Below are 72,089 nucleotides of genomic sequence, written 5' to 3' on the forward strand. Positions count from 1 at the left end.
AGGTATGCTAAGTTCATGAAGGAATTATTCACAAAGAAGGATAGGTTGCTTGATAATGAAATTACTAAAGTTGGCGAGAGTGCGTCGGCTATGCTATTGAAGAAGATGCCTACAATGTGCACGGATCCCGGTGGTTTCACGGTGCCCATTACTATTGGTACGAAAAGGTTTGAACATGCTTTACTTGACTTGGGAGCTTCCATTAGTGTGATGTCGGCCGATATATATGACTCCTTGAATCTTGGACCGTTGAAAGAGACAAGAGTGATTATCCAATTAGCAAACAAGTCTAACATATATGCTAAGGGACTTGTAGAAGACGTGCTAGTGCAAGTAAATGAGTTTATTTTTCCGGTTGATTTCTTTATGGTAGATATGGACAACAATGAGAATCGGTCATCTACTTCTTTAATTCTTGGGAGGCTATTTATGAAGACCGCAAAGACGAAGATTGATGTTGATAAGGGTACACTTACTATGGAATTTGACAAGGAAATAATACACTTCAACATATTTGAAGCCATGCGCTACCCAAGTGATGTGCATTCCGTTTACTCCATTGATGTGATCGGTTCATTAGCACAACAAATGGTGGAATTGAGTCAAGAGGACGAACTTGGTGTGGTATTGCAAAAGATCATTGAATTGGATGTCCACGGCTTGTCTAACTTGGATGTTGAAATCTCCAAGGAATTGGTGGAGATGTGTGGTGCCTTGACGGCATTACAAGAAGCTAAAAAGGGTAATGTTTCATATATTTCTTTACCTGTGAATGATGGAGTACTTGTACAATCTATTGTGAAGGCTCCTAAACTAGAGTTGAGGCCACTTCCGGACCATTTGAAATATGCGTTCTTGGGAGATGGATACGAGCTTCTGGTGATTATTGTAAAGAACCTTACACCGGTACAAGAAGATTGTTTGCTTAGAGTCTTGAAAGAGCACAAAACGGCCATTGGTTGGACAATTGCGGATATCAAAGGCATTAGTCCATCCATGTGCATGCATGATTTTAATGGAAGAGAACGTGAATCCGGTACGTGATGCTCAACGTAGGCTCAATCGTCCCATAATGGAGGTTGTAAAGAAAGAGATACTCAAATTGCTAAGTGTGGGGGTAATCTACCCAATTTCCGATATCAAGTGGGTTAGTCCGGTACAAGTGGTTCTAAAGAAGTCCGGTGTTACGGTTGTTAGAAATCAAGACGATGAACTTGTTCCTACAAGAGTTCAAACTGGTTGGAGAGTGTGCATTGACTATAGAAAGCTTAATTCCGCAACCCGAAAGGATCACTTTCCTTTACCTTTCATTGATCAAATGTTGGAGCGGTTAGCGGGGAATTCTCATTATTGTTTCTTGGACGGATATTCGGGATACAACCAAATTTTTATTGCACCGGAGGATCAAGAGAAGACTACTTTCACTTGTCCGTTTGGAACGTTTGCGTATAGACGGATGCCGTTTGGTCTTTGCAATGTGATGTAGTTTTTTAAGTGGTAAATAAAGTTCTTTCAACTCGGACTTGTTTAGACTCAATTTCAGACTTAATAATAGAAAACAATGAAAATAAAGAAAATATATACACAAGGTTTGTCACAATGTCGAGAGATTACTGAGACTCGGGATTCCACCAAACCTCATACCATGTGGTTCAAAAATGAATTCTTAGACAGTTATAGCTCTTGTTTATTGACTCTAATTCTTTGCCAGGGTAGATTTTAAAAAGATTAACTGTAATTCACTAGCATGATGCATCAGAAGCACTTAGACCAAGCATACATCATCATACGACTTCACAACTAATTAAGAAAAATCATAAAACGATTAAATTAATGCAAAAAGTCATAAAAAGAATTAAATATAATTACCACACGTATGAAATATGGCTTCCTCCGTCATCCCAGTGTTGGGGTTTAGCTCCTCATATTAATCATGATCTCAAAATATGTGTTTGTTGCTCAAAAGATGATTAAAAGAGTGAAAAGTAATAACACAGACTGTTTGCAACAGTGTATTGGTGTTGCAAAACAGCTGTTACAATGGAACTGTTACAGAAAAAATGTTGCTTTGTTGCTGATTTTAAGACCCTAGAATAAGACTGCCCTGAACAGCTTAATGTTCTTCAGCTGTTAAATAGCGACACTTTTCTGCGACTGTTTACCGAGGGTCAATGTTCTTCAGCTGTTATTCTTCTTCAACAGCAGCAGCAGCAGAAACAGAGTTTGGTAAAGCTTTGATTTCTTCTTCTCTAGCTCTACTTAGGTTCCCAAACTCTCGACACCTCTTCTATATGACCCAAGACATCTATTTATATCAAAAATACCGATTAAATCTCTCCCAAATCTTCCAAAATCTCTTTCCTTCTCTTCACGGCCAAGTTGCGACAATTTCTTGTTTTAGGATTTCTACGTATTTCTGAGCTTTCCTTTTTATTCTAAACTCTTCCTTAGATAGATACAAATCTTTGGGAAGGTTTACAGCGTTTTAATCACTCTAAAATTCCCTAAAACATGTCACACACGTGACTTTCCATATTTTCTTGTTGTGAGAAAAATCCGTCGTTTGAGCCCAATCTAATCGATTTAACCACCCATATCAGATTCCTAGACCCATAAGGAGTCTATCCTATGAAAATCATAGGTTTAATCGACCTCAAACTCCTCCAAATCACGATTGCCAAAACTTCTCTTTAACTACACTTTTTTCCCGCCAAAACCTGATTTTTGAATGTTGAAGATGGTTGCCCCTTATCCAGAGTAAGGGTGCGATTAGCAAATGCCTGGAAATGGGATGCCCCTTAGTAATTAGGTTACACCTTATCCAAAGTGAGGGTCTGAATAGCAAATGTCCTCCCACGAACGCAAAAAAACACTTTTCGATCCATTTTCGCCGCAAAATCTTATTTTTCCAAAAACACCTACAAAGACATAAAAAGCCAAAATAAATACAAAATCGAGCACTAACAATATATACAATTGAGATTATATCAGACACAAAAATGTGTCTATCAAACCCCCAAACCTATTATTTGCTAGTCCTCGAGCAAAAATAAAATAGAAATAAAATCCTAACTCACTGTCGCAGGCATCGTCGATTGCATTTAGCGTATGCAATAAGCCTTTAAACCCCTAGGTGTCCCTAGTGGAGGAGTGTTGTCTCCGGAGGGCTTACCAGAGGTATCCCCACAAAACCTTTTTACTCTAGACCCTAGCTATCTACACAGAACCTTGGAAGGCACTAAAGAATCTCCTTGGTTGGCATACTTATTGACTACAGGAGGAAGTACCCTGACGTGAAATTCCAATTGTTGTACACGAGTTTTCACTCAAGCATACTAAAATTCATATGAAGTGACAGAGCTCTACTCAGATAGTCGCACTATGGACATCAATATCCTGAGTCAAAACTAATCACATGGATAGATCAAGAAGATGGATATAGAAAAACATAGATGGTTTTGATGTTTACTAGGTGAACGGTGTTTCTCATATCTGTATGAAGGCCTCCGCCAAAATGAACCTATCCTAATGGACTGAGATACTAGTCTGAATAATATCAACACACTGGCATATACAAGGGAACCAGTGATTGATAATCCTAACTCTAGGTCAACACAACTGGCATATACAAGAGTTCCAGTGGTCGACTTGGCCTGGTCTCTTTTTTTTTTTTGTATCTCAATCACTCTAATTCACCCTAGCATTGGTAACAACTTGAATCGTGAGCCCCACCTAATCACTTAGAGAAACATAGTTTAAAAACAAAACAAAATAAAAACAGAAGTGAAAAGGACTCAACGAGATATGGTGAAACTATCATGTTATTTCTAACACCTGAGCTCTGTGCTTTTATGAATAGACTCTTTAGATGTTGCCATCTAGTCAGATTGGTTCCTCAACTCCTACAACCAAAATGCTTCCATCCACTTAGATTGGTTAGTGTCATCCTTAATAAGCATACATTTCTAGGCTCTGGAGTTTAATTGTGCAACTAAAAAGTTTCTCTTATACCCCCAAACTTAAATCTAACATTGTCCTCAATGTTCTAAAGATCAAATTAAAAGCATGAACAAGGAGAAACTGTTACCATTTGAAGCAAAAGAGATAAGGAAAGATATTACCGTGTTGCATGAGAATGGGTTACCTCCCAAGAAGTGCTAAGTTTAATGTCTTCAGCCAGACTAAGAAAGGATTAGTCACCTTATAAAATCATAAAGTAATAGCCAAAATATTTGTGGGTCATCAAAACCAAATAGAGCTATCACAAGTAAAAGGAATCTGCAACATGCCAAGAAAATGAACAAATAAAGCACACCCTTGTCTAGTTTCCTGTTTAAGACAGCTACATCTAGTTGTGGTTCAGGTTCAGGATCTATAACTGGGTCCAAATAAAATATTTTCATGGGTTGCATTTCCTCATAGGCTAGATCCAAATATTCAGGTTCTAGAGTCTGGAAAAACTAAAATAAAAACTTAGAAGCACATAATAATAACCCGAATAATTGAGGATCCTCTAAGTCAATCAGATTTGACTTACACAGCTAACCACAATGAGAGTGGTGATCTTCCTTAAACAAGTATGTCGACTCTAATCTCCTAAAGTAATTATGTTTAGTCTCAAAACTTAATATTCGACACATTTGAAAATCAAACATTCCCACATTTGGAAGAAAAATATTTGGTGGGAAAACAAAGTCAATCTGGGTATCATAGCCTGGGTAAACCACATCAACCAGAGGATGGGTTTCTAATAACTGAAATTTCTTGTGGACATCACTAGGTTCAGGAAAACGTGTATGAAGATAATCTTGTAATATGGTTGAGGCACATATGTCAAGTCCCAAGTGAGGGATCTCTGTAAGAGCTAAAGGTAAGGCACAAGGAGAATGATAATCACCCTCAAACTTAGAGTTTTGGGTGTCTCTAGATAGACTAGCTACAATTTCCCTAATTTCTAGATCATCAGAACCCTGAAAATGGTCAATTTCTTCGTGTAGATTATACTCAGGTGATGCATCCTCACTCATATTTAAAAGCTGTACGAGTTCATATTCTTCGTCTAAGACTAATGTTTTTAAGTCTTGGGACTCTAAAACAGTATTCTCAGAATAAACTCGTTCCTCCAAACCATTATCGACTTCGTAAACAGGAAATACTACATCGTCTAAAACGGGGGTATTTCTAGTCAAATCCTCGTCCTTTTGAATAGGTGAATAATTATTAAAATTAGTTGGATTTGAACTAGAAATAATATTATTATTAAGCTCAGTTGGAGTAGCAAATTCCTGATCACTATGCCTATTTATTTCAAATTCTTCATCAACACTATCTTCATCATAATCATTATAATAACATGAAAATGGTTGAACCTCATCTAAACAAGTAGTGTAACCAATTTTATCCTCGTCATCCTGTTTATGCAAATAACTATCCTCATTTTCAAGGGTATTATTGGAGACACGATATTAAAAATTAAGATTATTTCGAGCAATTCTTTCGTTCGTCTTAGCTATCAGCTTGAGGGATTCCTCTAAAGAAAGTTTTCTTTCTTCATAAACTAAGTTATTCATCTCAGCTATCCTACGTGTCGACTCTTCTAACTTCCTGAGAGACTCTTCTAAAGGACAAATATAAGAATTTTTCTCATATGACCGGTGCATATGTGGATAGTAATTGGGCTCACCATGGTATGGACCATAATCTTCAAAAGGCTGATGTTCCCAACCACTATTCACACTATGGTCAAAGTAGTAACGTCCATTTTGAAACTCAGTCGGATATTCGTTGTATTGGCTATTGTAATACCAGTTCGACATTCTACTGCAGGGGTGTGAGTTGTCACACAAAATAAAACCCATTGACAGGGGATTCGTGGGTGGATACCTCCCGTACCAGACGGGCGATGAACCGTTGAAGTCGACACAGGCCACTGACTCCAATGTCAGTGTACGAACCTGAGGGGCCGAGACAGTATCGTAACTGTTGTCCTTCCCTGCAAACAGTTTATATTTAATTGTTAACCCTTCCTTAGGGTTTCAAAATAATAATAATGTCCAGCCCAAAAATAAAGTCAAAAATAAAAATGTCGAAAAAAGAAAAGAAAAATTACAAAAATAAAATCCTATTTACAGTTTCTAAAAATAAAAAAAATAACTATATACAAAATCTTCTTCTTCACTCCTTTTAGATTCCTCTTTTCTTTCCTTCCTTGGCGATGCTTTCCTTTTATAGTACTTTTCTTTCCTTGTAGCTTCGCTCCAAATCTGAAAAGAATCGAAAAATACCAAAACGCGTAAAAAAGAACAAAAAAAATAATAAAAATAAAAATAAACCTAAAACAAATCTAAATACAAATCCGCGTCGGCGGCGTCAAAAATTGATGTAGTTTTTTAAGTGGTAAATAAAGTTCGTTCAACTCGGACTTGTGTAAACTTAATTTCAGACTTAATAATAGAAAATAATGAAAATAAAGAAAATATATACACAAGGTTTGTCATAATGTCGAGAGATTACTGAGACTCAGGATTCCACCAAACCTCATACCATGTGGTTCAAAAATCAATTCTTAGACAGTTATAGCTCTTGTTATTGACTCTAACTCTTTGCCAGGGTAGATTTTAAAAAGATTAACTGTAATTCACTAGCATGATGCATCAGAAGCACTTAGACCAAGCATACATCATCATACGACTTCACAACTAATTAAGAAAAATCATAAAACGATTAAATTAATGCAAAAAGTCATCGAAAGAATTAAATATAATTACCACATGTATGAAATATGGCTTCCTCCGTCATCCCAGTGTTGGGGTTTAGATCCTCATATTAATCATGATCTCAAAATATGTGTTTGTTGCTCAAAAGATGATTAAAAGAGTGAAAAGTAATAACACAGACTGTTTGCAACAGTGTATTGGTGTTGCAAAACAGCTATTACAATGGAACTGTTACAGAAAAACTGTTGCTTTGTTGCTGATTTTAAGACCCTAGAATAAGACTTCCCTGAACAACTTAATGTTCTTCGGCTGTTAAACAGCGACACTTTTCTACGACTGTCTACTGAGGGTCAATGTTCTTCAGATGTTCTTCTTCTTCAACAGCAGCAGTAGAAACAGAGTTTGGTAAAGCTCTGATTTCTTCTTCTATGGCTCTACTTAGGTTCCCAAACTCTCGACACCTCTTCTATATGACTCAAGACTTCTATTTATATCAAAAATACTGATTAAATGTCTCCCAAATCTTCCAAAATCTCTTTCCTTCTCTTCACGGCCAAGTTGCGTCAATTTCTTGTTTTAGGATTTCTACGCGTTTTTGAGCTTTCTTTTTATTCTAAACTCTTCCTTAGATAGATACAAATCTTTGGGAAGGTTTACAGCGTTTTAATCACTCTAAAATTCCCTAAAACAGGTCACACACGTGACTTTCCATATTTTCTTGTTGTGAGAAAAATCCGTCGTTTGAGCCCAATCTAATCGATTTAAACACCCATATCAGATTCCTATACCCATAAGGAGTCTATCCTATGAAAATCAGAGGTTTAATCGACCTCAAACTCCTCCAAATCACGATAGCCAAAACTGCTCTTTATCTACACTTTTTTTCCCGCCAAAACCCGATTTTTAAATGTTGAAGATGGTTGCCCCTTATCCAGAGTAGGGGTGCGATTAGCAAATGCCTGGAAATGGGATGCCCCTTAGTAATTAGGTTATCCCTTATCCAAAGTGAGGGTCCGAATAGCAAATGTCCTCCCATGAACGCAAAAAACACTTTTCGAGCCAATTTCGCCGCAAAATCTTATTTTCCAAAAACACCTACAAAGACATAAAAAGCCAAAATAAATACAAAATCGAGCACTAACAATATATACAATTGAGATTATATCAGACACAAAAATGTGTCTATGACAATGCAACGGCTACTTTCCAAAGATGCATGGGAAGTATATTCTCGGATTATGTGGCGCACATTATTGAGGTATTTATGGATGATTCTAGTGTTTATGGCAATTCTTTTGATAGTTTTTTAGACAACCTTGAACTAGTTCTTAACCGATGCATAGACACACATCTTGTCCTTAATTGGGAGAAATGTAACTTTATGGTAAACCATGGCATAGTACTTGGTCACATTGTGTCCTCTCGAGGGCTCGAAGTGGACAAGTCAAAGATAGATTTAATAAGAAACTTACAATATCCCACTTCGGTGAGGGAGATCCGTTCATTTCTTGGCCATGCAGGTTTCTATAGGCAATTTATCAAGGATTTCTCCAAAATCTCCATGCCGATGTGCAAGTTACTACAAAAGGAGGTACCTTTTGACTTCAACAAGGAATGAAGGGATGCCTTTGACAAATTGAAGGCAATGTTGACAAGTGCAACGATTATCAAGTCACCGGATTGGAATCTTCCATTTGAATTAATGTGTGATGCTAGTGATTATGCAGTTGGAGCTGTTTTGGGTTAAAGAGTGGACAAGTTGTCCAATGTTATCTATTATGCATCTAGGACCCTTAATGATGCACAAATCAACTATTATACCACGGAGAAGGAGTTATTGGCTATAGTTTTGTCATTGCAAAAATTTCGATCATACTTGGTGGGCACAAAAGTTATTGTGTATTCCGAGCATGCCGCACTTCGACACTTAATAAAGAAGAAAGAAGCTAAGCCAAGACTAATCCAGTGGATCCTATTACTACAAAAGTTCGACATAGAAATTCGAGATAAGAAAGGTGTGGAGAATACCATTTCGGATCATCTTAGTAGACTTGTTATGTCTCAAGAAGAACTTCCATTACAAGACCGCTTTCCGGTCGAACAAATTTTCTCCTAGGAAGAATCAACACCTTGGTACGCAGATATAGGTACCTAGTACAATGTCCAACTTCCAAAAGATGAAATTTAAGAAGGTAGCTAAGCAATATGTGTGGGATGAACCATACTTATGGAAATATGGTGTTGATCAAATAATACGAAGGTGCGTACCTAACTCCGAGTTTCAATCCATTCTTGATGGACACATTTTTGTGTCCAATTTGTCTCGATTCTATATATTGATAGTGCTCATTTTTGTACTTATTATGGTGTTTTATGTGTGTGTAGGTATTTTTGTCCAATAAACATTTTGGGAAAAATCGGCTCGAAAAGTTGTCGAAAAGCGCACCCGGAGGACACTTGCTATTCGGACTCTCACTATGGATAAGGGGTACCCGAATTACTAAGGGGCACCCTCAGGACATCCCAAAGGCACCTGCTATCGGCAACCCTACTCTGGATAGGGGGCACCCTTCTTCTTCACATTTCAAACAGATTTTTTTGGCGGGAAAATGAACCCACACACCTGCATATTAGGGTTCGGAATTCAACAGAGTTTTAGAGAGATTCAAGGTCTGATTTTCGTTGGGCTGGACTTCCTAGAACATTACAGGGTTGTTACGTGTGTTTGGGTCGAATGAATTGGGTTGAATAAGTCGGGAGAAGGAAACATAGGTGTAGGAAGTTCACGGCCTGTAGCGAACTTCTGGATTTGGTTTTGTCTGAGATACAATCGGATTTGGTTGTCGCTATGGAGTCAGTTAAGCCTGTTTCTATAAAACAGGACTGGTAAGTCTGTCAGATTCGATAAAGTCGTGAGATTTCGTCGAGTTCAAGCTAAACAGAGGATAAGGAAGTTTCGGTATTTTCTTCAACTATAATTGGAAGTTACTTGAAGAATTAACAGTATACTGATGGATATGATTGAGGATACCATCATTGAGAGATTCTGGTACGTTGGATTAAACTTGGAAGACGCGTGCATAGAAAGCTAGAGAGAATTATTCTCGAGACTTGTTGTGAAAGAATAATCAAGATAAAGTTGAGTTGTTTAGGGTTTATTTGAGAGTTGTTTCCTATATATAGGTTGGTTGCAAGTCATAGAAGGGTTACGAACAGTTTGGGGTAGTTTAGATAACCACAAAAAGCTCAAAATTGAAATTACAGACATTCAGTTCTGCTGGTGTAGGGGAAGAACACGAAGAACATACTACTCCCAGAGACAGTCGTTTCTTTTACAGCAGTTTTCATATATCCTTTCTGTAACAGTTGTTTGTAACGCTTATACACCGTTGCAAACTGTCTGCTTAACTAGTTTTCTCTTGTTTTTCACCCTTTTGAGCTATGAAAACCTATTTTGACTATGTGAATAATATGAGGAGCTAAAACCCTTAGCCAAGGCGACGGAGGAAGCCATTGTTCCATGAAAAGTGGTATATTTCTATTTTAATTAATTCTTGCAATTTCTTTTATGATTATTTGCATGGAACTAATATTGGAAAATTGATTTCTATTGAATGATTGTGATCCGTTTTGATGGAGCATGATTAGTTTAAGACTTTTGATGTTTCATGCTTGATGTATACAATTGTTACTTCAAAAATCTACTAGAGACAATATATTAGAATCACTTTAAACGCAAATAATTGCATGAATATTGATTAGATTGAATCACTTAATTGGTCAATGGTGGAATCCTGAGTCTCGGTGCTTTTTATAATCTTGATAACAAGTTCATCTTGAGTTTTTATTTTAATTTAAGTATAAAACAAATCTTCACAAGTCTGAGTGAACGACAACCTTTTACCACTATCTACAACAACATAAAAAACCACATCAATTTTTGGCGCCGCCGACGCGGATTTGTATTAGGTTTTAGGTTTTAGGTTTTAGATTTATTTTATTTCTTTTAGAATTTTTGTTCTCTTTTACGCCTTTGGTATTTTTCGATTCTTTTCAGACTGGAGCGAAGCTACAAGGGAAAAAAAAGTACTATAAAAGGAAAGCATCGCCAAAGAAGGAAAGAAGAGAGGAATCCAAAAGGAGTGAAGAAGAAGATTTTGTATATAGTTATTTTGTTTTATTTTTAGAAACTGTAAATAGGGTTTTATTTTTTGTAATTTTTCTTTTTATTTTTGGACACTTTTTGGATTTTATTTTTGGACTGGGACATTATTATTTTAAACCCTACGGAAGGGTTGGTTTAAATAAAAACTGTGTGCAGAGAAGGACGGTGATTACGATATCGCCTCGGCCCCTCGGGTTCGTACATGACATAGGAGTCGTGTCCCGAGTCGACTTCAGCGGTTCTTCGCCCGTCTGGTACGGGAAGTAAGTTTTTCGAAACACCCGCGAATCCCCTGTCAGCGGGTTTACTCTATTCCTTCGTTTGCATATATGCTGAGGACTTGAAAACGGCTGCTTTAATTTCCTAGTAAAGGGAAAGGACTGGCCATAAAAGATAAGGGTTCGGATTTCATCACCGTTCTCTTCTTGCCCGCCTTAGGAAAACGAAACCAAACGCGAACCTAAGCCTAAAATTTTGACTAGAACGAGACCGATAGGGTAACGAGCTTAATAGGAAAGTCCTTCGAAAAATATTGGTTACTCTTTTGAGCATACTTCGAAGTTCATGATGGTTTCTGTGAGTTGAATGTTTGACTGTGCCGCCTTGTAACCGGTGAGGCCTTGGGTATCAAAGCTCCACTGAGCTTCCCTCGCCTCGATTCAACTTACTTTGACTCGGATTGATTCCATAGGGGTTTGCTCATATTTTAACGAGTTCCTTTTCGAAAGAATAGAAGCTGATCTAGAAACAATATAAGTGGAACCATCATGCTTTTTGTTTGCTAGAAATTAGGTTTGATTTGGTTGAGTCAGCCTTGTTTTGTGATTGTATAGAATCCCAAATATCCCGATAGTGCCAGAAATGGCAACTTTAAAAGCTTTGTTGAACCCTACTAGGACTACTCGTCCCTCCTGTATCAGGTTAGCTGAAACTGAAGCAAATTATGAACTTAGGCCTGGGACCCTACAGATGCTCCCAATCTTTTTAGGGAAAGAAAATAAAAACCCATACTTCCATGTTAGGGACTTTGAGGAAATTTGTAGTACCCTAAAATTAGAACCTTGATGATGATGCTTTGAAACTCAGGTTATTCCTTTTCCTTAAAAGATAAAGCCAAGTCGTGGCTGTATAGTTTGGCTTCCGAATCAATCAAAACATATGAACAACTTACATCTGCCTTTTTGAACAAGTTTTTCCCTAGGCACAAAACATCGTCTATTAGGACGCAAATCTGCACATTTTCTCAACAGGAGGGAGAGTCTTTGTATAGGTATTTGGAAAGGTTCAATGACTTATTAGCCCAATGTCCTCATCATGGTTTAGAAAAGGTTAGGCTAGTTCAAATCCTTTATGAGGGTTTAGATTATTCGACAACAACCATGGTTGAGTCTCTATGCACTGGTGGTTTTGAAAACCAAACTGTTGATGCGGCGATGGAATTTTTGAATGAAATCGCCGAAAAGACCCAGCAATGGGAATATAGTAGGGAACCCAAGAAAACAATTCTTCTAGGTAGAGGAAACGTTAATAGGGTAGAAGGAGGCTATGAATCAGATGCCAAAATTGCTGCTATAGCAAAAAGGTTAGAAGCCTTAGAATTGGGTCATACTAGTGGTAGAATAGAGCCTTTTTGGGAAGGCCAGAATAATGAAGAGCAAGCCAATGCTCTCTATAATAACACTAGGTTTGATAACCGTCAGAAGTTTGACCCATATTCAGAAACCTATAGTCCTGGTTGGAGAAACCATCCGAACCTTTCATGGTCTAAGGGCCAGAGTCTAGGTCAGTTTAGTAATTCTAATGCTCCCCTAGATTTTGGTTACACTAAGAATTCATCAGGCCCAGAAAATAAAACGACTAGCTTAGAGGAATCTATTAAGATGTTAGCAAAAACTCAGGATATGTTAGCACAGAGCCAAATTAGTTTTCAGCAGGAAACCAAGCAGAACTTTCAAACTAATGCTCAGAGCCTTGCTAAGCTAGAACTTCAAGTCGGCCAAATAGCTAAGACCTTAAGTGAGAGAGATAACGGAAGGCTCCATAGTCAGACTACACCCAACCCTAGAGGAGTTCATGAAGTAGGTGCAAAACCATTTAATCAAGTGAATTCTGTCACAACCCTTAGGAGTGGTAAAACGGTAGACAATAGGGTAGCCAAGCCTAATAGTGGACATACTGTAGATCCACCTTCTAGTTCCCAAGATGAGCCCCAGAAGGAGCCACTAACTGAAGAAACCGATAAAATTTCTAGTGATGCCAATGTGGTTCCCGACAGGTCTCATTTTGTACCCAAAGCCCCATATCCACAGTTGTTAGCTCCAACAAAGAGAGAGTCGACTTTCAACGAAATACTAGAGATATTTAAGCAGGTAAACATTAACTTCCCTTTATTATAAGCAATTAGGCAAATGCATGCTTATGCCAAGTTCCTTAAGGACCTTTGTACACGAAAGCGTAAGCTTAATGTCCATAAGAAAGCCTTTTTAGCTGGTCAGGTAAGTTCAATCCTTCTGAACCAAACAGCCCCTAAGTATAAAGATCCTGGATGCCCCACCATATCTTGTGTGGTCGGTAATTATTTAGTATATAAGGCAATGCTTGACTTAGGAGCTAGTGTGAACTTACTCCCTTATCATGTATACAACCATCTAGGTCTTGGAAAGTTGAAACCGACTAAAATGACATTGCAATTAGCTGATAGGTCTGTCAAAGTACCTCGTGGTGTCATAGAGGATGTTCTGATTGAGGTTGATAAATTTTTTTGTCCAGTGGATTTCGTTGTTCTAGATACTCAGCCTGTTCAGGATCCTAGTGCTCAAATACCAGTTATTTTAGGTCGCCCATTTTTAGCCACAGCTAACGTTGTCATCAACTGTAGGACCGGACTTATGAACATCTCCTTTGGTAATATGGCCACTGAACTAAATGTCTTTAATGTTAATAGACAACCTTCTGACGATTTATAGGAAGTGAATATAATTAGCACTTTAGTTCAGGATCTAACTCAGGATAATTGGGACACTTTATTTGGTGATTCCTTAGATGAACTTGATGAGGAAATTCTCTTAAGTCAGTTAGGTGACCAAACTTTTGAACTAGAAGAAGCTCTTGAGTATTTTAAAGACTCTGGGGATCCAGAAATTCAAGCAATAGTTAGAGGTTTTTACGAGAATACTGACTACCCTAAGTTTGGGGGTAGTAATGGTCAATTATCCCCATTAGAAGTCCCTAACTTGGGATTCGAGCCTAGTCTACCTGAGGTATTACTTGAGTCACTTCCGACTCTGCAACCGGATCCTCCTGATATTGTCCAGAAGGAAATTCTAAAGACTTGTTGTTCGAATGAGTCAATTTTTCAAGACACTCATATGAAGCCCAAATGGGCACAACAGAAAAACCCAGTTGTCTTGCAGGAAACCTTGGATGAGGATGTGCTATGTCTGTTCATTTTTCTGATTTGGTGCAGTTGTCTGATAATTGTGGCAATTTTATTTGCTTTTGTTGACCCACAGTTGTTTCGACTATTGATATATGATTTGAAAGGTAATTAGCCATTTTGTGGTATTTGACGTCTCGATGAAGACTTTAAATTTAGCACTTTTTGGGAGGTAACCCAATCTCATGCAACATGGTAATATCTTTCCTTATCTCTTTTGCTTCAAATGGTAACAGTTTCTCCTTGTTCATGCTTTTAATTTTATCTTTAGAACATTGAGGACAATGTTAGATTTAAGTTTGGGGGTATGGGAGAAACTTTTTAGTTGCAGTATGAATAAATAAACTCCAGAACCTAGAAATTTATGCCTATTGAGGATTGCACTAACTAATCTAAGTGGATGGAAGCATTTTGATCGTAGAAGTTGAGGAACCAATCTGATTAGATGGAAACATCTAGAAGAGTCTATTCATAAAAGCACAGAGCTCAAGTGTTAGAAATAACATGATAGTTTCACCATATCTCGTTGAGTTCTTTTCACTTCTATTTTTATTTTATTTTGTTTTTAAACCATGTTTCTCTAAGTGATAGGTGGGGCCCACGATTAAAGTTGTTACCAATGCTAGGGTGAATTAGAGTGATTGAGTTACAAAGAAAAAGAAAAAAAAGACCAGACCAATTAGACCAAACTGATCAACAAAAAAAATGAATGAAACGAAAAAGATGGAAAAAAGAAAAAAACTTCAATGAATAAAGTCGACCACTGGTTCCCTTGTATATGCCAGTTGTGTTGAACTAGAATTAGGATTATCGATCATTGGTTCCCTTGTATATGCAGTTGTGTTGATATTAGTCAGACCAGTATCTCAATCCATTAAGATAGGTTCATTTTGGCGGAGGCCTTCAGACAGATATGGGAAACGCCGTTCACTTAGTAAACATCAAAACCATCTATGTTTTTTTATATCCATCTTCTTGATCTATCCATGTCATTAGTTTTGACTCCGGATATTGATGTCCATAGTGCGACTATCTAAGTAGAGCTCTGTCACTTATATATGAATTTTAGTATGCTTGAGTGCAAACTCGTGTACATCAATTGGAATTTCGCATCAGAGTACTTCCTCTTGTAGTCAATAAGTATGCCAACCAAGGAGATTCTTTAGTGCCTTCCAAGGTTCTGGGTAGATAGTTAGGGTTTGGAGTAAATGTTTTGTGGGTATATCTCTGGTAAGCCCTCCCGAGACTATAACTCGGCCACTAGGGCCACCTAGGGGTTTAAAGGCTTATTGCATACGCTAAATGCAATCGACGATGCCTGCGTCAGTGAGTTAGATTTTATTTTTCTATTTTATCTTTGCTCGACGACTAGCAAATAATAAGTTTGGGGGTATTTGATGGACACATTTTTGTGTCCAATTTTTCTCGATTCTATATATTGATAGTGCTCATTTTTGTACTTATTATGGTGTTTTATGTGTGTGTAGGTATTTTTGTCCAATAAACATTTTGGGAAAAATCGGCTCGAAAAATTATCGAAAAGCGCACCCGAATGACACTTGTTATTCGGACTCTCACTATGGATAAGGGGTACCCGAATTACTAAGGGGCACCCTCAGGACATCCCAAAGGCACCTGCTATCGGCACCCCTACTCTGGATAGGGGGCACCCTTCTTCTTCACATTTCAAACAGATTTTTTTGGCGGGAAAATGAACCCACACACCTGCAGATTAGGGTTCGGAATTCAACAGAGTTTTAGAGAGATTCAAGGTCTGATTTTCGTTGGGCTGGACTTCACAGGGTTGTTACGTGTGTTTGGGTCGAATGAATTGGGTTGAATAAGTCGGGAGAAGGAAACATAGGTGTAGGAAGTTCACGGCTTGTAGCGAACTTCTGGATTTGGTTTTGTCTGAGATACAATCGGATTTGGTTGTCGCTTTGGAGTCAGTTAAGCCTGTTTCTATAAAACAGGACTGGTAAGTCTGTCAGATTCGATAAAGTCGTGAGATTTCGTCGAGTTCAAGCTAAACAGAGGATAAGGAAGTTTCGGGATTTTCTTCAACTATAATTGGAAGTTACGTGAAGTATTAACAGTATACTGATGGATATGATTGAGGATACCGTCATTGACAGATTCTGGTACGTTGGATTAAACTTGGAAGACGCGTGCATAGAAAGCTAGAGAGAATTATTCTCGGGACTTGTTGTGAAAGAATAATCAAGATAAACTTGAGTTGTTTAGGGTTTACTTAAGAGTTGTTACCTATATATAGGTTGGTTGCAAGTCATAGAAGGGTTACGAACAGTTTGGGGTAGTTAGATAACCACAGAAATCTCAAAATTGAAATTACAGACATTCAGTTCTGCTGGTGTAGGGGAAGAACACGAAGAACATAATACTCCTAGAGACAGTCGTTTCTTCTACAGCAGTTTTCATATATCGTTTCTGTAACAGCTGTTTGTAACGCTTATACACTGTTGCAAACTGTCTGCTTAACTAGTTTTCTCTTGTTTTTCACCCTTTTGAGCTATGAAAACCTATTTTGAGTATGTGAATAATATGAGGAGCTAAACCCCTTAGCCGAGGCGACGGAGGAATCCATTGTTCCATGAAAAGTGGTATATTTCTATTTTAATTTATTCTTGCAATTTCTTTTATGATTATTTGCATGGAACTAATATTGGAAAATTGATTTTTATTGAATGATTGTGATCCGTTTTGATGGAGCAGGCTTAGTTTAAGACTTTTGATGTTTCATGCTTGATGTATACAATTGTTACTTCAAAAATCTACTAGAGGAAATATATTAGAATCACTTTAAACGCAAAGAATTGCATGAATATTGATTAGATTAAATCACTTAATTGGTCAATGGTGGAATCCTGAGTCTCGGTGCTTTTTATAATCTTGATAACAACTTCATCTTGAGTTTTTATTTTAATTTAAGTCTAAAACAAATCTTCACAAGTCTGAGTGAACGACAACCTTTTGCCACTATCTACAACAACATAAAAAACCACATCAAGTCTCTCCTTTTGTCACACTCTTGCTTGTGGTGGCCACTTTGGTTCTAAACGTACCGCTCTCAAAGTTCTCGAGAGTGGATTTTATTGGCTCACTTTGTTTGAAGATTCATATGTTTTTTGTAAATCGTGTGATAGATGTCAATGAACGGGAAATATAGGTGCTCGAAATCAAATGCCACTCACACCAATTATTGCAGTTGAGATTTTTGATGTGTGGGGAATTGATTTTATGGGCCCTTTTGTCAATTCGAATGGAAATTTTTATATACTTCTTGTCGTAGATTATGTTTCGAAATGGGTGGAAGCTAGAGCCACCAAAACTAATGATTCTCAATTTGTTTGTGATTTTGTAAGAGAATACATATTCACTAGGCATGGTGCACCAAGAGTGGTGATTAGCGATGGAGGCTCACATTTCAAGAAGTCTTTCCATTCTCCCATCAAGAAGTACAACACAATACACAAGATTGATACGCCTTACCATCCACAAACTAGTGGACAAGCGTAAATTTCAAATCGTGAGATCAAGTCCACTCATGAGAAAACGGTGAATAAAACAAGGAAAGATTGGAGATCTAAGCTCAATGATGCAGTTTGGGCGTATAGAACGACGTATAAGATACCTATTGGTATGTCTCCATATCGGTTGGTTTATGGCAAAGCTTGTCATCTTCCGGTTGAACTTGAACATAAGGCTTATTGGGCGATAAAGAAGTGCAACATGGAGTATGATGAAGCGGGGAAGCAAAGGAAGTTACAACTAAATGAGCTTGAGGAGATACGTAATGATGCTTACGAGAGTTCCCGAATATACAAGGAGAATACTAAGCTTTTCCATGAAAAGATGATTTCTCATAAAAACTTCATCGTGGGACAAAAAGTCCTCTTATATCATTCTCGCCTTAAACTATTTACTGGAAAGTTAAGGTCCCATTGGATTGGACCATATGTTGTTACTAATGTTCTTCCTTATGGTGCAGTTGAAATTACTAGTCTTAGAGACAACTCGGTGTCCAAGGTGAACGGCCATAGATTGAAGCCATACTATGAGAACATTGCTTATGTGAATTTGGACGAACTTCCATTTGAAGATGTACTCCTTATGGAGGAGTAATGTGAAGCAAGGGCTAAGTCGGGCCGTCGACTTTAAAACAAGCGCTTCATGGGAGGCAACCCATAGGTTTTGTATTTCTTATCCTTTTGCTTTTTATTTTTGTTTATTTATTTTTCTTGTTCCATATCATGTTAGGATTTCCCACCTTGACTTTACTAGGACGATTCAATTATATTGAGGACAATGCAAGGTTTAAGTGTGGGGGAGTGGTTAAAAAAAAATTGCGTAAAACCTCCAACTTGTAGAGATTTTAGAGTCACTAGCATACTTCTAGGTATGTTTACATGGAGAATTCTGACCGACATAACTGAATTTGGAAGTGTTAGGGAACTATGTTCGGATTTATTGCTTGTTAGAGTGTTAAATAATGGATTTAATCATGCCGGTGATGCAAATTAGGAGCAGGGAGAAATACATTATTAGAGTTGCTGATCAATCATTAGTGGAGACTACCCGTATTTATATCATGTGAGGCACCGACCAAAAATTCTTTGTAGATGACTAAAAAAGCTTTCTTTTGAGTGTGTGTCACCGTACGTTAATTCCGGGTAGAATGGTGAGCTACCCAACCTCCCACCAATAGAAGCACTACTCTTTGATCCCTGAAGTGCTAATTTTGTCAATCATGAGGGTAACGTCTATAGATGAAAGCCTCCTTCTTGTAGTTCGATTTGCAGTTAGCACCATTCTATCTCTCGACGACAGCGGGTCCATAGAAACACCATCATCATCAACAAGGGAGCGACATTAAAATCTACAAGGAAAGTTGAAAATGTTCAAGGTTTACAAGCAACGGAACAAGAAAAGAGAAAATTTCATATCCAAGTAAAGCAACTAGACAATGAGCGGAATTATATATACATGTTGAAGACTTATTTACAAGAGCAAAGAAAAGCAAAAAGGTGAGAATCATTGAAGTTTATGATTTCGAGACGATACAAGTTGTGAAGAATCAAGCGGTAAAGTATTTTTCCCACGGTCACGGTTTGTTTTATTTTCACTTTGTTTTGTATTTTATTTCTCTTATCATCAAAAAAAAAAATGATGACAAGAGAAATTTTTGGTTCTTATTTATTTAATAAGTCGTGGGGAAGGAAAATTTATAAATAAATTTCAAGCGACAAGGATTTAAGGTAAAGAGTTACAAATTTTCAAGGATCTACGAAGTTCGAGTGTTTATCATCAATAGTTGAAGCCGAAGACGAATACCAAGAAGATGATAACGAGGAGCGGAAGACGTTTCTATTGCATGCCGTGAGAGTGTGTTATCATCATTGGCGATCGGATATGAAGGTGAGTAAGTAATCTCATCCTCGATAATAATGGTTGATTTCCTTTCTTAGAGATCGTCAGAAAAATGGTTTTTCAAAATGTTAAAAGATGTGGGTTTTTAAAATATTTCGGAAGTTGTCCTTCCCACCATTCAAGGTGTTGCAGAAATTCTCTCTTCATTCCTACCTGCACACATGTGAGAACCATAAAAGTACGTCTTTTGAGTGCAATTTCATAAAACCCTTTTTGGTGAGGCAGAAGTCGAGGCGAAATGCTTACTGATCGCTCTCAAACACACGTTATCTCATTATGGTGTGGTTATTTCTCACTCGACATTTAAGAATGAGAATATGTTCTTTAGTATTTCTGACTTCTTATTACTAGCATGCAGAAACTCTATGTCCTCATAGCTCTTTGGATACTTGGGACGCTGGAACGCTTTGAAGTTGTAAGTTTTAGTTTAATTTGCTCGAGGACTAGCAAAGTCTAAGTGTGGGGAATTTGATAGGTGTAGAATACACCATATTTACTATCTAGATTTTATGCTTTCTTTGTTATTTTTCTTCTATATTATGTATTTTACGCATGTTTTGAGTTTTGTAGCTACTTTGGAGTCATGCGGAAGAAAAGGAGAAGAAATCACCCAATTTGAGTGAAAAAGGCCAAAATTGTCATTTCATGTGCGAAAACTATCTGGAGCTCAGTCAAGGTTAAGGGGCAACTCTATTTAGGAGGAGTACTAAATACATAACAGCAAAGGTTAAGAGGGTTGCCATATGGGTGACCCTTATCTGAGACTATGGGTTGTCTCACTCCATCCTATTACATATGCCCTAAAATCGAGCGGCTCACTCATTTCTCTCAATCATTAGTCATTACCATCTCCTGAATTAAAAGAAGGAAAGAGCGAACAAAAGAGGTGCAGCCATAGAGAAACAAATATTGAATCCGAGAGGTAGGAAGTGGTTATTCCTGAAATTGAGAAGAATTTGAAGCCGAGAAGAACAATTAGAAACTGAAGCTGATATAAGCAGAGATCGAGATTTAAATGAATTTCAGAATTTCAGAAGCTAGGATTTGAGAAATTGATGTTGCTGTTGATCTCAGAATTGGAAGTGTTGCTATGAATTGAACCTGAGAAGAAGAAGGAATGGAAGCAGATCGAGAGATCGATTAAGGGATCGACTTTATGCAGCTGTTGGTGGTTTCCTCCATGAACGATTGAAGATGATGGTGGTGGTACTAGAAGAAATTGGTTTCTATCTGAATCTGTTTTTGAGATCGATTAAATGGGTTATGAAATTGGATTAGGGTTCTGAATTAATGAAGAATAACAGCTAGTTGTTGCCATGTATTAGAAGGGTTTTTGGTTGAATCTGTGATGGCCAAGACAACAAGAAATTAAAGGGGTTTCTGTGAATTTGTGATATTGTGAAGCAGTTATGAATAAATAAAGAAAAGGGGATCCGGTGCAGAGACGAAGATGAATTGAGGTTAGGGTTTTGGCGATTAAACAAGGAAGATGGGTTCTGGTGGATAATTGTTGTGAACTGAAGAGAGGGTTGTTTGAGTTCAAAGAACAAGGATTGAAACACAGAGGGAAGAATTGAGCTCATTCTTGAGCTGTTATGGCATACAAGGAAAGAGGAGGACATGGTGGATGAGTGCAGGTGAATGATGGTGGTATGAGGATGCTGTTGATGAAGGATGTTACTGCAAATGAAGTTACAATAGATGTATTCTAGGTTCCTTAACAAGAGAAGACCAAAAAAAAAAGACCTGAAACTGGCCTGGAAATACAGCTGAAACAGAGGAAACTTTGTCGGATTTTCTACTCTGACGATTCGACTCGGTGCCGGGGATGACCGTTCCAGACAAGTTCGGTGACCAAACCATCCATGTAACTCAGTAATTCAGCTGACTAAGACCGATTCAGAGCAGCTGATTCAGTAGCTGACTATCCTACCTTGACCCAGATGACTAACGGGTTGACCTTCTTGACCGTTTAGTTTAACAGAACGTCGACGGCAACAGAACTCAGGTGGCCGACGGCGACATTTCAGGCAGAATTCCGGTGATCCCGAGAACTTTTCAGGCGACCTAAAGTATAGAAATTTGTGAAGAATTCTCTAGACTCATGGGTTTGAGGAATTGGACTTGAATTTGGAAAGTGAAGATGGAAGATTTGAGAAGGACAAGGACTTGGAAAGAAGACTTACAAAGGGAAAGGGATTCTATTCCTTAGAGGATTGCTAGGAAATTGAAGCCTATAAATAGAGAAGTTCTCTACACACTTTTTCTACACCTTTTACACACACGACACTTGTGTTTTTGCTTGCTTTTCAAAAATTTTCTTTTAATTATTTGGGTGAACTTAAAAAATTCTCCTTTTAATTATTTGTGTGAATTTCAAAAACATGAGTAGCTAATTTTCTTATTGATTGAGGATGAATTCTTAGTTCTTAACGCATGATATGAGTTTTTGTTTTAAACCTACTTTGACGTTTTTCACATGATTATCGTTTGTTTTTACTAATTGGAATGTTTATACATTCATGGTTGATTGATAGACTGTTTAGGTGGCCAACTAAATTAATTTGTTAATTGATCTAAAGATAGTGAAAGTTAGGGATAAGTAATCGTTTATTGACTCTTTACACAAGTAGCAAACATGAGACCTTGCGGAGGGATTCCGTGGAGCAATTGTGTGTGAAAACAATGTTAGCAAGTAGACCTTGATCTAAGAGTCTAACTACTAATATCAACCTAATAAGTTCATAAATCTTAATACGTTTAACTAAATTACATCTTGAGTGATCTACTACTAGGTGGTTTGGTAAATAAAATCCGGTAGTCGAGAACTTCCGTATCCGGTGATACAAGGGATTTAGGGGTTTAGCACTGATCTAGCTGCTTTACCTACGGTTGGTGATAATTTGTGACTAATAAAAAAGTGGAAAAGAACATAACTTGAATCATTGTTTTCCAACGAAGAAAGATTCCTTGATATAATCTCTCTTATTGATTTCCACTTAAACTTTTAATTTCTTTATTTACTTTCTTTTGTTTTTAAAATCTAAAACCAAACCCTCCTTTTTGTGAAAATTAAACAACTAAGACCTCTTTCTCCTCGCGGGAACGAACTTGACTACACTATATTACTTGTTAATTAGGTGGAAAAATATTAACTAATTTGTTGTGGTTACCACACGCATCACCGCCAGCTTGCATCTTTTCCAGCTCTAAGAGCTTGCGTCCTTCCAGCGCCGGCAGCTTGCATCTTTTCCAGCGCTAACGGCTTGCGTCCTTCCAGCGCCGACAGCTTGCCTCTCTTCCAGCGCTAACAGCTCGCGTCCTTCCAGCGCCGGAAACTTGCATCTTTTCCAGCGCCAGGAGCTTGCACCCATCCAGCGCAACTTCTCTGCCCATAGACGATTGCACCAACAGCTCTGTGTCCCAAGCCAAGCCAACGACGTTGACGACTCACCAAGCTAAGATGGCGCACGCCGAGCCAATGCTAGCGGCTCCACTTCAAAACCAACACCGGCGGATCCATGTCAAGCCAACGCCAACAGCTCGCTTCCTATGCAGCAGCACCATGGGTCATTCCTTAGCCGGCCGAGGCAGCGCCATCCCCCTTTCCATATCCATCCAGAGCACCGTCACGGAACAAGTTGCAGTGCCACCGCTACCGATCAGTAGCCAAAGTTGCAGCGCTAACGCCAAAACTCAATGGACAAACCAAATTTATGCAAAGTCGCGAATGCAAGAATCACAGATTCTTCATGCCTCCTAACAAAGTGATATTAATACGTCACCTGTCAACACCAGCGACGCAGAAAATGCCCCTTTAGGCGTTACACCTCCGATCACCAGAGTCAGAGCCACTTACGCCACCCCCAACATTTTTCAAGTGTGACAGCTCCAACCGTCACCAGAGCCGCTGCTACTCCACCATCAGGACGAGAGATTGGAGGAGCCAGAAGAAGCCGACCTCCTTTTACCGTTGTTGATTTGATGGAAAGATGAAAGGATCTCGTAAGTCTCAGACAGACATGGCTACAACTCAGAAAGAGATACCTATTTTCCTCAAGACACTGACGAAGCGTCCACCACAAGTGTCACGTCAACCCCAGATGGAGATGGCAAGGAATACTGTTAACATCTGGTGCAGGCACTTCAGCGGGACGTGCGTTTATAGACGAAGAGGCTCGCATTTCTCTTGAACGCCAAGTATAAGGGAGTCATCAATCCAATTTCATCACACATGAAGATCAGGAACGACTTTTCCAAAATCGAGGCAAAGAAAATCAGCAACCCTCCTGAGTTCACAAAGACTCTCTTCCTGTCAGGAGCTGCATGATTTCCGGGGACTTCGCCCATAAAATCGTGATGTCTATGATGAAACACTTATATGAGATTCTATATTTCCCCAAGGTGCAGCGTCAAGACATATTTACATCCCTCAACCGCACTGCATCAGGAAAGCAGTTGTTTCCAGCTAGAGAAGTCGTTCCCAAACCCCAACCTCTCTTGGAAAGTACGATTGATAGATGTAACTGGGGACTCCTAACCAATGTTCGCTTGAAGGGTGTCCAATTTGACATCACGCTGATTGACACAGCCGCTCCGCTTCAACGTCCTCCAGCAGCGTCTCCCCTTCAACGTTCACTCCAGAAGTCGCTCCGCTTCAGCGTTCTCTCCATAAGCTGCTCCAGGATCCGAAGCCGAAGCTTCAGCGTTTGGATCCTTAAGTTTCAACGTCCTCTCCAAGAGCCGAAGCCGCTTCAAAGCCGCTCCCTCCTTCCAAGGATCATACTATGGCCGCCACTCCTTCCTGCAAAGGGTCGTGCCACCACACTCCCCATGTCAAGGATCATGATCGCAGCCGGCCAATCTTCGTAGTCATGGCCACCTTTTGATCCATTCCGCCAAAACTTGTGATCATGGACAGTTTGCTCGCTTACACATCCATCCAATCCTTTTTCTTCCATGGATGCCCATACAATTCCAGCCAACCTACTTTGTTCCCACGACAATGTAGTCTCTTATGATTACATCTGCTACCAAGAACCGTTGCCGCTCATTTGTTGAAACCATCCAGAGCTTCACCGCAGCAGCAATCACTACAAAGGTAACCCGTACTGCTCCATATTTTAGTTTCATGTGGAAGAAGTAACAAAATCACCAGTACGAATGCACGATGGTGATGTCTTTATCATGTCAACCCACTGACCATACAAGATGGAAACAGGTACACCATACTTGGGGACTGAGGATCTACACGGAATCCGTTCACTGTCAAAGCTCAGAAGACACAGTCAACCAAAGGTCATAGCCACAACAAGGTCATCTACTCTTCAAGGGTGTAGCACAAGAATATCATCACCTCTATGTCTAGAGGACACCTTCAACACTTTACGAGGTCGCAGTGGATCCCAATCATTCTCAGAGGAAAAAAACTTCAGAAACTAAAGAAAAATGTGATTGGGGACTGCTCATCGCAGTCCATCCCGACAACCATCAAAGACTCATGAGATAACTCCATAGACGCGGATGAAACATTTTCTTGAATAAACATAGGGAGCCACGATAAATAACATAACTCTCTCATTCCTACCTCTTCGCTATCCAGAATATTTCGTCCATGTGATATCCTGAGCATCCCAGCGTCACATCCATAAGAGTACAATAAGCTTGTATGAAATCCCGTGGACATGGATTCAAGGCGATGCAATGAAAGTAGGCTACACATGGGGACTACCAGCATGGGATGTTTTCACTTCCCTTAACCTGGTTATTTCTGATTTTAACATCATCACTGCCGAAGTTTTACGAGCTGCAGGAATTTCTCAACATGAAGCCGTACATGTGCATCGAAGACTCCAAAAGCGTGCCACAAAGATACATTCACATATTCGGCCATGCCATCGGATCTAACAGAAATATAACTGGGGACTGCTCACCGCATCCCATTCCATGCGATAGTCCAAGATTCAGAAGCTGGTTCGAAGGATGTCTCTTGGAACAAATTCCTTGAAGACTTGATACCAGCACATCGGAAATATAATGTCTCCCAACTCATCTACTTCATCCTATGGCTTCGGAAGATTTCTACCATACAATCATCCATAGCATATCATCATCGCCATCAGAAAGTCCAGACACTGAACAACCTAAAGTCAAGGATGGACCGACAACGCAACCACAATCCCCAAGATTAGCCCAGACATGATCGTTGTCGAGCATATATTTCATCCATCCATCCAAAGAATGCAATAGAGTTCGGCAAATTTTGGAATCCACTGGAGAGACACTGCAGGTGAAAGCACGGATCCAGACGAGCAACAGAAAACAGAAGAGGGTTGATACCTCTTTTCATGCGGACGGAGTTTCTAGAGTTTGAACAGAATAAAGATTCCTTCTTGCTCCATGAACGGGAATAGATGACTGGGCGCGACTATGCCACCTCGGGACCGCAACATCCCTCCTGAATTCTTCCTGAGTTTTGTTGTCGGACTATTTTCACCTCCTAAACAATTTCAAAACCTAAATATTCCCTCGTAGGGAGATATGAAATTCTTTTCCGTTTAGAATGGAGGGGTGGACCGTCAAAATACAAGTTCGTACGAGAATTCTATAACGATTTTAGTAAGGAGCGCTAATTAGGGTTTCGGCATGCCAAACCCTAATTTAGACAAAGTTTCCAGGCGTCATCACCACCGTTTGGTAGCCGAAGTTCCTAAATTAGTTCCCATCCTTCCACGGATATGAAGCCAGTCGTCATCCTTTCACGGAACTGAAGCCAGTCGTCATCCTTTCACGGAACCGAAGCCAGTCGTCATCTTTCCACGGGAGTGAAGCCAGTTTCCACCATTCCGCGGACTGAAGCCAGTTTCTACCTGGACCGAAGACAGTGTCCACCTCTACCACTCCACGTCCTATCTAGCAGCACCACGAGCAGAATCTACGCAAAGCCACCAACACAAGAATCACGAATTCTCCTTACCTCTCGAAAAAGGTTAGCCGGATCTTCCTGACCATTTTTTCATGACTTACCATTTCGATTTTGTCCTTGTCTGTCACCATCATATGCTTACCTCGCAACAATTCCCCTGTTCCGAGCTAAGCAGGGGACTTAATGTTGATGGTGGTTTTTAACTTAGGGTTAAATTCGTAAAACCTTAGTCAGACAGTGACGTCACACTTGAGTAATAATTTCGACCACTAGCACATTTATTGAATCATTCAACATGCCTACGTAAAAACTACTAGGTACCTTTTTTTATATACGTTATATTCCACGGCAGAACGCTCAATACTGACTGGCAACATCTCCGCACCAAGGCATGCCGACCATGCCAGCCACATCTCCGCGCCAAGGCATGCCAACCATGCCAGTCGCACCACCGTTCCAATGGCATGTCGTGCCATCCATATCTCTGCGCCAAGGCATATCAACCATGCCAGCCGCACCATGGTTCCAATGGCATACCATGCCATCCACATCTCCGCGACAAGGCATGCCAGCCGCACCACGGTGCCAATGGCATACCATGCCAGCCACATCTCCCCGCCAAGGCATGCCATCCATGCCAGTCGCAACACGGTTCCAATGGCATACCATGCCAGCCACATCTCTGCGCCAAGGCATGCCAACCATGCCAGCCACACCACAGTGCCAATGGCATACCATGCCAGCCGCACCACAGTGCCAATGCATACCATGCCAGCCATATCTCCGCGCCAAAGCCATGTCGGCCCTACCACATGCCGATGGCTCAAACGAAGGGTTGCAACAATCAACAGCTACCCTTCCATCTGAGATGCAGATCTCAGCCGTCCAAGTTCGCCACCTAATGCATGGAAACTTTCGTCTCAAAGCCAAACATCGCGGTTTTTGCCAAAACCCTAATTTTGGCCGCGCCTAAGATATGCCAAAGCCATGCTGGCCCTACCACATGCCGCTGGCTGCCAAACGAAGGGTTGCAACAATCAACGGCTACCCTTCTATCTAAGATGCAGATCTCAGCCGTCCAAGTTCGCCACCTAACGCATGGCAACTTCCGTCCCAAGGACAAACATCACGGTTTTGCCAAAACCCTAATTTTGGCCGCGCCTAAAATATGCCAAAGCCATGCTGGACCTACAACATGTCGCTGGCTTCCAAAAGAAGGGTTGCAACAATCAACGGCTACCCTTCCATCTGAGATGCAGATCTCAGCCGTCCAAGTTCGCCACCTAACGCATGGAAACTTCCGGCCCTAGGACAAAACCCTAATTTTGGTCGCGCCTAAAATATGCCAAAGCCATGACGGCCCAACCACATGTCGTTGGCTGCCAAAAGAAGGGTTGCAACAATAAACGGTCACCCTTCCTCCTGAGATGCAAATCTCAGCCGTACAAGCTTGTCACCGAATACATGGAAACTTTTTGCCCAATGCAAAGCCCTAATTTTGGCCGCGCCTAAACTATGCCAAAACCCTAGTTTAAGTCGCGCTTAAACTACGCCAAAATCCTAGATCAGCCACGCCTAAGCCATGCCACTGGTTTCAAACGAAGGGTTGCAACAATCAACGGCCACCCTTCCTCTTGAGATGCAAATCTCAGCCGTACAAGCTTGCCACCGAACGCATGGCAACTTTTGTCCCAATGCCAAGCCCTAATTTTGGTCGCGCCTAAACTACGCCAAAATCTTAGCTCGGTCGCGCCTAAACCATGCCACTGGCTGCAAACGAAGGGTTTCAACAATAAACGGCCACCCTTCCTCCTGAGATACGAATCTAAGCCATATAAACTTGCCACCAAACGATTTGTGGCAATCTCTTGGCCACGGCGCTAATTCTTGGCCACGACGCCAAAACCCTAATTTGGGCGTGCCAAGAGCATGCAAGCTCTGCAACCATGCCGCTGGTTGCAAAACGAAGGGTTGCAACAATATACGGCTACCCTTCCTTCTGAGATGCATATCTCATATGTACAAACCTTCCACCCAACGACTCATGGAAATATCTTGGCTGCAATGCTAACTCTTGGTCACGGCACCAACTTGGCTGCGATGCTAACTCTCTGGTCACGGCACCAACCTGGCTACGATGCCTATTCTTTGGCCAGGGCACCAACTTGGCTACAAACGCCAAATCCTTTGGCCACGCCACAAGTACCAATATGCTACACGTTTTCCACGAAAACACTCGAGACATCAAAACATGTCACAAACTGGGGAATGCTCATCAGGGTATTGGTCTGGCGGTTTACAGCGTGCGGCATACACTACGCCCATTACAGGAAAGTGTCATAAGGGTGAGGCGGTTAGTAAATACAAGAAGTAATGCTGAAATGTTTCCTTTATTATGGAAATATCAATTCCAAGCGTTACCCGCTACCATTTTCTTCCATTTACTCAATCGTTTCCACTTCTTACGAGACCAGGGTACGTTTCGTTGCGAATTTTATAAATAGGTCTCACCTATTTCCACCAAAGACAAGTTTTTGGTCAGGAGAATACAACACTTAGAAATCACTTGTTAGCTTTCCCATCTGTTAGCTTTCCACTTTCTGATACAAGTCGTCAAACAACTACTCTTCCCGAATCAACTATTCTGGTCTCAACACTCTCTTCGCTTCCCTCCCTAGACCAACCCTTCTACTTCACTCTGTGACCGAAGCAAGTATGGAACGGCCATTTCTTGGTTTAGGCCGGATTTGTACAGACTGATCTCTCGAATCGAAGTACTCCCTTGCAGTACATTGTTTAGGGTTTAGACTCGTTTCTCACCCACACACTCGAAATTACCAAAATCAGCAGAAACTGTTTTCACCCTCAAACAACAGTATACCGCTATTATGGCTTGGCATTGTGCTATTATGGCTTTGCATTGCGCTGTTATGGCTGAACACTGACTTGGCCTGCAACACTGTAACGCACAATCATTATGCTTACTTTCCGGACCGGTCATAGACCTCCCCCACCTAATACGTTAAACTCCCTCATTGAACGCGACCCAGTATAAACACTATACTTGTATTAACCTCGCCACATGCATTTTCAGAACCTTTTCTGAAATTCAGCAATCATTGCTGGCTTTCGCAATATGCCCTCTGCCAACTTTCATGACATAATATCAACATCACTTAGCTTTACTGCTTTTCCATTGTTCTCATCAACTTGAGCCACATCTCAATGTCGTGCACTACGCTTCAACTGCTACTCAAATTATGCATCAATACTCAAATGAAAACTTGAAATTCTTATTAGCCAATTCTCTTTAGGCCTGAATTTCGCCTCAAATTATTCATGCCTAAGTGTACGCACATAATGATTCTTCTCAAACTGATCACTATGATCATTGCTACAGCCTTTCTCCTCCCGACTTTGCGTTTTGCATATAACTCAACATGACAAGGACTTATAAACGACTTGGCCTTCATTTTCAATCAATTTTGCTGGCACCTGCCTTGGACTGTTGTCCTTCATGCCCTCCGTTAAGCACGTCACAAAGTGCATAGGTGTTCTCTTTGCATAAGACACCCGAACTTAGTACTTCATGCCTAGCCAAATTCCGTTCTTGCAAACGTCATTCAAGAAATCATTTCTATGAATATGGCCACTAAGTATAAACTCATCATACTTATGCCATTTTGCATACCCGGACCAGAATTGCAAGTTTTCTTTTCCTAACTCGCTAAAGAAAAACTATTGAGTTGCACATCCCATCTACGCAACTGTGACTAACTATATTTTGGACATAACATAACTAACCCTTTAGTTGTCCATGCGCCATGCCTTCAAAGCCAATATGTCTCCAATTATTCCTTTGAACTGCATCGCTTGTTCGCCTGGAAAGTGTGTGTCTTTCACTTGGCCATGAGTTCTACCCAACTCATGCTTGCTGATGATGTGATTTATATCTTGTTGTATTGCTTGCACTGTCGCTTCCCATCTTCCTTCGTGCCATATTTCAATCCCCAAACAACAATATCACTTTCGCATCAACTAGGACCTCTATCCTATGCTTTGCTTATTAGATTTCAACTTGTCTTTCTTCTGCATACGTTAGGATAAGTATGCTATCGCAGCATCTCCCCATGAACTAGCATTACATCGTAAATAAAGAGGCAAGACTTTATAAACGAAAACACCTTCCTTCATTACTTTTCTTACATAACAAGACCATGTACCATTACATGATTGATCCACTGATCACTTTTGGAAAGCTAAAACTTCATTAACAAAGAAAATTGCTTACAGCAAAGCAAAGTCTATACAAACTTGAAGACTCAAATAAAAGTCTGTACAACTAAACTATACACACAGAGTTTGCAACAACCAACAACTAAAGTTACATAAGAACAAGATCAGAAAACACCATGTTTTTTGCACTAAGTGTTGCCAATGAAGACAGCAACACTCCTTCTTGTTCTAGCTTATTTTCTACCTTTGTCGAAGTGAGCAACAACTTCGTTGCGTGGTCTCTTCCTTGAACCTTCACTTCGTCCTTCACGATTCTTGCTAGAATGACTCCCATAGTCATACCCAACTGATGCATTGAGTTGCGCTTTGAGTGGATAGCTTCTAGCAAAATGTAAACCTTTGCAAATGAGACATCCCCTATACTTCCGGGATGAAGGGAATAATTCATCTTCCTTTGGCTCATGCTTACGCTTACTGCCTACAGATTTTTTCTTTACTTTGGCCTTACCTTCATAGCTTTGCACATCTTCAGTTGTTGTGAAACCGGTAAGCTCTCTTACCGCCTGAATAGCCATCTGAATACTCTGAATTTTACACCTCTTGAGTTCAGAAATGACCAACGAACTCGCGCCACTCATAAATTGGAACATCTGATCTTCTTCACTCATGTCACGCATTTCTTGCACCAATGCAATGAAGTTTTCAGCATAGGTCTGTGGTGTACCCGTCATTTTTAGCCTACGCAAACTCTCTCTTCTTGTGTACCAATCACCATTGCTCGGCCAGAACTAACATCTCAGACCATCTTTCATGTCATTCCATGACATAGGATTGGCATAACCAGTAGCTTCATCTTCTTGCAGCATAGTTCTCCACCAAACCTTTGCATCACCACCAAGGTAATTGCCAGCGAGAGTTACCTTTTGTCCTTCCCCAGTTCCATTCGCCTCAAAGTATGCTTCAACGTCATACAATAAATTCTCAGTTTCTCTAGCATTTATGGAACCAGCGTAAACTCTTGGCTCGGAGACTCGATTAGAGATTTCTCCATTCACATTTTCCCCTGCAAACATGCCATCACTGATTGACTTGCGAAGGCTTGTCATTTCATATGACATTTACTTCGCATGTCTTGTTAGTATGGTCTTCATGTCACTGAATTTCCCCTTCAATTCAGTCACTTCATCATTGGTTTCGCAATTTAATAAGGTTGCATCAGACACCTTGTCCTCGACTGCACCTACCCTTTCGTCAAATTCTTTAAACCAATCTGATGTTCTTCCTTCAAGTAAATCCATCCTTCCATTATCTTCAGAAACAAGAGGAATATCAAGGCCATCAGTACCCATGTCAATGGTCATATAGCCAAGATCACCATACTCCTCTAGTTGATCAAACATACCTGGTAGTTCTTCGTCGCTCATCATGCCATTAGAACCCATTTATAATGAAAGCTTTATGAATATAATGCACCACTTACTTTCTCACAGGAAATAGCTTAAGAAATAAAGAAATACCAGTGTATTATCCAACAAATACACTTGAACTGTGTACCAAACACAGCTCTGATACCCGTACTGTCACACCTTCAAATTCCCCAACCCGGAAGCACAGTGGTTCTGTGAATCAAGCTTCACACACCTGCACTTCAGCCTTATACTTTTTCACCAATGCAAACAGCCAACTCAACAGTTCTTCAACGTAAGTCTTTAGCCTTCTTTCTCTTCACTTAACTTCTCAAATGCACCCCATAATACATTCAAACATTGCCATACTTTTTCAACAACAATCAGCCAACCAAGAACACTTAGAACATGACACAATCAACTCTTTTATTGCATCAAAGGGAAGAAATACAAAACTTGCCCACTTAGAGACTTACACAGACTTGTTCACATTGAACCAAGCCTTAGTCTTATAAAAACTCTCTTATTCTGAGTCTTACACTCTCCTATGTAAGCCTGCCGAATTTCTCATGCCTTAAGAATATTTATACAGCAGCTTTACTTGCCAAAATCGTGCATAACCGTTGCACACGTAGGGAACAGCCATCTGTCCCATGGAGCAGTTCCATAACTGCCTATAAAGTGCCACCTTGGCCAGTTTCTCTTCAAACTCGGTCCAATCACTCAACACATGTTCTCAAGCAGTTATAAACATTCTCCTACGCTTATAAACTCCCTTTATAACTGTTCTTCTTTGTCTCGCGTGATTGGAATGCTTGTGAAGCTCGTAACCGACTCCTAACCGTCACTTGAGCTGTATTGCACAACTGTTGCGCTTTACTGAATTTAGACTTGATCCCATGTTCATCCATATTGGCCCTGCCAGCTTCTTACTTTAAGCTAATGCACGGACCATCCTTGTGCTTCAATCATCAAGGTCAATTCCTTAAACTCATTCTAGTTACTCACAGCGTCATATGCTTCACTTAGCCAATTTTGCTTGACAATAGCAATGCAACTCTTGCATTACTAGATTTTTTGCATTGTCCAAGCTTTGGCCCTGCCTTGAACTAATGCATAGACTAATTCTTAGTCTATTTTACCTGCTTGCATCATCCTTGAGTTTGGGCCAACTCAATTCCATGGATATGCCTTAATGCCAACATCGCATGTTTCATCTTGCCACTTTGGCTTTGTCTTGCCTTTCCCTCAATGAAGCCTCATTGTGTCGGCCAATAAGCTTCATTACTTAGCCAAATGTCTTTACAGTGTAGCTCTACCTTTGCACTTCATTGGACCTGCGGGGTTATGCCATTCTTAGCATGTTAAAACACATTCCATATCAGTCTCAGACTTTCCTAGTTTATGTTCTAAGAGACGTGTACATCTGAGACCTTCCTAATTAGTCTCAGACACATTCTCAATATAGCACTTGACAGTCTATACAGTATACCGCTATTATAGCTCTGCAATGCGCTATTATGGCTTTAAATTGTGCTGTTATGGCTGAAAACTGACTTGGCCTGCAGCATTGTAATGCACAATAATTGTGCTTACTTGCCGGACAGGTCATAGCTGGGCACAAGTGCTCGTAGTATTTTCCTTGTGTCGACGCCCATTGGTCAGCAATATCATCTCACAGCGCTAGCTAGTTCTATTGCCAGCTTCACATCTCACGGGGATGGAGAAACATTCTTGGTGAAAGAGAGGAAGCTACTAAATTTTTAAGAATTTCTAATTTTCTATTAGCAATGGTACTTCCACGTCTTTCTTAATGACAATAGTTTTAAGTTTGGATTCACACAAAAAATGTAATAATTTTGTAAGATATTTTTTTTGAGGAATTAAAAACACTTGAATAAAAATTAGAAGACATCTTGTAGAGAAAATTCAAGAAAAGTGAATTCTGGTGTGAGTTGAGTGTTTGAAAGTGAGTAATTTTTTGTTGTACCAAACTAATCGTTGGCGGCTAGGCTTCGCCCGCCAGCTCTGACCTTCGACTGCCCGCGGCTGAAGTTCAATCGCCAACATTTCATATGCCACATGGCTTTCCTTTAGTCATGCGCATCTTAATCTGGTGCCAACCGCATATTACCATAGTGGAGAATCCACTTAGCCCACCCCATAAGAATTGTCTTGAATACCCCGTGAAGTTGTTAAAATTTAAAATGAAACAAAAATAAGTTGTCTAATTCAGAGGGGGATTTGCCAACACTAATAGGGATACCAGTTTACTGGAAGAAGGTACCAAAATGCTTTGTTTACCGTGGGAGGGTTCCAAAATGCAACCATGGAATTTACTTGGATCACGACAACGTCCTGTATTGGATAAAAGCTTATGATAATTACAGGTCAACAAAAATTGCTGGGAAGCTCATCTGTGTCTGGAAAATACTTCTTCAGGCCGGTTGGACACGTTTTCTTATTCCACGGAGAAATACAATTTCAATCATTGCATAGTTGTTATGAAGTAAGTTCAAAAACACGAGATTCATTGATAGTTATTCTGAAGTAAGTTCAAAAACACGAGATTGTACCTCCGCCAAGGTATTCCCCTGCAAGTTGATCTGCCACTAATGTGAAAAGCTTTCACCTTACTGAATCATCTTTCAGATGATATATTCTCCACCAAGTATATATATAGAAACCATGGCAAGCGAACTTACAGCATATGTGAAATGGCAACAACCCACAGAAGAATCTGAAGCAATGCATACTCTTTACACCATAAATATCAAGCTAGCCAGCTTGGAGGCAAACACCGTGCCATAACAGTTCATGGATGGTCACACCGTCAGAAGGATTAGAACCAGTAGCTGCACTAAGAGCCACCCATCTGTCTTGATGATCACAGCTTCAGGTGGAGAATGCAGCCAAATACATTTCTTTTCAATTTTACAGAAAAGAACTCAAAAAATGCTCTTTTGTTTACATCCGAGTTAACCTTAGTGTTGTCTTCCACACACAAGTTAGTAACGAGGACTTGGATACTAACCTACTCAACAGCAGCCCAACAAATACAATCAGGGTTCCCGGTTCTAGTTTTATAAACCCCAGCATTCCTTTCTTTCCAGGGTGACAAACAAAGCAGTTCAACACCAATGCAACCCCTGTCTTGGTACACCTGAGCTAACGGTCATAAATGCACTCTGACATTTTTCATACAAAATCAGTGCAAATGATATTTTTCTGGCATGGGATTGATTCCAGCCAAACTCAACTTATAACAAGGATGCAAAATATAGACACATTAAATATGAAAACAATGTGAGCAACGAGAAACATCAATGTCTGAAAATGGTCAGATGGAGAATGGGCCGAAAGAAATGGGTTCACCTTTTGCAAAGTATGGCCATAGACCAACTTGAATCAGAATCGAAATTTATAACCCCTTAAATGCACAACAGAAATGCCTATACTATAACAATACCAAAGCATGCATAAACCCTGGAACAAGATATAAAATGGTGCTTTTGAAACATTACTGTACCACAACAGGGAAGGCAAAAAAGTCTGATGAATAAATACTGACAACAGAATGCTAAACTTACTGGTCGTTTTAAAATATTTGACCAGCATTTCCGTGTAGAAGCCTTTTGGTACACCCTTGAAGTATAAAGGATAGACTCCATCTGATAATTAATGGACATTGCACTGCTGCATTAGAGTATTAGTGTAATCTACATACTTGTCCCATAGTGGTTTGTATTTTTCCATTCCAATCTTCAACCATGGTTTTGAGTTCCCATTGAAATGCAAGACTGCCCCCTTTTCAATCAACTCCGGTTCAACATTGGTGTAACCCAAACCTAACACATGCCACTTAGGATCTAAAGGCTCTGTTAGACCATAGAAAGTCAATAGTCCAGGTGGCAGTGTTCCAAGTTTCCATAACGTCCTATCAACATTATTTTCTTGCCAATAGTGATAGATGCCAGTGACGTTCCTTTTCCTCCATTCAACCAAATCAAAAATATTCATTCCAAAAGCCCATCCACATGCATCAGGATCAAAATGTGTTCGTATTAGCGGATGCGAGTAATTCAAGTATTTGTGGTATCTATGGAAGGTTTCCATGCAAGTCTCCACAGCCCCATTCACGTTGCTATTCATACTAATGGAAAAAAGAGGCGACAAGTCTTTTTGAACCACAACATCATCATCAAGAAATACCACCTTCTTCAACTCAGGAAAAACTTCCGGAATGTAGAACCTAAGATGGTTAAGCATAGACAGATATTTCGGATTCCGGTATTTGATTGGAGTCCGACCGTTATCATTGTTGCCAGAAAAGTAATAATTTTGAGTGTCAGAGTCTTGAAGCTGCTTAAGAACAGGGACGTAAGAAGCGTTAAGCCAGCTAAAATCTTCAAACTTTTGGACCTCTACTGTCACTCCTCGGAAGCTGTTCAGGGAGAACCATGCCTTCATCGGAGCATAGTTTACTTCATCGGTTACCAGGTGGAAAACAATGTCCTCCGGGGCATTGGAGTTCAGAGCAGTTGAATTGACCACAACTGATGTTGCAAGAATATTATCAGAGAAAACACAGAAATGGTACAGATTGTTGTCTGTGAGTTTAGCCGCAATTCGCCGTCCCTCAGTGAGTTGCCTCTGAATGGTTGAGCTTTTATACCATTCAGCCGTTAGCCTTACACCAAGACAATACAAGCTTTTTGGGACTTCCTCGGCAGCTATTTGTCCATACTTCGAGCTCTTCTCACTTACCGCATTTGACTGTTCTTCAAGAGACTGGATCTTGGCTTTTAGCCTCATTATCATGGTTGCACTGTCATAGTGAAGCTGTTGAGCTTGGTAGAGGAGAAGAGCCATATCACGGATCGCAGTTTCTGACTCTCCAGTTGATAAGGGTGACCGTCTAATAGCAGCATCAGAGAGAAGGACCTGAGAGTTGCGTATCTGCGCACTTAGTTCCCACGCAAATTGGAGGTTATTGCTTTCTTTTGCAATTACAACAAAAGCTTTTGCTAGGGAAATCTGATCACTCAATTGCCTTGTAATCGAGTTTGGGCTCAACATTTCTTCAGTGATGTTAAGGGTTTCTGTAACTCGGTTCCTGAAGGATTTCTGCAGAAAACAATGACGATTGTTTTAGTTATGCAGACATTGTGAAAAAAAAAAAACTAGGATCCAAAATTAAATTAATAGGGAGCTGAAAGTAAGTACATGGAACTGTCATTTCCTCTCATTAAGAAGCACTAAATAGATCAATATAAAGTTATGACCTATCACTTCCGTGCTAGTGAAACTTCTGATACCTATATTAATACACTATGTTATTTGTGCAATAGTAGAACTTGAATGTATTAGCTCTCTGATGACTGGCGCAGCAATTAACGAGTGAATAGATCTTAAGCACCTTCCAACACTCTGAATCGAGTTTGACCCATTGGGTGTTTCCACAACAACTAGAAGTTCATTCCCGAAAATCACATGAATATTGTTTTGCGAGAAAGGGAAACCAATGGTTGTTGGCACTTGACTAACATCTTCTTGGTGTTGCGGGTTCATTTCGGATGTATTGATCTCTACCAAAGGGTAACTGGAGGATGTGGTTTACATTCTCAGACAACAGAAGTCTTCTATCCGTTGTTCTAACAGTTGTGAAGGTTTCAATTGCACATTTTCTTTTGTTAGATTCTCCCCTACTATTTCGTTATTAATTTTTTGATGGAAAGGGAATTATAATTAGGCAACTTTGTACATCTGACTCAAACTGTTTTTGTTCAACTATCCTAACCTAAGCCAAAGAAGGACCTGTTTTAAACTTTTAACTGTTGAGATAGTGACTCACTTTCAAAAGTTGTTTTCTGTCCCTCTCCCGGAAATTAATCACATCCTATTAGTAAAGAAAAAAGACTCGAGAAAACATAACATTTTCTTCTGCCCATCAACCAAGACCCAAGTTTTACCCATTACCTTCTTAAATCTCATAGTTATTACAAGATATTAAGGATAGACATTGTGACACTTTCCAACAGAACTGGCTGCAATCCTAGAGCATGACATCAAATTAGATAGTAAACTGAAACTAGTCACTAATTAACCTAGGTTTTCTTTATTGTCCTAAACAAGAATTGGAGATCTACATATTTAAATATGCAAACTAGATTAGAAGTCATTCAAAAAAGTAAAAAATAAACATAAATTCAACAAATTTTCACTTTAAAAACTAAGAAACTGAAAACAGTTACAAGAAAAAATAAAAAGAAGAAGAAGATCTGACCTGAGAAATTGGTGATCTTGATTTGGTTTGCTTATCTTGACTGAGGAGAACAATAAACAATAAAATAACTAACCCACATAATGTTAAAAGGAAAACATTTGAGTACCTCCTCCTTACTGGCCTTCGAAAATCTACAGCTCTTCTCCTCATTTTCCCTTAAAGATATCCAAATTTTATTTTCTTCGATTTAACCTAAAATGAACTCCCATTCATCTATCTCACTCTCGCTCGAACTATTAAAATAATAACCCAGAATCAAAAACCTACAACTAAACTAACAAAATCAAAATTAGAACAAATCTAGATTAGGCGAAAGTGAAATTGAACTAATTTTTTTTGCACAGATCTGAGAAATGAAATTGAATTGGGGGTTTGGTTCTTTGATCTTCTGAACTCAGCTGAAGTGATGAGCGAGAAGATGACGAAGATCTAAAACATCATTTTTCAGTTTACTGTCTGAACTTTAAAGCTAAAAAGAGAAAAGATTTGGACATGATAAAGTAATAATCTTTTTTATTTTTATATGAATCCAACGGTTACTCATTGTTTCCTCCGACCCCACTAGAATCCAACATCTAACTAAACTAGACAGGACATTGTTTCCAACACTTAACGGTCAAACATTTCTTTGGATCAGGAAAAAATGAAAACGCCACTTCCGGGGACCAACTGTATTTTTTGTTTTTTTTGAGACTACTCAAAAATGGCAGCCGACTACTCTCCATTTTTTTTTAGTGAATATTAGAAGTAATAATGAGTGATCCTTTTTCTAAGTTTTTTTTAATACCAAATTTTTCTTTGATAATTAAATTAGTGTAATGAGTAGTGAATTAATTAATGATTAATGAGATTAAATTAATAAGTTAGTTTCTTTCAAAAGAAGAATTATTGAGAGGGAGAAGAAGAAGATGAAGATGATAATGAAGATGAGGGTTCTGGGAGAAAAAAAGTTAAGATCTTTTTCTTTAAGAGCTATAACAAGAGTATGATGTTTTGGGTACTCACGGATACTTCAAATTTAGTTAATGGTGCTTGAATTGGCCAAAACATTCATAAAAATGAACAATTTACAAATTGATTTTGGTTTTGTTAAAAAAGTTCGGCTACGAAATCTGAAGAACAGGTAGCCGAACTCATCTGCATGTGTAATTCGGCTAATATTTCTGAAAACATAGATAGCCGAACTCAGCTTTGATGGTGTTTTTTCTTTCATAGAAAAGTTCGGTTAGGAGAAGAAAATTGCGACGTAACCGAACTAGGAGTTCGTCTAGGAAAAACAATTACGAAGTAACCGAACTCAATATGCAGGTTTTTCAGAGAAAAGATCGGTTAGGAGAAAAAAAATTGCAATGTAACCGAACTTTTTTCGGCGTAACATAACTTTTTTCGATGTAACCGAACTTTTGCGACGTAACCGAACAACAAGTTCGGCTTGGACCTTTTTTTTTCGACGTAACCGAATTTTTCTCTGAAAACAAAAACCTCCATTAAAGTTGAGCTCGGCTAGTTCGACAAAAAATTTCACATAATTCCTAGCCGAACTTCTCTATGTAACTTCCATTTTCAACTCATTTTGATGATTACTTCTCATTTTTTTCAATGGAAAGCGAATGAAAAGTAATGGGTTTGTTATAATTTTGATTTTGATTTTGTTTTGTTAATGATTTAAATTAAGTTATACATAGAGGTGGCGGTGGTGGTGATTTGAGGTGGTCGGTGGTGGTGGTGGTTGGTGGTGGTAGGTGGCGATTGGTGGTGGTGAGCGGTGGTGGTGATGGGGGGAGGTGGTTATATATATATATAGGTTATGGTGATGGGAGGAGGTGATTATATATATATGTGAATGATAGGTTAGTCATTTCTGCATTTTAGGACACCCCTTATATGTATAGGGCAGACATTCCTATCACAAAGTAGTCCCCCACCATTTTTGAGTAGTCCCAAAAAAAAAACGGTTCTTTATTTAACAGTAGTTACTTATAGGGGCCATTAAGCCTATTCTTATGCCTCATTATGGATATAACAAAGTGGTAAATATAAGTGCTTAAATCTCAAATATACCACCTAGGTTCTAGGCATATGCGATAGAGTTTCAATGGTCAAAACATCGCTCGATGGTCTAATCATTAGTCTTTATTAGTCTTTTTCTCGCTCATCAATTTGATCATCGCTCAACAGTTCCTCATTCAAAGGCCAGAAATCATCTCCCCCCACCCCCCAACACATAATTAACTTCAAATTCATTTCAATTCATACCAGAATTTCTAAATCTCTCTAAAATTTCTCAATCTCTCACTATTCTTCTAATTTAAAACAAGATAAACTAATCACAACTTTTCTACACTTCTTAATTTCTTATAATATGGATTCTCAATCTCAATCTCAGGACAAATGTAAAAAGAAAGTAACAAAATTTCGGGGTCAAATTCACTATCGCTGAAGATGAATGTATTTGTCGTAATTATGTTTATATTACCCAAGATTGTATCGATGGTGCACAGCAACATGGTAAACACCATGTGGGATAAAATATTCATGGAATATCAAGAACAAAACATAAACATCAATGATCGTGGTGCGATTGGTTTATCGCAACGCTTCATTACAATCCATAAGGAAGTTTCTACGATAATGCAAGCCAAGGGATGCCAGGAGGGTGGTGCTGCGGATGTTGGTGTGGAAGACAGTGTCGTGCATATTGACAATGCAAACATAGTGGAAAAAATCCAATTCTAAAGTTGTTATAATATTTTAAAGGTGTTGAATAAATATAATCTAGACGTGTTAGTATTTGATTAACAAGTACCTGAAAGATAAACATACAATTCTTCTCCTTCAATACCAAATTCTTCACCATTTTCACTAGTTTCATCAAATCCAACTTTTTCATTACATACCACAAGAAACCCAAATGAAAACTTAGTTCTTAATGATAATACTAATAAAAAGCTTATAGGAAGAAACAGAGCAAGACTGGTAAGAAAATTAGTTCAAGAAGAGGGGAGCTTCGATGGTTTTAACATGGCGGAGTTTATGGAATATCAAAAGTATCGTCTATGGAATGACACCTTACTATAAAACAGCGTACAATCAATATCATTCTAAACTTTGATGGTTATCTAACAAGAATTTTATATAAGACTACAAGAAACAAGATACATAATTGGAGAGAACAAGAGTTAAAAAAAACGATAAAAACAAAAATTATTGGTTTAGATTTTTTGTTTTCTTATTAAGAATTTAAGGTAAAGTGCTCAAAACTAAGGGTGCACACGGTACGGTTCGGCTCGGTTCTTGCCGAGACCGAGTACATGTACTTTACACCCTTCGGTACCAAAAAAATGGACCGGTCCCGGTACCGAGTACCTCGGTTCCGGTTCCATTCGGGACCGGCCGGTTCTGGCCGGTACCGGTACCGGTTCTGGTTCCATTTCAGGGGAAAAAAAAACAGAAACCTACTGCCCTGTTTTTTACTTTTTTACCTGTTTTTTTACCTATTTTTCAATATCTCAAAGCAACAACTAATAAGTAGCAATATTAATAGCAAACCACAAGGCAGAATTATTGCAACTTCTAAGCATAATTTCATTAAGCATAAGCATAAGTGCATAACTGCATAAGTTACAACTTCTAAGCATTATTGCAACTTCTAAGCATTCCACAAGGCAGAAGTTCCATTTCTGGACATGTTAGCCCTATAAGTCCTTCCACAGTAATTGCAAGAGGGTTCTTCAACATTTCTCCGAGTGAAATGACGCCATATTTCCATCACTGACAAAGTTGGCACTTCCTGTATTTGAGCTCAGTGAATAAGACATAATACATGTGAACAGTGAACTAGTACATGAAATTTAACTATCTTCAATCCTTAAAGTGGACTAGTACATGAATAAGAAGAAGAAAACATGTAATCTAGTAAACAGTGGACAATCATTTATAGTGCTTCAATCATTTACTGTGAACTAGTACATGTGAACATTTAAAGTTTAGTAATTTGTGAAATCTGTTTAACATGTGCTTCTAGTACTTGTGTGACATGCAGTTAAGAAAGAACATAAAGTTCAGTAATCAGAAAGAGGCTATGTACAATGCGTTCCATAAAATTCTTTAGACAATGATTCTCATTCTATAGAAGAAGATAAAAATGTTCTACTGTTATGAAATTGTAAAGTTCAGGATTTTTCTACCTTGTGCAATTGATGCAGTCCTGCGGCTCCTGCCTTTGATAATGTACCTTGATTTTACTTGTCAGGCAATTGCTCTCAATTGGTCTCAATCTTTGGCCTGTAGAGTGGGGTAATGTAGCTTATGATCAGCAAAATCTGGCAACTCATTGCTTATAAATTGCCACTCTTAAAAATGACTGACCCAATCTTATACAGTCAATTAAAAACTCGTATAGGAACACTAAATTTGGTGGTTAAGCTCAAAATTATAAAAAGATGCATTGAAATTGTATGATAAAATGCTTGTTCTACTTCGATTTCCCAGAATTAAAATTAAAAGCTAATGAAACACAATTAGCCAGGAATTCAACAAACCCAAAATAGAGACACGGAAACAAAAGGCAAGAATACTTACAGAGGTAAGAGTGGGATACACAAGGTTCTGTGAACTGGTTATCTAATTACTTGTGAAAATCCATACAAATACCTCTGGAAGTGAACAATTTAGCTTTCTATTTCAAGTATGATTCATAATAACTGTTCAAAAACATTCATCAATAGCCTTTAAACTAACTCAATCAAAAGAATGGTAAACTAAATACTCAGAGTCAAATTCAACACCCATGTTAACATTTTATCAGCATTCACAAAACTAAAAAACAACTATTAGTCTATTACAGAAATTTTTAGGTAACCCTATCTTTAGAATAGCATTTCCATCTTCACGGCTAAACTACTGTTCATGAATCAAAGATCTAAAAGCAAAAAAAATCATCCAAAAATGTGACAGAACACTAAAAGCCTAGATTTAGTTTCAGAAGTGTAAAAGAAACAACATCCATATGAAGAAGAAAAAGATCTTACGGTGATTGCAGTGAATCCTTTAAGCCGCTACTCGCTATGAAGGTTTGGTGGGAGATGAAGAAAATCCTTTAAGCCGCTACTCGCTAGAGAAAACAAAAATCCGTTAATATCAATCACAGATTCACAGACATGCATACAAAAATTAAAATCAAAAAATTAAAAATTACTTACCACCGGAATTGTTCTTCTAATTTTCTTCACACCGGAATTAAAAACGAAGAGACAGACGAAGTAATACGGTTTGAACTTTTAATCGTTTGATAACAGAGAAGATGAAGATCAGAAGAAGGGGAGAATTTCTTCTCCTTCTCAGAGAGAAGTACTGAGAAGAGGCGAGAAAAAATTAGGGGAACTGAAACCCTAAGAATTTCTTCTCCTTCTCACAGTGAGCTTATATACCCCCTATTAATCCAATGGCTGAGACAGATCCCTTATCCCCTAAATCTAACGGTCAGAATTATTCGTGACTTCGGTCCGGTACGGGACGGTTCATGTGTTGGACCGTGTACCTGTACCCCCAGATCTCGGTTCCTATTTTTGGGACCGGTACTTGTACCTTGTACCTCGGTTCGGTCCAAAATCAGGTACGGTTCCATCGGTTCCGGTTCGATCCGTCGGTCCGGCTCGGTTCCTGTGCACCCTTACTCAAAACTTGTTTAAAATATATCTAGATGCCCTAACATGCCATGTTTACCTAAGACATATTTTTGCTAAACTTGCTTGAGGGAAACTAGAAAGTACATATATCATGGTAACTTGTTTGTACAAGCATATTTCACATTAAGTACAATTATTTATGTGGTTAACAATTTTGAATGCCCTATCATCAGTTGACAATGTTAACAAAAATGGATGCCAGATACAAGAATCACATTGCTATATGAGATAGCAAGTTAAATAAGCTATAAATCACCACTTAATATTTTGCAGATATACAATACCAGTGTGAAATTAGTTTTTGGATGGATAAAACTTGAATTGAGTTCACAGTGGGACACTAGTACAATAATTACAAGCTTGGAACTATAAAATACTAAGTCTAAATGAACAAAGTTATGGATTTTATCAATGTTTATAGTATTTTGGACCATGTAGGGTGAACAAAATAACACAATAGTAATAGCAAGGAAAAGTCCAAGGAAAGAACAAACAATTATTAATGAGGTGAAAAGTTTACTCTTCTTTTGGGGTCCAACTTGGAATGGTTCATCATAATCTTGTTCGTGAGTTGATAAATCTATGGAAGATCGTAAATGAATGTAACAAAGGTGAAAATTTTGTACTCCAACACTGGAAGTTTTTCGGTTACTTTAGTGAGATTTTGAAAGGCTTCCACAAGGATTCATAAAGTACATGTAGAACTATAATCTTGATACCTTCTGAACATGCATCTCGATTTGATCTGTTATATAATCTTATTTATTCTAAAGATCCTTCTTTTTGCTATAAGATGATTCAAGAATTATTGATCAAATCTATATTTGACTATTTTCAATGTTGATTACGTATAATACTTATCTTTTGGAATCCAGATTTGAGGATATCACAAAAATCATTAAGACTTGTTTTAGGTTGAATTTTTAGTTAGTTAGATTGATTAGATTCTCTATACTCAAGTAAAGGATATAAGCAATCTATTATTTTGATTTTGATCTCGTCTAGATCAAAAGGAAAATTTCTATCACCTATCATCAAAAAGGAAATCAATTAGGCATCTTGTTTGAGGCAAGGCAGCACTAGCCTTCACGAAGGATTGTGGATCAACTCTAGGCTTGTAGAGGACATCAGTTAGGGGAATAAAATTCATAAGTTTCTATGAGGATAAAAAAACATAGGGGAACGACTACAAAACAGTAGACAAACCTAAAGAAACAAAAATCCTGATGGATCGTGTAAAGAGATGTAAAAAAAATATAGATTGTATTTTTCAGTCTTTTCTTTAAATATATATATATATATTCTTGGCTCGACTAATAGTGAGTTAAATTAAAAAAGTTTTAAAAAAAAATAAGCCACATAATTATTAATATAGGTTATCGGTCTCTTATCCAATGGTGTACGAGATTTTTCAAATCCCTAGATAAATGATCCCATCCTTAATTACAAATTTGAGTCAAAATTGTTGATAATAAAATAATTAGAAGGATAGTAAGATTCCAACATTTGGAAGTCATTAAGATTTTTAAGGATGTTAGGAAAAGGATGTAAATATATTCTAGTGATATACTTAAATTATTGTAGTAAGATAATACAACATAGAGATTGAAACTAATGTCGCGTATTTCAGGTCTCAGTCTTGTCTAGGCGGGACCAAGACAACTTTATTTGTGTAGATTTTCGGCGAAATCTCAAGGTATTTATTTTAAAAATTTATACTAGTAATATATATACCAAATATTTTGCACACTTTGTATATGTTAAACTTCTCTGGAAACACAAAACAATACAAAATTATTAAAAAGGTAAAACTGGTCGAGTTTCTTTGGGTTGGAATTGATTTTTATTACTAAAATTCCGTATGATAAGCTTGTATCGGCGAGATTTTGACCACATTTTAATGTAATCACGGCTATCTATGCGAGTTTTTTGGTCAAATTTTCTCTCACCGAGATTAAAACACGGACTGGGACCACGAATCCCGACAAGATGTCAGCCTTTGACAACATTATTAAAACCGATATAGCAGACAAAAACATTCCATCAGAAATGAAACAAAATTAAAAACCGATATCCCGACAAGATCTCAGCGAGGTACTCGCAGCCATCACGGAGGTAGTTAATCTATGGCTTGCAGGCTTGTGTCCAACTGTTTTTGGGAAGTTCGTCGCGAGTGCACCTCTTACTCCCTTGATTAATCTGGGTGGTGGCTTGCGTATCATTGTTGTGGGGACAATATGGAGAAGGCTTGTCTCCAAATGCGCTGCAACGCATGTTGGCAAAGAAGTCAATGCTTATTCAGGAGACTATCAGTTCGGAGTGGGTGCCAAATGTGGTGGAGAGGCGATCTTACATGTTGTTAACTGTATTGAGGAGAAAGGGGACTCGGACAATCTTTCCATGTTACTGGTAGATTTCTCGAATGCTTTCAACCTCATTGACAGATCATCCATGCTTTCTAAGGTACGTAATTTGTGCCCATCGATCTCTCGGTGGGTTGAATTTTGTTACGCTTCTCCTGCTCATTTATATTACATGGATCATGTTCTCGCCTCTTCCCAGGGTGCTCAACAAGGGGATCCTTTGGACCTTTGTTGTTTGCTCTTACGGGGTTGAAAGGGGATTGCATTTGAATATAGCCAAAACATAACTGTTTTGGCCCTCTGCAGACCTTAGATCTTTAGTTCCAGGCATTTTTCCTCTGAATATTAGTAGGCCAGCTAAGGGTGTGAATCTTTTTGGTGGGCCAGTCATCCTTGATGCTCAATTCAATAAATATTTGGTTGCTAGTAAATTGCGCAAGACTATGGCTCTCATTGATGTTATAGAGAAGTTAAAAGATCCGCAAGGTTAATTGTTTTTCTTTCCGAATTGCACCGGTGTTTCGAGACTTTATTTCGCCTTGAGAACAACTAGACCTGAATTTTTACAAGAATCTCGAGACTTATTTGATGCTCGTCTCTTTCAATTCCTTAGACACACCATTACTGGAGACGGGCTTGGCTACGGGCTCCTTCAGCAAAGGCTTTCTACTTTGCCTTTCAAACATGGCGGTAGGGGTGTGTACACTATACAGGATATCAAACATTATTGCTTTCTTTCATCTTGTTTACAGACCCTTGAGTTGCAATCCAGGATTTTGAGAGGTGATGGTATCAGTAGTAGTGGACCCTCTCTTCAACGAGATTTGGACTCCTTCAACTTACTGTGTGTCGACATTTCTCCTCTCTTCTCTAGTAATTTTTTCCACCCATTCCATGAACTCCTTGGAAAATATTTACTTTGATGCGGCGAAGAAAAACATACACACCAGTTATGTTATGCCGGAGCGTGATTCTGTATTATAGCATTGCAACCAGACTAAACATGCCTAGGATTTTCTAATGGACAATAGTGGGGCTTAATCAACATATTGGAGCTAGGCAGTTCAGTGCAATTCTCCGGTGCAAGATTAGGGATCCCTCTTTTCGAGGTGGATGGTGCTTGTCCCTTTTGAAAGAGAGATATGTATATTTTTGGTGATCATACCTTGCATTGTGCGAATGAAGTTGGGCTTAAATTTAGGCATGATTTGGTGCGAGACACTTTTGCGTACATGTGTTATCGTGCGGGTGTACCGGATATGAAGGAGGTTGACTTGGGACTTCTTGCAAATAACAACACTGCTCTGAAACCGGATGACATACTTGTACATAATTGGGATAATAGGAGGAATGTGTGTTTAGATGTGACTGGTGTTTCTCCTTTTACCGGAGGTGGATTTCGTACCTTTACCTCAGGTCTTGCCATTAAGAATGTTGTTACTCGCAAGAATGCTAAATATTTAGAGAAGTGCACGTCTCATGGTTTTGGTTTTGAGACACTGGCCTTTACTACCTTAGGGGAGTTGGGTGATGGTACCATAGACTTTCTGAAGCATTTGCGCAATTATATGGCTAGCCATAATGCTAATTTTCGGGTCGGACAATTTCTTTTTCATGGGCTAGGTGTAGTTATTCAAAAAGGTGTTGGAGCTCAGCTTGTTGCCAGGCTTCCGTCCAATTTCTTATCAACTGATTGTCTTTCTGAGTTGTAAAACATCATTGACAAATAAATAAATAAATAAAGTAAAACCATAAAAAAAAATCGTAATAATCAACACAAAAACTATACCTAGACATACAAGCCATTAAAATAAAAAACAATAACAAAACAAAATTATTCTCGAAACCGTTAATAAATTAATTATTAATTAAATTTACCTCGAAATCTTATTAAATTCAGGTTGCTGGTGATGTTTACCGGAAAAATATACTATATTAAAAAAATATTCAAAAATAATTATATTAGATTTGACGAGAACAAATGTTGTCGTTGGTATGGAAATATATATCTAAACAATGTGGTATCAAATGAGTTTATACTCTATTGTTGCCAACTTTTTTGAGATTGGTTTAAGTTTGAAAATTGTGGCCAGTGCAGTTTTCCTTTTCATATATTAGGCATTGATGTTCAAAAGGGCGTTGGTGCCCAGCTAGTATCTAGGTTGCCAACAAACTCGATGTAATCGTCTGAATAATATTATCATAATAAAAATTAGATTTTGTGCCCGTGCTACTCATCATTCTTTTTTTTTCTTCAAAAAAAAAAAGAAAAAACTTTGAAAATTGTCTTAAAATCTTTTTAAATATATTATAATATTTATAGTAATTTTACTTTATTACCATAAATAAAAAATAAAGTATTGGAATAAATTAAAGAAATAATGACGTAAACTGCTGGTTATATTCAAAAAAAAAATACAACTCTCTTCTACTTTAAAAAAGATAAAAATTAATAAAAGTTTAAAATCTCTCCGAAAAGAACTTAAAATCTTTTCATGATTATAGCTTAAAGCATATTATGTAACTTATACGCCTCTAAATGAAGAATCTAAAAATTAATAATTTACGTTGACATATTAGATTTAAGTGGAAATCATTAATATCATCGGAATACGAATAATAACATGATATAATGCTTCAGGAAAAATATAACATGATACATGAAAAAAATTAAATTAACATTGTAAAGCTAGTGTAAATTGATTTACAATATCTGTTATAACCTGTTATAAAGTTTCAGGAATTGAATCGGGGATTTGAATCGGTTACTGAGTTAGGGTTTTTTTATCCAAAAATGTTTAACAATTGCAAAGATGCTACAAGAATTGGAGATCAATCAAATGTTATAGATCCAGAAGGAGGCCAGAATGTTCAAGAAAACATCAATCGTGATGGAGATACAGAGATGGGTACTGAATTGGAACAAATCGCTGAAAAAAGTGTGAAAGACTTTACATCTTCTGGTACCAAAATTGGTGGTTCAGGTCCATCGAGGGGTGAAGTTTTGATATCTTATAGAGATGTGGTGAATTTGAAAGAGAAGAATTGGGAAGAAAGTTTTAAGAATTGGGGAATCAAAGATATCGAAGAATAATTGGTGATGCAGGAACCAGAGGAAACTTTGATAGAGGAAGAAAGTGAAAAGGTACCAGTAGTGAAGATTGATGCCTTGGAAGAACTGTCTGATTCGCAAGGTGGTGGGAAAAACTGTTGGGTATAAGTATATTGTTCTCAAAACTCGTGAATTATGGTGCTCATCTGGTAAGGTCGAAACTTTGGATTTGGGTGGTGACTATTTCTTGTTTAAATTTGAATATCCTGATAATTTTAAACATGCTTTATTAGAAGGTCCATGGTTCATTAATGGACATCATCTTGCTATGATGAGATGGTCCACAAATTTTAGACCTTCTGAAACATCAATTAGTTGAACAGTGGTATGGGCAAGGTTTCCGGAACTGCCATTGGAATACTATGATGAGAAAATTTTATTCGAGGTAGCAAGAAAATTAGGAAAACCTATTAAAATTGACAAGAATACTGAATTAGTCATGAGAGGACGATTTGCTCATCTATGTGTAGAGATAGATACTAATGCTCCTTTAAAATCAGTAGTACAAATTGGTCAGATTAGACAAAGAATTGAATATGAATGAGTGAATTTGATTTATTTTAATTGTGGTAAAATTAGCCACAAGAAAGAAAATTGTCCATTATTACAAGTTGATGGTGTCTCACATAATGTTAATGTTTCTCAGGAAAGGAGTAGTGAAAAGAACATAAAGGAGAAAGAAGATAACTTTGGTCCATGGATGTTAGTGGAAAGCAAGAAGAACAATGTTAAAGCTAACAGCAGGAAAACTCAAAGTAACCTGAAAACTAAGAATGCAAATGGCACGGTAACGGATAAGGAGGGGGGGACGGGAGGACAATGGAGATTAGTGTCAATGACCAAAACAAAGACAAATTCTGGTATTATGCTCCACCTCAACTGAACGGCAATTTGGGTGTTGTACAGGTCTTCCATGGTGTGTTTGGGTCCACTAAAGATGGTCAAGTGAGTACTCAGGTCAAGACTGCCAGTAGTGTAGGAAAACCAAATGGTGGGAATGTTAAGAGAAGTGACAGTTACAGAATTTTGAAAAAGAATAACTTAAATTCCTTTTCAGTTTTAGAAAATGAGCAGTTAAGTATGAATGGTCTTAATGAAAGTGATAATGGCATGATTGTAACGGTTAAGCACATTGATGAATATAATTATGCCTGTAATGGAAAAGTTAATGTAGATAGTGGTGGTATAGTTAAGGGAAAGGAAAATATTTATTTAAGGACAGGGAAGGTTAAGGAAGATCAAAGCAAGTCTGAGCAAAATGAACAATCAGAGACACATCCTCAATTTGTTTTCTCCAGCTTCAACAATGCTCTTGGTGCAAGAATGGATGATGGACTATCTGTTATAACGCAGGGAACAAGAGGAACTGTTAGCAATGCAGAACATTTTGGTGGAGCTGATCATGGATCAATACACAGGGGTAGATCAGATGATTCAACTAATGGAAGAAGTGAACCAACTACATAGAGATTTGATTTCCGTACTACCTCAAATGGTACACGCACCGGAACAACTGAATGTGAATGGAATGGTGGACAACATTCAAAGAACTCTCATGCCAATAAGGATTTCTCCTTCACATTGGACACATATGGACCCAATCGAGTTTTTAAACGAAGGAAAGGTAGAGCAAGATTGCGTGTCAAAGACGTGGCAAGGAGCAACAATACTGGAAGCAGTGATACCACCAATGGTAGAGACTCCAACAGTTATAAGAAGCCCAAGAGGACTTTGGAAATTCGGGATGCAGTTCAGTGCCAGATTGGATTTGGAACAGGGAGTGCAAAGGATATTCAAGATGAGATTCAACCCATTAATAGGAATGAATCATGGGATGATGGCGGAGGATGTGATGGGATTTGCCAATAATTCTTCCGTTGGTGGGTGTTTTAACTTTCCTTTAGATAGTTTTAACATGAAGATCATTATGTGGATTGCAGAGAGCTAACTAGACCCTCTTTCAATAGGGTTATGAAACAACTTGTCAAGAAGCATAAGCCACAAATCGTGGCTTTGTTAAAAACAAAAACTATTTCAGAACATGCGGCTCAACTTGTTAAGAGGTTGGAGTAGAATAACTCTATTATAGTTGATCCGGCGGGTTTTTCAGGAGGAATGGTGTTATTATGGAATTAAAAAGAGGTGGATATCCAAGCCACTTCAAAAAACAGATGGTCTATCCATGTTGTTGTTACTGCAAAGTTTCAAAGGTCTTGAATCTTATCAACCATTTATGCTAACACTAACAAGGTATGTATAAAGAGGATATGGGATGAAGTGAATGGTATTGGAGGAATACAAAATACTGGTTGGATGGTTATGGAGGATTTGAACACAATTGGTAGTGAGACAGAGAAGGTTGGAGGAATAAAGCCAACTGCAAAACAGTTAGAAGAGCTCAGAGATGTTATGAACCAGAATGGGCTGATTGACCTGGGTGCTCATGGGCCAAAGTGTACCTGGAACAACAAACGTGCGGTACTGAAAAACATCAAAGAGATACTTGACAGGGTTATGTCAAATTCAATGTGGTGCAATAGTTTTCCTAATGCTCAGGAATTGCACTTACCTTACTTTAATTCTGACCATAGTGTAGTCTTGATTGTTCTTGAACCTAAAAATAAATGCAAACCTAGACCATATACACTAGAAGCTACGTGGACAGAGGATGATAGATAAATTCTGGATGTGGTTAAAAAGGCTTGGAAACCTGGTGAGGTTAGTGGACAACATCAAAATTATTTCAATAATGTAGATAAATTCCAAACTGATTCTAGAAAGTGGAACAAAGAAGTGTTTGGTAATTTGTCTAGGAATATTGAAAATGCTTTACAAGAGCTCAATAAGGCTCAATGTAAGTTTGATAATTGCCCTTCTGAATCCAATAAAGCTTGTATGACTGACTGTTTATGTAATTATTTGAATTTTCTCAGGATGGAGGAAATATTTTGGAAGCAAAAGTCTAGATTTAGTTGGCTTCTTGAAGGGGATTTAAATACTAAGTTTTTTCACACTTCTACTCTGGTTAGAAGGAATAAAAATCTGATTGTTAGGCTTAAAGATAATAATGACAGTTGGTTAGACAACCCTTTTGATATTGAAAAGCATGTGGTAAATCATTTTTGTGATATGTTTACTAGTAGCAGTAATGATTGTGATAATGATAATATTGAAAGGTTATTTTCTCCTGTATAACCTCTGCTGACAATGAAAAGCTAATAAGAACTTTTAGTGTGTGTGAAATCAAAAAGACAATGAAACAACTTGGTGCGCATAAAGCACCAGGACCAGATGGACTACATGGATACTTCTTTACCAAATACTGGGAACATGTGGGAGATAGTGTAATACAGCTGATTTTGAATTTTTTCCAAAAAGGTTACTTGGACTCTAGACTTAATAGAACTTTTATTGCTCTTGTTCCTAAGAGTGGATGGCCAAATACTATTAAGGAGTACAAACCTATCAGTTTGTGTAATTATATCATGAAAATTATCACTAAAATTATTTCCAATAGAATTAGGCCTCTGCTTAACAAATTTATTTCGCCTAATCAACATGTATTTGTGCATGGCAGATCTATTTTTGATTCAGCTGTTATATGTAATGAGATTGTACATTTTTTAAGCATAAGAAAGGAGAAAAAGGTTGGATGGCACTGAAGCTTGATTTCGATAAAGCTTATGATAGAGTCAATAGGCCATTTATCTTCAAAATTCTGAAATGCTTAGGCTTTGATGAAATATTTGTGAATTGGATCAAATTATGTGCGAATACAGTCTCTTTTCAGGTACTAATCAACGGATCTCCGAGTGAGCCGTATGTAGCTGAGAATGGAGTGTGACAAGGGGATCCTTTGTCCCCTTTCTTGTTCATAATCTGTCTGGAGGCACTTTCCAGGCTTATAAGGGAAGGAGTGAAGGCGAAGACTTTAGATGGGATTTCTATCTCCAGGGGTGTCCCTAAAATCACACATTCACTTTATGCAGATGATTGTATTGTTTTTCTCAAAGTCTCTTATAAGAATGCATGTAATCTATGACATATACTCGATACATTTTGCAGGTGGTCTGGACAGTTGATAAGTGATGCAAAATCAACCTCGTTGACGCCAGCAAATATGGGAAGGAGTTTTTCTAGGGGAATGGCGAGGGCTTTGAATGTACAGGCGGCTAAGGACCCAGGTAAGTATCTTGGAGTCCCTTTACAATGGGGATGGATTAGTTCCAGTACTTACATTGAAATTATGGAGAAAATGGCCAATAGAATGCAAGGATGGAAATCAAAATCTTTAAATCCAGCTGGTAGGACAATATTAGTCAAATCTGTTTTAGACTCCGTATTTAATCATATTATGACAATGCTTAAATTACCGAAGAGCCTGATATCTAAAATTGATAGATATGAAAATAAGAGAAGTCTTAACAAGGTGAAATGGGAGAAGGTTTGTAGACCAATAGAATTTGGTGGATTAGGGGTTAGGGATATTGAAATAAATAATTTAGCTTTATTAGATAAAATGGCTTGGAGGGTATCTGCCAATCCTAGTTCCGAGATCTCTCAGTTGCTTAAGGCTAAGTATTTTCCAAACTCTGATTTTTGGACTTGTGAATTAAAGAAAAAATGTTCCGTTAACTGGAGAAGTATTCTAAAGGGCAGAGATGTTGTTAAGTCATGTCTAAGTGGAGCATCGGTGATGGTAATAATGTTAGAGTTTGGGTATATCCGTGGGTAACTAACTTACCGCCGTATGTTATTGCTGATGTATCTAATCAGAGAGTCCCTGATTTAATGGTAAAGGATATTATTAATTCGGATTCCAGGACTTGGAATTTGACTGCTATAGACAACTTCATTTCTAATCAGGTGACATAACAAATTAAGAATATTCCTATTGGTAGTAACATATGTGAGGACAAGATTGTATGGTCCTATGGGAAAAATGGAGATGTTACTGTTAAATAACTTACAATTTCCTTATCTCTAACAAGATGGGTGATATGGTACCCAATCTTGATTGGAGATTTATGTGGAAACTCAATTTTTCGCAGAAAATAAAACATTTATTGTGGCTTTTATGCCATAATCGACTCAATTTAAATGAGTCTCTTCACCGTAAGCACACTAGCACACACCCTGGTTGTAGTCTTTATAATAAATATTTTGAAACTACTTACCATCTTTTCTTTGGTTGCAGTATTGTGGGACCTTTATGGAAGAAGATCAATGATTGGATTGGTTTTCGACCTAACATGGATTACATGAATCCAACCATTCTAAAAGATTTATGCAGGTTTGCTGGGAAAATTGGCGGAGTGGAATGGCACAACATCCTTCCTTTCCTCCTGTGGTCCATTTGGAAAGGCAGAAATGACTGGATATTCAACAAAAAAATGTTTCTTATTTCAAGAATTCTTGCAACAGCCATTAAAGACACAAGAGAGTTTCTTGGTATATGTGGTAGACTTGAAAGGAGAGCAAAAAGAACTGTGGACATTGATGTGTCGTGGATCTTCCCTAGACCAGGATTCAATAAGTTAAACTGCGATGGAGCCTCAAATATTGCTAGTGATGATGGTGTTGGAGGTGTCATCAGAGGAGACAATGGTGTATTTCAAGCATGCTTCGCGAAGCATATCTATAAAAATGATAATAATGTTGCTGAGGTGTGGGCTATAAGAGAAGGGTTATTATTAGCCAAGGAGATGTGCATAAAGAAAATCGAGGTGGAAACTGATTCTACTTATGTAGTTCAACTATGCAAAGAGGAGACAGTGATACCATGGGTGATGAGGGGACTGATCAAGGATATCGAAGAACTGAAGCAAAGTTTTGATGAAGTGGTAATATCTCAGAGATATAGAGAATCTTATTTTGTGGCAGACTACCTAGCAAAATCTAGTACAACAAAAAAGATGGAAGGAGTGTGAATAACACATCCACCTAATGAAATCTCTCGTCTGTTGGGCGAAGATTATTTGGGTAGGGCTGCAGTGAGAAATGTGAGGCTGAGTGGTACGTTTTTCTTTATGTGTGTTGTGTATCAAAAACAAAAAAGTAAATTGATTTACAAATCGAGAATCGACCAGTTAAATTAAGAAGATGTGTCTTTTATTTATGGAGTACCGTGTCTTTTATTTCTGAAATACTAACAGGGTGTTAGTCCTCAAGGGAGTTGGGGGAGTTGGGTGTAGTTGTGTTTTTTCCCGTTAGTCGTGAGGGAGTTCGAGGGAGTCTCTCAAAATCCCCGTTAGTCGTGGGAGAGTTTAGAAGAGTCTCCCAAACTCCCTAAAAAACCCCGTTAGTCGTGGGGGAGTTTGAAAGAAACTCTTAAACTCCATGTTAGTGGTAAAAATTAGATTGATAGGGAGTTTGTTTTTTTTTTGGGAGTTATGGGGAGTTCTAGGGAGTTTATAGTGTATTTTTGCCTCACTCCAAATCTCTCAAAAAAGTAGAGATTTTGGGAGAGTCTCTCAAACTCCCTACACTCAACACATCAAATTCTCTCAAGCTCCCCATACTCTCTTACACTCCCTCAAAATCCCCAAGATTCAAAATACATTAAACTCCCTCCAACTCACCCGTGGACTAACCCCTTCAATTCTCTTTCCTCTTTGAAAGATAATAGACACACCGAAGATTGCACTTCAATTTCTCTCTAAAAGAAATGGAACCGATACAACTTTGCGTCCTCTACGTTGAAATAGGGAAGGTAGGAGTGGGTCCATCACTCCTCACACGACTTTGCGTTATCTATCTTGAAATAAGGAGGACAGGAGTGGGCCTATCACTCCTCACGGTGTGAATCTCGGTTTTCTTTCGAGGGAGTTTGATCATTCTCGCTCCTCCTTTTCGTGTCGTTTCTGTTCTCTTCCTTTTCCTCTCCTATTTTCTCTCCCAGTCTTCGCCTCTTCTCTGCTCTTTTCTCTCCTATTTTCTCACTCTATGGTAAAAAACCCAAAAACGAGAAAATAAACCTAATAAAAACCCTCGTCCATGTTCTTTGATAAGAAACATGCATTACAAGAACCCAATTCAGAATTTAGATTATGTGGTGATTAATAATGCAAGAATGGCTAATAATGCAAAGAGGTTGAAGGAGAATCATGAAGGAGATCAAGACAGGATCAGTGCATTACCAGAATCAATACTTCATCACATACTCTCTTTTCTTGACCTAAAACAAGCCATCAAATCCAGTATTTTGTCTTCAAAGTGGAGGTATGTTTGGACATCTCTTCCATTTCTATGCTTCGATTTTGGTTTATTTCAAACCAAGAATTTAAAGCAATCTAAGGCGAAATCCTTTGAGAAATTTGTGGACCGGGTTTTTGAGTTACGCGATACTTTTTCTGTCATAGAGAGATTGAATCTTAATTGTTCTGGGTTCCTATCTCCTGATCCTCAAAACTTAAGTAATTCTCTCTATACATGGATTCTTATTGGATTAAATCGTAAAGTAAAAGAACTATATCTAGACGTTCCATTTGGTCCCAAGCATTTTAAATTGCCTAGTTATATCTTCATGTGTGAATCTTTGACGAAACTAGAGTTAAGAGGTTCTGCAGCTCCGCAGCTATGCATTTTTCTGAGCAATTTACCTAATGCAATGAGCTTACCTAGATTGGAGTCATTGGTTCTTCAATCGGTTCAGTTCGGCTGTGATGATACACCCAATAACCTCTTCTCTAAGTGTGCCGTTTTGGAATCATTGACTATAACACATTGCGTGTTTCAAAGCAATCTTGTTATTGCATCTCCCAAACTTAAACATTTGATGATAGATTTGTATTTCCCTGGGACTAACAAGAGAGACAGTATGATCAAGTTAAATACTCCAAGTCTCTTATCTTTTCGTTGTAAAGATTACATGTCAAGAGACTACTATGTAGAGACCGACCTCTCTGTTTTAGTTAAAGCTGAACTAGACATGACACCCGGAGAATTCGATGCAAGTGGTATTCTAAGGCTTGAAGGTAACAGCAGAAGTCTGTATGAACAAAGGATGATGAAATTACTAAAAGCTTTTCATACCATAGAAGACCTAACATTATCTGTATGGTTCTTTGAGGTATGTTGATATCCTTTGCTTTATGATAAATGGTTAGTCTAACAGAAAACGTTATTGTTTTTATCATCTTTCGGTAAGTTTTTTTAGCTGTTTCATGCCTAATAACAAAGAAATGATGTGTATGTCTTGATGAACTTCTTAGATTAATGCTTGGGACTGCTCAGCAATTTACCCTGTTTACACAACTTCGATGTGTAATTTGAGATGTTTAAGGCTAGGGGCTGGGCTTGCAGACAGATCTTTAAAGATGATCTTGAATTTACTTATGAACTCTCTTCAAATAGAGTCTCTTGTTATCGAGATAAACAAGGTCCGTGATACTCTAATATTAGTTTGTATTGTTTGTTATGCATTCATAGTTGAATATTACATCTTAAACACTCGTTTTATTGGCATGTATGATGACTGCTGTTGAATCTTTGTTGTTGTCATTATTCAGGCCATTTTCACGACGCCACCATCTCCGTACTGGGATGAGGTAACCAGTGTGTTTTATTTACAGCAATGCCTTCCTTTTCTCTAAATTGTCGGCAGAGCCTAACTATTGTTTCACAATTTCTTTCTAGGTGGATTTGACAACTAGAGCAAATTATGAATCACTGTGGGGAACACAAGAACCATACGTTCAATACATGATGCATGAGCTTAAGTTTGCCGAGGTCCGAGGTGTCCAAGGACGTCTTAATGAGCTCGTGCTACTACAGTTCCTGTTGAAACAGTGCACAGTCTTGGAGAAAGTGTTGCTTTACTTAATTGATGAACAGTCACCTAATACAAAGAGAAAGGCGACCAAATTTTTCCACAAGCTGGCATCTTTTCCAAGAGCCTCTTCAACTAGCGCAATCTTGTGTGTCTGAACTGCAGTTGGTAAGATTTTATATAAAGATGTTAGTGATGACGTGTATTCAAGACTTCTTTGAGTTTACCAATTACCTTACAAATATACACAAAATATACCCAAGCCTGATACTGTTCTGATATATCATGGTCATCATAAGGTGGAACTAGCAACTGCGTTTGAACAGGAAAAATATTAGATCAAACTTGTCAAATTTCATTTTATAGTTATTGTTTTTCAGAAGTGTGCTTTGTCTTTCCAGTTCATAACTCATTCCGCCTATGTATTTTAGTAAAATTGCGGTTGAAGCTCTTTGAATTGCTGTTGAAAATAGATTATCTTGATATTTCAAGCTGGACTAATCCCACGGAATCTAATCTGTGTTGCACTTGATCATTCCCGAGCAACACAGATGCTATTAAACTTTTCCATGGGATCATAGGTTTGTGAATTTGGGTGGGATGGCTTCTACCTGTGGCATATGAAGCTTTGGTTTGAAGAGTAAAGTAAGACCATACCTGACCTACTACAGTAAAAATTACCTTTATGTAAGAATAACCTCTCCATCAATATTTTTACACAAGGCCCAAAGATTATTCTTAGATAGAGGTTTTACAGTATGTGATGGTATAGACTAGGGTAGCATTTTAATCTATAGAGCTGTGAGATCATATCAGAAGGTTAAAGGTATCACAAAGGCAATGCATGCTATCCCATTCTTAAATACTTGTGAATTTGTGATTAGGGAATGTAAAACCCTTTTGCTACATAATTTGTAAATTGTAAATATCCTAGATTCCTAGGTGTGCTTCAAAACATGAGTCTAGTTTAAACCCAGGGCCGGCCCTGAGATTTCTATGCTCCAAAACGACTCTCAAAACTATGCTCCATAAATGGTAAGGGAAAAAAAATCAATCTCGCATTTCATCGTAAAGCAAAAATACCTTGAAAAGAAAACATTGGATGATATAAATTTTGGTAAGGAAAATATACACGTAAGTGAAAAATCAATCTCGTATTTGATGATTAAGCAACAATAACGGAGAAAAAACATTAGATGATATAAATTTTGACATTCACTAATTAGTAAAGCAAGAACCCTTTTATAATCTATGATTCTCAAAAAGAAGCAAACATGTGAGAGTATATTTTTTGTTTGTCAGAGTAAGTCCGCCAAACATGTTTGTTCTAAAATATACAAGTTTTAGGAAATAAATAAATAAATTATTACCGTGTATAAACTATTATACCATCTAGGACTATTTATTTATTTTTATTTTTGTAAACATGCATTTATTACAAACAAAAACAGTGAAGACTCTAAAATGTTTTCTCCGACTTATTAGATATTTCTTGGCGGTATGTCTTAAAACTTGTGCATCCATGTCCTTCAACAATCGATATTTTCTCCTTCGACCATTACCATTACCAGATAGAAGAAAATTCTGATCCGGGAAGAACTTCTCTTCATTAATCTTTGCCTTTTCATATGAATATTGAAGAAATTCTATGTAAGAATAAGCTTCCTGCTTCTTCCTTTGGGGATGGATGTTATGAGTTTAAGGGATCCTTTAAGAAAAACTTCAAGGCGTTTCTCTTGGGAATGAACCATGGTCGATATCAGTATTGCAGATGTCACCTTGTTTTTGAATGATGACTTACCTTCAGAATTACCATCAATGTCTACCCTTTGTCTTGTTGTGGAGACGAAGAAATGTCTCAGTCTACCATGGAAAAACTATTGGGTATAGGTATGTATCTGGAAAAAATTCATGCTTCATGGGAACCTATTGGTAATTTATCTATCCTTGACTTTAGGCATGATTATTGATGCGTGTCACAACGCGTCAAAAATAATATTACTTTCTCACTACTCAAAATATATAATGAAGCAAGGGCAACTAAGGATCGTTCCCACAGAGAGGACTAGGGTTTTTAAGTTGTTTCGATTTCCTATATAGGACAAGGGGGTTTTCTGATTTTATATAAAGAAAAGCAAACAAGTAAATCAGATATGTGAGATAATATTGGTCAAGGATTTTGTTTCATTCGCAAACATGTACTTGAATGAATGATTAGAATTCAAATTTAATCTCGTATTATCAAAATCCAGTACCTTAGGCACAAAAATACTCTGTAAATTTCCTAAGTGAATCACACTTACATGCAAAATGATGCAAGCATGAATTCTACCTTGAGAATAACTTAATGCCTTGCGATAATCAAGTTCAATTCCCAAGGAGCAGTAAGATTTATGAAATAGGCTAGTCAATGCAATTGAAATACATTGTGCAAACAATTCGAAAAAAGGTCAAATTGTACATATGATTACAAGAAAGTATCACTACAATCCGTAATCATATCATTCTACTTGTATTCAAGGATTATCGCTTGATAATAACCCTAAATTAGCTATAGATATGGATGTGAGTTCATTCAACTCTAGACTTAACTAAACAAAACATTCAATCATATTGTAATACGCCAATCATGCAATTGTTATAAACCGTAAAAAGTGAATGATAATAATGAGAGGAAACTAAATCATCAATCAAATAACATGCTTACAAAATCCAATTACATCTTTAACCAATAGAAGAGAATCAACTACTTGTCTTTTTAGAAATCATAAAAAGAGGCAAAGAAGAAAGCATAAATTTAAACCCTTGAACAAAACAGCAGAGAGATAATATAAGAGAATCCCTTTTATGTGAACAAGGGTTTCCTTTTTATAGCACTTTCTCTTTCTCCAACTCCCAAAATTAGGTCAAGTCTTCAAAAAGTCCCTATCCAATTAGTCCACCAAGCCCATGTGTGAAAAACAACCCACTGAATTTTCTTTCCAAAATTGGTCGTCGGAATTCAGTCATCGGCGTCGGAATACATCACTGTCGATCACCTGAATATGCACCAGAGTCCACTAACAATAAACGTCTTCTTTAACGGTAACTAATGATCAGGTAAATGAGTCAGCCCTGAGTCAGCTGGTCTGACTCGGCTAACTGGTTTGAATTAACTGTGCTGGATTGGATCGGTGAGTCGACTTGCCTGAAGCAAAATCAGGCCGAGTTTGTCTATTTATGAGTGATTCTCGGCCGAGTTCAGGCCATTCTTCAAGTCCTTTCCTGCATTTTACATCTTAGAGCAAGTCTTATGGTGGAATCCGACCTATTCCAATCTTGGAAAGAGTATGGAATGTAATGGATTTCAAGTTGGTGCCATCCACACTTTTTCCAAGCCAAATTACATGGTTTTGCGGAATGGTATGTAGAATCCAAAGAAAAAGTTATTCTAAATAGCATGCTAAAAGACAAAAAAACGTTATTCTAAATAGCGTTAGAATAACAATTTTCATCTTTTAGCATAAGTCAAATGCAGAAAAGCCACTCTTAATTTCAACCATCAAATATTTTAGTCAAGTACCATTGACCAAGTCAAATGTTATTTTTTTAGCGTTAAACGCTATTCTTAGTTCTATGATTCCATTATAAGACTTGAGCTTCCATGAATTATTCCAAATGTTGAGGTGGCATGGAAGATGGAATTCTTACACCATAAGACTTGCTCTTAACATACATCTAATTCACATTTCATTCAATTTCTGCAATCCAATAACAAATACAAGCTTCATTCACTCCCTGAAGTAACACCCATTTCAGATCCAACTATATATTCATGCAATTTGAATCTCTTGCTTAATTAGCTAGTACCCATTTCTAACTGCAATCTGGTATTCGACACCATAGTCTCAAAGCAACAACACCTCAACCATCTCAACTTCAAAACCCATTCCATTCATCTACAACAACATCAACTCAGTTTTCTTCAATTCATGGCACCAATCAAATCATTAACATCCCATTTCTTCATCCATGTTCAGCACATCAACAAATCCATTTCAGCTTCGCAACCACCATACCCTCTTCTTCTGATTCTCGCATCCACTGTAACATAGCTTGAACCATAACCTCAGCATCAAACCCATTCTTCTTTTCTGTAATCAATTTGTGGGAATCCAAACTTTTTCTCGGATTTAATTTAGCCAATTAGAAAATGAAGTAGTAAACGTTTCTTCCGAAAGTGTCCGAGAAACTGAAGTTAGAGGACTTCTAATAGTATGAGGCTGCCCAAAACTAAACGAGGAATTTATTTAAATAACCCTGTAAATTATGGGTTATACATATATGACCCCAGGGTTATTTAATAAGTTTTTCCTCAGTTTACTAAAATAACCTTGAATAAGATATGAACAAACATTTAGCTTCTCAGTTTTTCCTCCCACCGGACACAGTAACTCCTCCATTTCTCTCATTCTATTTCTATCAATTCCTCCATTTTCTCTGCAAATCTCTTCTGCTCCATCATATCGATTTTCTGCTTCGTAATCTTCATCGTAGGTTTCATCATCTTGATTATGTTATTGTAGATTTCATCGTAATCTTCATCTTCATCATCGAAAGAAAAAATCAAGATGAGAAAGAGGAAAATGAAGAACAGGTTGAAATTGAAGCAGATTCAGAGAGAAAATCAAAGAAAGGTATAAGTTATGAGGATTTCTCTTTCTATTTGATTAAGTTATGTTGATTTCTCTTTCTATATTTTTGTAGGAGCATCGAACAAGAAAATCATATCTATATCTAAGAAACCTAATACTACAGAATACATGATGAGAATGAGGAAACAGGTTGAAATTCAAATTGGAGTAGAAAAAACATATAAAGGTATAAGTCATGTTAATTTCTCTTTCTATTTGATTACGTGAATGTTACATGCACACACTAATTTTTTATTATGTTTTTGTAGGAGCATCAAATCTACTTGTAAGAAACGTAATACTACAGAAATTGATCGTGATGAAGAAGAAGGTACTACATAAATGCTTTCAGAAAATTCAATTTGATGTAAATGACCTGTCAGTGAATATTAACTGCACACACTAAAAATTTCACTGTTTTTGTAGGAGGATCAAGCCATGAGGATCAAACAGATATCGATATCGATGAAGAAGAAGGTACTACCCTAGTTATCATTAGAACTGAATGTTTATTTGCATACAACAATCCATAATCTGTTGATTAGAACAGATTATTGCACTTGTCCATTCTGTTGAAAAGAAAAACCAGAGTAGAAGATGTTCTTTTTCGGGTTCAAACAAGTGGGTTGACAATTGATTTAGGGATGAATGTTGGTTTGCATATGGCGATCCATATATCTTTAGAATTAATTTATAAGGTCACGACACTGGATTATTCGAAGGTTCATGAAAATTTGGTGGTTGGGTTACCAAGTTCATTAACTGTATGTTGAACTAGTCACATCTTAGGTTTTATTTTGTTTCGTGAGGTATATCTTTTTTTTTCTTTGTGCAACATAAATGAGAGTGTTCTTTGACAAGTTGCTTGAATGCTCTGTCTTTTTCTTGTAGCAAACAGACATAAGAAGTATGTATGGAAATTGTCAAAAAATTTGTTCACCGTTTTGATACTGCGTAAATTCCTTTTGCATTGATATCTATCTTTTTAGTTTATATCTATCTGTTGTGTATATGAAATTTGGTCGTTTAGGGATTACATTTACTACTGGTCAGAAGATATTGCGAGCTTCTGCATTAGGAAACAGCAGTCCAAGACTGTTCTTATGATTGACGATAACATTGGCTTTTATAATTGTTTGCTTTAATTCTTGAATTTGGCATCTGAGTTTCGTGTTCTTTTCATTATGTGGTAGCAAAAATGAAATTGTTTGTTTTAAGGTAACAAATCATTGAATTTTTTGTTCTCTTTCTTGACATTGAAATCTCTTGATCATGTATGCCTGGATTATGGGTGGATAAGTCAATATTGCTCCCGATTAGTACATACATTCATAAAAGTTCAACATAACGAGCAGATAGTGTTTGTATTATGGTTCATTGGTTGTTTGAATGAACAACCATTAGCATGTAATGCATTCATTTGGTAGTTAAACATCAAGTTTCCCAAGTGCTTTCAGTTCATGGCAAAACTTACATTTAATATCATTCATTTGGCAGTTAAACATCGAGTTTCCCAGGTCTACTTTTGTTATAGGGGGCTGTAGGTCATTGTATGGTTAGTGTTTCTTTATCATATCAGTTGTGAAACGATTTTAAGTATGATGTTATCAGTAGACCTTAAGTTGATGTGTACTGTGATGTGAATTGAAATTGAAATTGTTAGCTTTTATAAGTAGATATATCATGTACTGTGAATTGAAATTGTTAGCTTTTGTATATTTGATGTGTTAATGTTCTCGGCACAATCAATTTAAGTCATGGTGATCAAGTAATTAAATTCTTGAAAATTCATAACTTCATTACTTACTATGCTTATTGGGATGTTTTAAATTCATTATGTCGAAGACGAGGTATACACCATTATACTTTGAAAATGTGGGGGTACAACAACCTCACCCAATATTTCGATTAGAAATCTGTATGGATTAACTCCAATATACTTTCTAGAGAGTCAACTAGACAGTTAGACTCAATCTAGAGAAAAGTATATCGAGGATTTAATATCTCAATCTCTTGATTTGATCTTTATTCAAGCAAATAGAAATATGCGAGTCTTTGTCAATACAAGGATAAAAACTTGGATGGTACCAAAGACCAATATCCAAGGATCAATCAATTTCCAATCAACAACCAGAGGTTGTATTTCACAATTGATCGATACAACGCACAACCTGTGATATTATATTTCAATTATATAACAAAATATAATGCGGAATAGAAATAACACAGACACCATAAGTTTTATTAACGAGGAAATATAATCTCAAGTCAATTATTTAATTGAACTCGTACGATAGAAAATGGAAAGATTAGATCGCTCAACTACGAGAAAAGTAGTTTCGTCTGGCTTCACAATCCCAATGAAGTCTTTCAGTCGTTAACCTACAGGGGTCTCGAGAAGAAACCTAAGGTTAAAGGAGAATCGACTCTAGCAAACCAACTAGTATCACACAGGAGGTGTGGGGATTGGTTTTTCCAGATGCTAGATGTCTCCTTTATATAGTTTTCAAATCAGGGTTTGCAATCTAAGTTACCTTGGTAACAAAGCATTCAATAATCACCGTTAGATGAAAAACCTGATTTAACCAAGCTAATATCTTTCAACCGTTAGATCGAAACTTATCTTGTCACACACACAAATGAAATGTATTCATTTAGGTTTGAGTAACCGTACCTAAACGTGTACACTTAGTTGGTTCACAAATAGTTAACCAATGGTTAGCCATATGAGCAATTTCATATTAATTATATTCATATTTCTCATAACTAGTTCAAATGACTCATAAGAACTAGTGGAAGAGTTGTTCAATTGCTTAGGTCTTTATACACAGACACAATTGAAACAAAATCGGTTTGATCCACTTGAATCAATTCATGAAAAATATAGCCACGGTTTGCAAAGATTGCATTCCTTATAATTTATTGTTTTAAGTTCATGAACTACCGATTTGAGATATCACCAGCTTGAGTACGCGTACGGGTGTGCGTACCTTAGCTACCGAATTTGAGTTTACAAACTCAGCAGAAATTTTCGATTCGAAAACTTACGCGGTTACGCGTACCTAAGGTGACTGGTTTACTAGTTTGCAAACTTACAAACTCCAGCAGAAATTTTCGGTATGAAAACTTTTATGGGTATGCGTACTCAACCCATCTCCTTCACCAATACCGCATGCACACATATGCACGCACTTGTCTTCCGACATATGGATTTATACACTAATATGCGAACATACTATATATGCTTATATCCATAGATGGTAATCTCAACTCTACATTTCAGTAATTGAAACATTCTTCTATATTGTTATAACAATCGTTATTCACGAATATCATCATCAAAGCTATTTTCAAGATTGAAACGTCATCATGACTTTCGTCATGGGTAAAGATGAAAATGGTTAAAGCGAAAGCTTACCAATACATATTTCGAGAAAAAGATAGGCGAGTAAACTCGGCTCGAAATAGCAAATGTGTATGTATGAAAACTATCATACTTATATGACTTTGTCTCAAGAGTAGGAGATAGAATAGACATTTGAGTGATATATAATTTCAAGTCTCCACATACCTTTTAGTCGGATGAAGTTCCACCGGTTCCTCGAGTAGTTCTTCGTCTTCGTAAGATGATCGCCATGGAGTCTGGAGCTTCAACTACACTTGACTATCCTAGACCGAGACTTAGTCATAAGTAAACTAGAAATCAAGACATGTAGTGTTGATCACTAATATTGATAAACATGCTTGAGACAGCAACGCGTGCGCATTCGACCGAGCAATGCTCTAACAATCTCCCCCTTTGTCAATTTTAGTGGAAAAACTATCAATACATATGGATTACAAAAAATATAAAACTTTGTAGCTTCTCTTTCACATGTTTGATCTTCTTGGTACTTCAACATTACTTGAAATCTTCGTCACTTCCAAGTACTCCTATGATTCCAAAGGTTGTAAGTTTAACATCATCATTGTTGAAGTTCCGTAGCCATACCAATGAGAAAAGCTCTCGATCATTGTTATACAATTCTTAGTATTATTACACAACATCAAAGTTCTCATATCATAACTTCGACAACAATACTATGGTGATATGTATCACTCCCCCTTAGTCAATACTTCGTTTCAACACGAAAATCGCTCCCCCTTACATAATGATCCGAAAACCATATGTATTTGTAGTGTGAACTACATATTAATTCTCCCCCTTTTTGTCAATAAAATTGGCAAAGGTACGAAAACGGGATCTAATGAAATTCTCGTGGAGACACTTCAATACCAAAGAAAAGTACATATCAACTTTGTTTTGATGCAATCATAAAGCCGAAGGTAAATGCATTCATCACGGAGTTTATAAAGATACAAGACAACTCCTCAAATATTCCACATCTGTACTCCCCACAAAGATATGGAAATTAAGCGCAAGTTCAAAAGAACTCTCCCTCATTTGATGTTATTCCCGAAAGAACAACAAGAGCGACCTTACTTTTACAAGAAAAGAAGGATTTCTTTGGACACCAACAAATAAAAAAGGATTTTTTTATCCAAAAATTTTCAATCAAATTAACCACAAGAGAACCCATGATCAATCTAATCGGAATACACAACCAAAATAATCACAAACGAATCTATGATTAGTTTAGTTGGAAATGCTCACATAAGAAGACTTATGGAGCCACACAGTATATACATAAAATATGGATCAGGGAAGGTCAATACTGCGGAATATACAAGGATTCATTCTATTTTCCATCACTATTTGCATAATGACGTACAATAGACATAATCCTTGTAAATAAAATATTTAACCTATCTTCCATCAAAGAATTGACATAATAGGCTTAACTTTTGTTTGTCAAAAGTTCATTCATTCTTGTATCAATACATGCATATCGACATATAAACGAGATAACTTTTGACATCGTATGGGACAATAATAGTTCACGGAGGCAAACACACATATCCCATAGCATATTGCAATATATAAAACCATAAAGATTAATACTGCTATCATCATCTTCCAAAACAATTTTTTAGAATTTAAACAAATAAACCTAAAAATATGAAGATGAAAACGTTGGACATAACTATGTGTACTCACAATAATGGTTATTCAAACTCTAGTTATTCTTCTAAACAAAACAAGAAAATAGAAGATTTACTATACAGATAAAATCAACAAGCTAAAAAAGACAAAAAAAAAAAAAAATGCCAAAGCCGAACACTAATTGAAGTCAAATAGACGGTTCTGGATCCTCATGAGTCTTGAGATCTTTAAGCTTGTGATTGACAACATCCACAGTATCTTCAGAGTGGATATCCTCATTGAGAAGTTCTTTAACATGAGTTTTCATAAGAACAAGGTCAGAATTAACCTTTTTCAACACAGTTCTTACCATATCAAGAAACTTCATTGTATCAACAAGTTGATGCTTTGCATCCTCATAGTTTTTGAGAAAATCGAGAACCTCAGCTGAAATCTCTTCAACCTCCTCAATATCCGAGTAGGAATCAGGAGATTGGGTAAAAGATCCTTCAACTTCAATAAAGGTTCCTTTCTTTTTATCGAACTCGAAATACACCGCATTATCAACGAAGTCTTCAGGTAAATCCCAAGAACAAGAAGAAGATGCCATTGATAATAAAAGGCCTAGAGTGAGATATCTCAACTTAATAGGAAGGGTATATAAACGATTTCGTAAGGACTTAGGGTTTCCAAGATTGTTTTGAGAGGACCTAAAAACAAGCGTGAACTTATTGAAGAAAGGACCACAGAACCACAAGCAAATAGACTATATGTGAAGATAGGCTACACAGTACCCATGCATCTTAGCTTTAGGGTCCAAAGCAAGAGTGAAAAAAGGTAAGGAAAGAACACGCATAAAAGAAATACTCATGTAAAAGTGTTTGACTGACCGTCCATCTAAGAACGATAAGAAATTAGCTAGATAATCAGGGACACTTTGCCAAAACTATACCTATTCAATTCTCACACAACTAGGATTTTTGTAGGTGAGATTTCAAACTTATGATTAATTTACACAAGTATGAGACTTCAGATCATTAAATGAACATTGTTTTTGTTTATCCTTCTTTCTTCGATTGACACTCATCCCAGAAGAGTAAGACACAGTTCGTTTAGCATATCCGTCAGAGGTCTTTCTCTGAGGACTAAATATAGGACCTCTTGTGATTGGTTCAAGAGGATCAGGATAACGAGGGATCCATTTTCTAGACTTAGATTTACCAGAATCATTCTTATAAGCACAAGGAATGTGTTCATTAGCAGCACAATTTATACCATTAGAATGCACTTGTACCCTGTGATGATTTCTAGAAAATATATCATTCTTATAAGGTTTCTGGTTTTCTGCGGGCATGCGATTCACTGCAGTAGTCGACTGACTATTTACTCCATTGACAGTAGAGAGAAGCAGATTATGAAATTTAGAGATTTTTTTCCTCTTATCAAAACAATGGATAGCATGGTGATTCTCTTTCCCACAGAAGGAACAAGTACGTCGAAGGGAATTGTTAACAGGTAACTGCTTCAAACCCATGTCCCGTTTGGAAGTTTGTCGTTTGTATTTTGCAGGGACTTCCTTTGATGAGTATTTTTTTTCATGTCAGGTAACTCAGCATGTGACACAAGAGAATTTCTCATTACAGTGTTTCCCTTCATCAAGGAGACAGACTGTTTTTGGGCCAGGTGAAGAGATGCAACAATATTCTCTGTTTCAACACGAAGGTTGTTCAAATCAAAGAAGTGTGTCTCAATCAAACATTTTTCTCTAATTGTTCCCCCTTTAACAACATTCTCAAGGATTCTAATCTTTTCTTGTTGTAGCATATTTTCTTGAGTGAGTCTCTTAATATTGTTAGAGAAGGATTCAACGATTTTGTAGAATTCACGTTCTCGACTAAGAGACTTCTCAAATTCATCCAAGAGTTGAGAATGATTGTGTAAATCAATCGTCTCTGTTGTATTTTCTTTGGTTCTGGTGATATTCCTTTCTACTTCTGACATCATGTCAATTGTCTCGTTCCTTTCTCTGGACTCGGAAGAATCAACTAAGGAGTTATCCTTTGAGGAAAAACCAAGACACTTGACATAATAAAAATCATTGGAAGACATAGACTATGTGTATATATGAGATATTACTTTGTCCACAGAATCATATTGCTACAAACATAAACTTTTGAGGTCTTCAACGTGTTTGCCTGCTCTGATACCAATTGAAAATGCGGGGGTACAACAACCTCACCCAATATTCCAATTAGAAATCTGTATGGAGTAACTCCAATATACTTTCTATAGAATCAACTAGACAGTCAGACTCAATCTAGAGAAAAGTATATCGAGGAGTTAATATCTCAATCTATTGATTTGATCTTTACTCAAGCAAATAGAAGTCTGCGAGTCTTTATCAAATACAAGGATAAAAACTTGGATGGTACCAAAGACCAATATCCAAGGAGCAATCAATTTCCAATCAACAACCAAAGGTTGGATTTCACAATTGATCTATACAACGCACAACCTGTGATATTTCAATTATATAAAAAAATATAATGCGGGATAAAAATAACACAGACACTAGAAGTTTTGTTAACGAGGAAACCGCAAATGCAGAAAAACCCTGGGACCTAGTCTAGATTGAACACCACACTGTATTAAGACGCTACAGACACTAGCCTACTACAAACTAACTTCGGTCTGGACTGTAGTTGAACCCTAATCAACCTCACACTGATTCAAGGTACAATTGCGCTCCTTACGTCTCTGATCCCAGCAGGATACTACGCACTTGATTCCTTTAGCTGATCTCACCCACAACTAAGATTTTCTACGACCCAAAGTCGAAGACTTGATAAACAAATCTGTCTCACACAGAAAAGTCTATAGAATTGAATAAATCTGTCTCCCACAGAAATACCCAAGAGTTTTTTGTTCCGTATTTTGATAAATCAAGGTAAACAGGAACTAATTGATAAACCGGACTTATATTCCCGAAGAAAAGCCTAGTATTAATAATCACCTCAGAATAATCTAAATTGTATGGTAGCGAAACTAGATATTATGGAATCCCAAACGATGAGAAAAAGATGTTTGTGATTTCTTTTTAGCTTGCCCTATCGGAGATATAATCTCAAGCCAATTATTCAATTGAACTCGTACGATAGAAAAGGGCATGATCATATCGCTTAACTACAAGAAAAGTAGTTTCGTCTGGCTTCACAATCCCAATAAAGTCTTTCAGTCGTTAACCTACAGGGTCTCGAGAACAAACCTAATGTTAAAGGAGAATCGACTCTAACAAACTAACTAGTATCACACAGGAGGTGTGGGGATTGGTTTTTCCAGATGCTAGATGTCTCCCTTATATAGTTTTCAAATCAGGGTTTGCGATCTAAGTTACCTTGGTAACAAAGCATTCAATAATCATCGTTAGATGAAAAACCTGATTTAACCAAGCTAATATCATCAACCGTTAGATCGAAACTTAGCTTGTCACACATACAAATGAAATATATTCATTTAGGTTTGAGTAACCGTACCTAAACGTGTACACTTAGTTGGTTCACAAATAGTTAACTAATGGTTAGCCATATGAGTACTTTCATATTAACCGTATTCATTTTTCTCATAACTAGTTTAAATGACTCATAAGAACTAGTTCAAGAGTTGTTCAATTGCTTAGGTATTTATTCATAGACACAATTGAAACAAAATCGGTTTGATACACTTGAATCAATTCATGAACAATATAACCACGGTTTGAAAAGATTGCGTTCCTTATAATTTATTGTTTTAAGTTCATGAACTACCGATTTGAGATATCACCAGCTAGAGTACGCGTACGGGTAT

At 37.7% G+C, this 72,089-nt stretch overlaps 2 protein-coding genes and 1 long non-coding RNA gene across 3 annotated transcripts; 1 reads left to right on the forward strand and 2 right to left on the reverse strand.

Annotated features, from left to right (window-relative positions):
- Positions 1 to 35,613: 35,613 nt before the first annotated feature.
- LOC113287749 (probable galacturonosyltransferase 10) lies at positions 35,614 to 39,095 on the reverse strand. Its single transcript, XM_026536580.1, has 2 exons — positions 38,619 to 39,095; positions 35,614 to 37,459 (listed from the first exon to the last, which is right to left on the reverse strand). Exons 1-2 carry the CDS (start codon positions 38,766 to 38,768, stop codon positions 36,011 to 36,013), a joined length of 1,599 nt encoding a protein of 532 aa, XP_026392365.1. The 5' UTR covers positions 38,769 to 39,095; the 3' UTR covers positions 35,614 to 36,010.
- Positions 39,096 to 42,234: 3,139 nt separating this feature from the next.
- On the reverse strand, positions 42,235 to 43,980 carry LOC113285711. The gene is made up of 4 exons (XR_003328880.1): positions 43,820 to 43,980; positions 43,649 to 43,731; positions 42,806 to 42,902; positions 42,235 to 42,408 (listed from the first exon to the last, which is right to left on the reverse strand). It is a non-coding gene; the product is annotated as an uncharacterized LOC113285711 (long non-coding RNA).
- A 12,615-nt stretch (positions 43,981 to 56,595) lies between these two features.
- LOC113285712 (F-box/LRR-repeat protein At3g59190-like) lies at positions 56,596 to 59,014 on the forward strand. Its single transcript, XM_026534485.1, has 4 exons — positions 56,596 to 57,851; positions 57,994 to 58,161; positions 58,291 to 58,329; positions 58,418 to 59,014. The coding sequence occupies exons 1-4, from the start codon at positions 56,796 to 56,798 to the stop codon at positions 58,706 to 58,708; spliced, it is 1,554 nt and encodes a 517-aa protein (XP_026390270.1). The 5' UTR covers positions 56,596 to 56,795; the 3' UTR covers positions 58,709 to 59,014.
- The last annotated feature ends 13,075 nt before the right edge of the window (positions 59,015 to 72,089 follow it).

The sequence above is a fragment of the Papaver somniferum genome, chromosome 6 (assembly GCF_003573695.1).
Source record: "Papaver somniferum cultivar HN1 chromosome 6, ASM357369v1, whole genome shotgun sequence".
Classification (NCBI taxonomy): domain Eukaryota; kingdom Viridiplantae; phylum Streptophyta; class Magnoliopsida; order Ranunculales; family Papaveraceae; genus Papaver; species Papaver somniferum.

Excerpts from the sequence above, each read along its gene's own strand:
- LOC113287749 (XM_026536580.1), bottom strand. The coding sequence starts at position 38,768 with ATGAGGAGAAGAGCTGTAGATTTTCGAAGGCCAGTAAGGAGGAGGTAC. Across the intron at positions 37,460-38,618 it reads CAAGATCACCAATTTCTCAG|AAATCCTTCAGGAACCGAGT; the intron begins GTCAGATCTTCT and ends TGTTTTCTGCAG.
- LOC113285712 (XM_026534485.1), top strand. The coding sequence starts at position 56,796 with ATGCATTACAAGAACCCAATTCAGAATTTAGATTATGTGGTGATTAAT. Across the intron at positions 57,852-57,993 it reads TATCTGTATGGTTCTTTGAG|ATTAATGCTTGGGACTGCTC; the intron begins GTATGTTGATAT and ends TGAACTTCTTAG. Across the intron at positions 58,330-58,417 it reads CATCTCCGTACTGGGATGAG|GTGGATTTGACAACTAGAGC; the intron begins GTAACCAGTGTG and ends ATTTCTTTCTAG.